Here is a 66,432-nt window from a genome sequence, read left to right on the forward strand (position 1 = left end):
TGAGAATAGTCGTCAGGCAGCGTCAAACCAGGAATAGCAGAACAGGGACAGAATCAGCAGGCAAGGACGTAATCAGAAAATGTAGCAGAGGTCAAATCCGGATCGGGCAGCGAGGTACAAAAACAGCAGGCAGAAGGGTAGTCAGAAAACATGCAGAAGTCAGCACACAGGAATCACAAAACAGAATAGGGCGGATCAGGAGCCAGGAAATCAGAACTATCTCTGGCAAAGGTAAGCACACAGGAGGGGAACTAAGAAGGGTGTGGTGTCTTCCCATTGGCTGTAGCTGAACGCTGACAACTTCAGCTGGAAGACACACGCCACCCACAGTCAGCCAGTGGTATTACAGGTCCCAAGATAACCCAGCCCAGTGCATGATCGGAGCCTGCGCCCACCTGTGCCGCTGGCATCGACTCCTCTCCCATCACCAGCACCATCCACGGCAGGAACACGGCGTCGCCTGGCGATCGGAGCAGAAGTCGCTGGAGCGGACTCCAGTGGTGATGTAACACTCACTCAGCACAAGTGAATTAGGTGAGGCCTCACAAGTTTAGTCAAAATGTGGCTGGAAGTATGCAAATTTTATATTTGTGGATAAATTGCTGCTAGGTCTCACCAAGAATCAGAGTGACTGCAGATTTTCATGATGAGCCAGGACAACCTCTTTAAAATCGATTCTGAAAATAAATTATAATTCTAAATATCCCCAGAAAGATGATGTTGGATTAAAGGAGGGTTGGGCAAGTAGAATTTCATTGTCCGATCCTTTTGTTTCCAGAGGAGAACAGCCTCTGGCAGAGCTGTGTGGATTCAGATAGCATTTTGACTCTTGTCGTGCGAGGTAACATTTGGCTGATGTGTATCAGAGTCTAGTCCAAGAAGCTTTGCAGCAACACATGGAGTACTACTACTGTCCGGTAAGCTACTTATGTGCTTGTGGATGGCGTTCATGCAGTGCCACAATACGGGGTTATAAAGTTGTGCTCAAAAGTTTACATACCCCAGCAGATTTGTTTGCTTTCTTGGCCTTTTTTCAGAGAATATGTATGATTATTTTTTATTTATTATTTATTATGATTTATTATTATAGTGCCATTTATTCCATGGCCGCTTTACATGTGAAAGGGGTATACATAGTAGGGACAAGTACAATAATCATAAACAATACAAGGCACAGACTGGTACAGGAGGATAGATGTCCCTGCCCGCGAGGGCTCACAGTCTACAAGGGATTGGTGAGGATACTGTAGGTGAGGGTAGAGATAGTCATGTGGCGCTATAGTGGACTAAAGGTTACGGCAAGGTTCCTTTTGAAGCATGTCAAGGTAGGCAAGAGTCTGATATGTTGTGGCAGAGCATTCCAGAGTATGGGGGTGGCTCGGGAGAAATCTTGGATGCGATGGTGGGAAGAGGAGATGAGAGGGGAGTAGAGAAGGAGATCTTGTGAGGATTGGAGGTGACGTGTGCGTAAGTACCGGGAGACTAGGTCACAGATGTAGGGAGGAGACAGGTTGTAGATGGCTTTGTAGGTCATGTTTAGGGTTTTCAACTGGAGTCTTTGGGCAATGGGAAGCCAGTGAAGGGATTGGCAGAAAAGAGGCGTCGGTGAGTTGGGGGGGGGACAAAATCTTTTTTTCTACTCATGGTTAGTGGTTGGGTGAAGCCATTTATTGTCAAACTACTCTGTTATCATTCATGTTCTCAGAAAAAAGGCCAAGAAAGCAAAAAAATCTGCCGAGGTATGTAAACTTTTGAGCACAACTGTAGTTCTACTGTATGTACGGCATCCATATGAACACCAAAGAAAAAATCTATGTATGGTATGAAGGTCATGGAATATGGAGGCACAGTAGGACCTCAAAGAAGTCTGAGCGTGCTGTATTAGGGTATGTGCGCACGTTGCTTTTTACCTGCTTTTTACCTGCTTTTTTGCTGCTTTTTCTTCTGCGCTGTTTAATGCCAAAATGGATGTGTTCTTCTATTCAAGCAAAGTCTATGGGAATTTGGGTTTCTTGTTCACACTATGTTGTTCAAAATGCTGCCTTTTTGTGGCAGAACTTTGGTCAAAAACTCAGCTTTGCAGTGCAAAACCCAAATGGCAAAAACAATTGACATGTTGCTTCTTTGAAAAGCTGAGTTTTTGACCAAAGTTCTGCCTCAAAAAGGCAGCATTTTGAACAACATAGTGTGAACAAGAAACCCAAATTCCCATAGACTTTGCTTGAATAGAAGAACACATCCATTTTGGCATTAAACAGCGCAGAAGAAAAAGCAGCAAAAAAGCAAGTAAAAAGCAGGTAAAAAGCAACGTGCGCACATACCCTTATAGCTCCGTACACTTCAAAACTTATACAGAGGCCTAATACAGTTGTTAGCATGATCCCGATCTCATTAAATTTGCTAAGTGATGTAGAAAATGGCCCAACACTGCTGAATCTAATAACCCTCATCTATGCATTCACAGTTGGCACATGCTTTGTACACTTATGCTTATGACTGTAATCACCAGTGTTTATCCCCTGTCATAATGTAGTCACTTCTCGCCCCTCACGTTTTCTTATGCAGATTTAACCCTGCCAAGTATTACAATGTAACTATTACGGGTGCAATATAGACTGATCAATGTAAATAGCCTTTTACACAGGCAATAATTGTCAGTACAATCATTCCCAATCATTGCCTAACGTAAACATGTTAACAATTAACAAAAATACACTTGTTTGTACAAATCCTGCTGTTGGCAGCTTGTCCCATTATAAACAGGGGAAGAGATGCTGACAATCATGTACACTACAGTCTGGAAAATAAATATTTGATACACTGCCGATTTTGCAAGTTTTCCCACCTACACAGAATAGAGAGGTCTTTAATTTTTATCGTAGGTACACGTCATCTGTGACAGAATCCCCAAAAAATCCAGAAATTCACATTGTATGATTCTTAAATAATGAATTAGAATTTTATTGCATGAAATAAGTATTTGATACAATAGAAAAACAGAACTTAATATATGGTACAGAAAGTTTTGTTTGCAAATACAGAGGTCAGATGTTCTTGACCAGGTTTGCACACACTGCAGCAGGGATTTTGGCCCACTCCTCCATACAGATTTTCTCCAGATCTTTCAGATTTTGGGGCTGTCCCAGGGCAACATTGAGTTTCAGCTTCTTCTAAAGATTTTCTATTGAGTTCAGGTCTAAAGACTGGGTAGGCCACTCCAGGATCTTTAAATGCTTCTTACGGAGCCATTCCTTAGTTCCCCTGGCTGTGTTTTTTTAGTCATTGTCATACTGGAAGACCCAACCACAACCCATCTTCAATGCTCTTACTGATGGAACGAGGTTGTTTGCCAAAATCTCGACATATGTTACCCCATCCATCCTCCCTTCAATACACTACAATCATCCTGTCCCCTTTGAAGAAAATCACCCCCAAAGTATGATGTTTCCATCCCCATGCTTAATGGTTGGGACAGTGTTCTTGGAGATGTACTCATCCTTCCTCCTCTAAACACAGTGAGTGGAGTTGATACAAAAACATTCTATTGTGGTCTCATCTGACCACACGACCTTCTACAATGCCTCCTTTGGATCATCCAGATGGTCATTGTTGAACTTCAAACAAGCCTGGACATGTGCTGGCATGAGAAGGGGGACCTTGCGTGCCTTGTAGGATGTTAATGACGGTGTAATCCATGATGGTAATCTTTGAGACTGTGGTCCCAGCTTTCTTCAGGTTATTGACCTGGTTCTCCTGTATAGTTCTGGGCTGACTCCTGACCTTACTCAGAATCATCTTTACCCCACGAGGCGAGATCTTGCATGGAGTCCTAGGCCAAGTAAGATTGACAGTCATCTTGTGTTTCCTCCATTTTCTAATTGCACTAACAGTTGTTGCTTTCTCACCAAACTGCTTGCCTATTGTCATGTAGCGCAACCCAGCTTGTGCAGGTCTACAATTTTTTTCCCTGGTGTCCTTAGACAGCTCTTTGGTCATGGCCATAGTAGAGAGGTTGGAGTGGGATTTAGTGTATAGACAGGTGTCTTTTTTACAGGTAACGGGTTCAAACAGATGCAATTAATATAGATAATGAGCGCAGAGTAGGAGCTTATTAATGAAAAAATAACAGGTCTGTGAGAGGCAGAATTCTTGCTGGTTGGTAGCTGATCAAATACTTATTTAATTCAATAAAATGCAAATTATTTAAAAATCATGTTGTCTTCAGTCGGGACTTTGGGTGGGAAAGAACCTATAGTCCAGACCGCAATCAGTTAATTAACTCAGTCCAGTGGCTTCTGGACCTCGTTTCAGGGCCTGAGTACCCCCCTTTGTGCTCCGGTTTCTGAGTTGGTTCACCGGGTCGGTACCGGCGGGCTACTACATTGTCCCGCTCCACCACGGTTCCACCGAGCCATCCTCCCGGCTCCTGCAGGCTGAGGCCACCGTATGCCTCCTAGCCAAAGGTGCCCGGTCACCAACCCTGGCACCTGTCAGACTGCTGCAGACCTGGGCACAGGCCTGCTTCCACTCTCCTCCACCTCCTGACAACTAACTCACTCACTACCAACTGACAACTCACTGTTTTCCCGCCTCAGGCTCTCTTGACTCCTCGGTGGGCGGGGCCAACCGCCTGGCTCCACCCCCTGGTGTGTCCATCAAGCTCTGAGAGGGGTGACTAGGTTTTAATGGTTGGCTGATGACACTTTTTTAGGGGACAGGTGTTGTGCGGGGCTGTGACTAACTGCGACTACCTGGCTAGTCCAGGGCGTCACATGTGCACCATGGATGATAGGAAATGAGAGACTTGTTGGTCTCTTAGGCATAGAAAGAGCAGGGATCAATCTGTTCTGCTCCTCCTGCTATATACTATGCAATTTTCAACATGTTAGCTTCATTTTCGTAACAGTGACTTATTATATAGTCATAACTCGCTGCCCACAGATAGGTCTGAATGTGTCATGAGACAGATTCCCTTTCATCATTTATAATAGATCAATTCGCACACCCCAGATCAGATCGAAGACCCTGTCTTTAAAAAAAAATCTGTCACCAGGGTTTTGCTCACCATCTAAGAGCAGCATGATGGTGAGAAAAAGACCCTGATTCCAGAGATGTATCACTTACTGGGCTGCTTTTTGCAGTTTTAATAAAAAATGTTATCTGCTGTAGATCTAGCAGTGCTCAGAATGTTGAGCTCTGCATACCGCACTCACACCACTGGTGGGCAGTTTTCTGTGTGCACTCTGCATAGGCAAAAAGCTGCCAATCAGTGTTGGGGGCAATGTTGGAATACATGAAACTGGAGGCGGGGGAGTGGTGCGCTTCTGAACAACCCTTTTAAATAGCTTCCGCTTTAAAATAAGTCCGGTTTTATATAAAATGAGCAAAAGGGAATCTGTCACCAGGTTTTTGCTTCCCCATCTGAGAGCAGCATAATGTAGAGAAAGAGACCCTGATTCCAGCGATGTGTCACTTGCTGAGCTGTCTGCTGTCATTTTGATAAAATTAATGTTTTCTCTGCTGTAGCTCTAGCAGTTATACAGAGCTCATGAATATGCTGGACTACCTGCAGCACACTAAGTAGTCCTGTAATAATAATCTACTGCTGATTAACCAGTGATTTTATCAAAATGACACTAGACAACATAGTTAGTGACACATAGCTGGAATCAGGATCTCCCTACATTATGCTGCTCTCAGATTAGGTGGCAAAAAACTGGTGAAAGATTCCCTTTAAAGTGTGATTTACAAAACAACTATAATGTCCCGGTGCCATCTACAATGTGCCACAAACCATTCAGAGCCTCACAAAACACAAGCATTGCCTTCTGCATTTTCCCTGGTGCTGTCATTCTCCTGCATTAGTTTTGCTGCAGTAGTTTTTCTTTATACCAGAGATCATCCCTGGAGCGACCTTCTGCCAGGAGGTGAGAGGTACCTTTATAGTGCCGTCCACTTATATATAATTGGTGCTCTCTGAAATCAAATATACAATTATCAAAAATATTTTTTACTAGCTGTAGTGCCCAGCGCTGCCCGGGATAGTAACTTCTCTCTCCCACTCTCGCTCTCCCAGCCTCTGTCTGTCTCTCTCTTTATCTCTTTGTCTGTCTCTTTCCCTGTCTGTCTGTTTCTCTCTCTATATCTATATATACACACACACAAGATATATATGTAATCTACTGTATATTACATAGTGTATTACATATTTACAATTTATTAGTTTTTTGTGATCTAAAGATGTATCCAATAAATATATTTTATGTTCTATCCAAATATCTTGATTATTGTATGATAAAAATTATTAAATGTCTGATGATCACATACACATGTTCATGTATTACAATAAATTTTTCACCTAACTATAAGCAATATATGGAGGAGTCGGAGTCGGTGCAAGAGAAATTGAGGAGTCGGAGTGGAAGGTTTGGTTTACCGACTCCACAGCCCTGGTAACAAGCTGCATTATAAGCCGCTGATCCGTCCCAGCAGACATTACAAGCCTTCGTTTGTCCTATGTCTACATCAATAAGGTAAGAGTGAGGATTATTTTCTCTCCCACTGTTTGCGAATAAACAATCGGGCCACATGCAAGTGTTTTACTCTGAGCCCAATGCATTCTTCCCCCTTATACCAGCTGAGACTGGAGAATATAACACATCTGTGAATTGTGTTAGTCCAACATCTGCAACATATATAGGAGTGTGGGTGTGTGGGCTCCGTTTCTAGCGGGCGACTGCACAGCAAACTGCGCTCAGGAACCTGCTACAATACATATTTTATAGTGAAAAAAAAAAAGTTACAAATTTCCTTTTTCGTCTGGCAAGAAGTGCGGCCGTTTGTAAGACATGTAGAAAAAATATCCAGCCTTACTAGTTACATGGTTGAATGGTTTAACTAAATATACTTAGTACGGGAATGTCAGGAAAATCCACTCCAGAGAATATGTCCTGTTTGTTACAGCTCATTAGTATTGGGCCGGGCTGAAACGAGCGTATGAAAAATCCTTGTGCCATCCATATGTCCGTATTTTATACACTTCATCCGTATTTCTACATCATTAATTAATTTACAAGAGCTAGTACAGGTTTCCATGTTAATAATGTCAATGTATCCATAAAAATCGAATATTGTGGCACTATATGGTGGCTCAGTGGTTGACACTGTCTGGTACCTCAGTGGTCAACACAGTATAGTGACTCAGTGGTCAGCACTGTATGGTGGCCCTGTGGTCATCACTATATAGTGCTCAGTGGCTAGCAGTGTATGGTGGCTCAGTGGTCAACACTGAGGCTCAATGGTTAGCACTGTGTGGTGGCTCAGTGATTAACACACTCTATGGTGACTCAGTGGTCAGCACTGTATGGTGGCTCAGTGGCTAGCAGTGTATGGCGGTTCAGTGGTCAGCACTGTGAGGCTCAGTGGTTAGCACTGTATGGTAGCTCAGTGGTTAGCACAATGTTGACTCAGTGGTCAGAACTGTATGTTGGCTCAGTGCTCAGCAGTGTATGGTGGCTTAGTGGTCAGCACTGTTGCTTTGCAGTGCTGGGGTGCTGGGTTCAAATCCCACGGAGGATAACATCTGCAAAGAGCTTGTATGTTCTCATGTTTCTATGGGTTTCCTCCAGGTGCCCTACTTTCCATCCACACTCCAGATATACTGATAGGGAATGTAGATTGTGACCCCAACAGGAAGAGTGATAATAATGACTGTAAAGAGATGGTGCTACATAAGTGAGTATAATAAATAACATGGTAACAGTAAAACATTGCGCTTTTGATGCAGCAAAAATATGCAGAGTTTAAAAACTATCATGTGAGCACAGCTTAAGGGGTACTTTGCACGCTGTGACATCGCTATCCGATTGTAGCGATGCCGAGCACGATAGTCCCCGCCCCCGTCGCACATGCAATATCTTGTGATAGCTGCTGTAGCGAGTATTATCGCTACGGCAGCTTCACACGCACTTACCTGCCCTGCGACGTCGCTCTGGCCGGCGACCCGCCTCCTTCCTAAGGGGGCGGGTCGTGCAGCGTCACAGCGACGTTACACGGCAGGCGGCCAATAGAAGCGGAGGGGTGGAGATGAGCGGGACGTAAACATCCCGCCCACCTCCTTCCTTCCGCATTGGCGGTGAAGGCAGGTAAGGAGATGTTCGTCGCTCCTGCGGTTTCATACACAGCGATGTGTGCTGCCGCAGGTACGAGGAACAACATCGTATCTCCTATCGGTGCAACATTATGGAAATGACCGACACTACACAGATCACCGATTTACGATACTTTTGCGATCGTTTATCGGCGCATCTAGGCTTTACATGTTGCGACGTCGTTACCGGCACCGGATGTGCGTCACTTTCGATTTGACCCCGACGATATCGCAGTAGCAATGTCGCAACGTGCAAAGTACCCCTTAATGTTGTGATTCTGGTGGGGCATCAATTTGGACACAAATCGCCCCACCAAAGATTTAGGAAGAGCAACCACAGCTTTGGTTGCAGATTATGTGCTTAATTGTGCCATGTTCAGCCATGGTGAAATATTTCAGTACGCAGTACGGGAAGGTTCCCATGACTATTTTCTCTATCCAGGAAAAATAGTCGTAATACGCTGATTAGACTGATCAGACTGCGATCGATTTTTATCGGTGATGGAGAGTTAAAGAAACAAAGTCTCTCCACCTTCTCTTACCTGTAATTCCGAGAGAATTGAACATCACTTGGATCTCCACCGAGTGCGGTCTGATTTTTTTCACAGAAGTATAGACTTGAATTGCTGAAAGCCATCTGATTGTCAGAGGCAAATTGTGCATGCTGCTAAAAATCAGACATGCAATAAAGCGATCACAGGTTTAAGTGTCCTATAGGCAGAGGTGTAATGACCGCAATCGCAGAGATCGCAAACAGGCCTGGCAGGATTAGGGGCCTGACGCCGGCCCTGCAGAGAAGCAGCCGGCCCCTTTCAGTGAGAGAGGAACTGCGCTATAACAGCAGACCACGTGGCCACTATGGGGCCCATGTGTCAGGGAGGCCTGTGCCCTCCTCGCCCATCATCTCACACAGCAATGCTGAAGGATGGAGTGGAGCACTTCCCTCTGTGCCTGCGCTCGACGTCTCAGTACAGCAAAGTGTGGTGACGTCACTACTGCGCGCCTGCTGTGATGAGACATGCAGAGCGCAGGACGGGAGGACGCCCTGCCCATAACTTTCACATCCCATGCTTGTATCTTTGTCCTCCCTCCTATATAGCTCTCTGAATACTATAATGGCGCCCACATAGCCTTCCATATAGTATAATGGGTCTCACATAACCTTTCATATATTAGAATGCACCTCATAGTCCTCCATGTATTATAATGCATTTCCCATAGTCCTCCATGTATAAGGTAGCTTTCATAGCCATCCAATTATTATAATGCACCTCCCATAGTCCTCTGTGTATTAAAATTCACCCCATAGTCCTCCATTATAATGCAACCAACATAGTCCTGCATGTATTATAATGCACCCCCATAGTCCTCCATGTGTTATAATGCGTCCCCATGGTGCATGTATAAGATAGCCCCCATAGTTCTCCATATATTATAATGCAGTCCCCATAGTCCTGCATGTATTATAATGCACCCCATAGCTCCCCATGTATTATAATGCAACCCCCATAATCCTTTATATATTATAATGCAGTCCCATACATAGTACTCCATGTATTATAATTCACCCATAGTCCTCCATATATTACTGTATAATGCACTTCCCATAGTCCTTCATGTATTATAATGCAGCCCCTATAGTCCTCCATATATTATACTGCACCCCATAGTTCTCCATGTATTATTCACCCCATAGTCCTCCATATATAATTCACCTCATAGTCTGCCATATATTATATTGCACCCCATAGTCCTCCATATATTATACTACAACACATAGTCCTCCATGTATAACTCACCCCATAGTCTTCAATATATTATACTGCACCCCATAGTCCTCCATGTATTAAAGTGCACCCCATAGTCCTCCATATATTATACTGCCCCCATAGTCCTCCATATATTATACTGCCCCCCATAGTCCTCCATATATTATACTGTCCCCATAGTCCTCCATGTATTATACTGCTTCCATAGTCCTCCATGTATTAAACTGCACCCCATAGTCCTCCATATATTATACTTAACCCAATCATCTTTCATATATTATACTGCCCCCATAGTCCTCCATGTATTAAACTGCACCCCATAGTCCTCCATATATTATACTGCCCCCATAGTCCTCCATATATTATACTGTCCCCATAGTCCTCCATATATTATACTGCTTCCATAGTCCTCCATGTATTAAACTGCACCCCATAGTCCTCCATATATTATACTTAACCCAATCATCTTTCATATATTATACTGCCCCCATAGTCCTCCATGTATTAAACTGCACCCCATAGTCCTCCATGTATTAAACTGCACCCCATAGTCCTCCATATATTATACTGCCTCCATAGTCCTCCATATATTATACTGCACCCCATAGTCCTCCATATATTATACTGCCTCCATAGTCCTCCATGTATTAAACTGCACCCCATAGTCCTCCATATATTATACTGCCCCCATAGTCCTCCATATATTATACTGCACCCCATAGTCCTCCATATATTATACTGCCTCCATAGTCCTCCATGTATTAAACTGCACCCCATAGTCCTCCATATATTATACTGCCTCCATAGTCCTCCATATATTATACTGCACCCCATAGTCCTCCATATATTATACTGCCTCCATAGTCCTCCATGTATTAAACTGCACCCCATAGTCCTCCATATATTATACTGCCTCCATAGTCCTCCATGTATTAAACTGCACCCCATAGTCCTCCATATATTATACTGCTTCCATAGTCCTCCATGTATTAAACTGCACCCCATAGTCCTCCATGTATTAAACTGCACCCCATAGTCCTCCATATATTATACTGCCCCCATAGTCCTCCATATATTGTACTGCTCCCATAGTCCTCCATATATTATACTTCAGCCCATAGTCCTCCATATATTATACTGCACCCTTTAGTCCACCCTGCACTCACTGATTGACTAAAAAAAAAAAAAAACAAACAAGTAATCACCACTCATCCACCACAAGTAAAAAAAAAACATGGGACGTGATCAGTGGTGACTGGAATGATCAGCAAAGCGCTACTCACTGTATAGTGGCCGTTCTCTGGTACTGCAGCTCAGCTCCTATTGAAGTGAATAGAAGCTGTAATACTTGAGAACAGTCACTACACAGCTACTCTTTATGCCTGCCACTTCAGGAGATGATGAAAACTAATCAGTAGAAGAGCTTGTCAGACATCGATCTGATATTTATTTATTTTACCGCAATGCTTTACAGACATTATCATCACTGTCCCCATTGGGGCACACAATCTAAGTTCCCTATCAGTCTTTGGAGTGTGGGAGGAAACTGAAGAACGTGGAGGGAAACCCACAAAAATACAGGGAGAACATACAAACTCCTTGCAGATGTTGTGCTTGGTGGGATATGAACCCCAGATTGATGCTTTCCTACAGTGTTAACCTCTGAACTAGCGGGTTGCCCTATCCTAAGCATAAGCCACTAGTACTAGAAGCCTGATAAAGCCCTTTAAGCACAGATAAAAATGCCTCCTTGTCTCTCTGATTGATCTGTTCTCTCCATATGAGTAATGTATGGAATCGCAGGATTGCATCACTGCGGCATGACACCCAGCATACAGTCTAGTAGAGCGGGAACCGAGTGTCATGCGCTGCAATCACATTAAATGCTTGTGTGGCCCCAGCCCACGTGATGTAATCACAGATTGTTCTGCCTCCTTGTCTCTCTCTATGTAAATAGTGTGATCACAGAATCAGCCTTTCCCCGAAAGTGAGGCAGACATGATGTACAAGACCTATACAGTGTGTCCACCCATATCCTGTCCACCGGCATTAACTTAAGAACGGCGGCAGCTATAGGCATAGAAGTGGTGTTTAGGTATAGTAAAGTAGCCATGCGCTACGCAGTGAAACCACCTATAGCGCCACCTGGTGGAAAACAACGGAGTTATCTTTTTTATCTCGAAAACAGAACGAGATAGAGAAAAAAGTGAATTAAAAAATTGTAGGGCATCATCAATTCAATACGAATCAACACCTTATATACAGAAATGCTATGATATGAAACCCATGACCCCCCCAAAACATTGAATGCTGGTCACGCATATGTGACGCCCTGGGCAAACCAGGGGTCACAGGTCACAACAACACACACACCCCACATTCCCTGCAGGTACACCAGCTAACCTACAAATCCTTGTTGCCTTCCTCCAGGGGCTGGTGTTCACACCAGGGGGTGGAGCCAGGCGGTTGGTGTCCGCCCACCAAGGAGTTCACAGCTCTGGAGGCAGGAAGTACCAGTGAGTCGAGTGAGGGAAGTGAAAGTGAGAGGAGGCAGTTGAAGTCTAGCTGAGGGCTAGAGTGGAGTTTAGCTCTGGAGGGAGCTAGAGTGAAGTGAAACATCAGTGGAAGTGACAGAAAGCCTGAAGTTGGTCTGTGGCTGTGTGCCCAGACGGAGTCAGCAAGGTCAGCAGACGGCGGTGAAGGTCTGCAGTGGGACTGTCTGGAGGTTGCTGGAAGGACCACGGAGGCTGTGTGCCCGGGGGTCTGGAGCAGTATACATAGGGCAGTCAGCACCAGGGCAGGGGCCTTTCGGATCCCGGCAAGGCTTGGAGTCGCCGTAAATTGCCAAATCCGTTAGTGAAGGGGACGTCTGTCTCCCAACAAGCAAGTCCTGATTGACGGCAAAGGTCCAACCACTACGGGGAAACACCGCCACCGCCAAGGCACCAGTTTCCCAGGGCCGGCGCCTGCGGGCAAAGTGTGGAGCTCCTCCGGCCCAGATTGTAGTCGGGGAGCGGGTAACCGGTGGGAATCCATCGCTACCAAACAGACATTTCAAAGGTGCAGGGAAGAGACCGTCACCGCTAACTGCAGGGAACCGCAGCACCGTGAACCGTCCGAGGGACCCGTCCAACCAGCCGTTTGTTTACCGAGAACTGTGTCGTGTTTACTGGCTGAGTGAGTACCTCAGTGCCGCAAGGCACAGCGCTGCCCCTGCGCCCCTGCACCTCACTGGGCCCCGGGATCACCAACCCCTACCCACGGAGGGACAACACAACAACTGGCTGCTCCGCCTCACCATCCCCGGGATTCCCATATAGAGCAGCGGTGGTGCACACTCAATCATCACAACCGTGGGTGGCGTCACGGACAATAGACTTTATTTCCCCACAACACCAACCCCTTTTCACTCACGGGCGAGGAGTGCCGCTCGAGAACCCCCGGGATCCGGCCTACAGCTCGAGCCACCACTGAGCAGCGGCCGCCGGACCCGAGCAGTGGGGGTGAGCATAGTGTGCTGACACCCTCCTCCCCGCCCGCGACAACTTGGCGTCACGAACAGGATCCTACCGCTCTGCCGTTGGGTAGAGGTGCGCCTTGTGACCGTCGGAGGTATCCGGCTGAAAATTTCCAGAAGTCGCCATCTTTTGCGCGAAAAGTTCCCGCTCGAGCGTCTTCTCGAGCAGCAGAGGCGCGAAGGCCAGAACTCCGCCCCGAGAGGGGAGTGGCCGGAAAGAAGCTAAGGGGGACGCGATGGCGGCTAGCTGCATGTAGCCGCGGCTATAAAAGCAGGGACGCCAGGACCCTGCAGTCACTCCGTTCCTGGAAGAAAAAGTCACCATGTGGATGCCGTCCCGAAACACCGTGGCCCCCGCGCCGGGAACCGCAGCGTGGGTGGAAATCCGGACCGCACAGCTCCATTTAAGGCTGCAGGTCAAAATGCAGCTCTTCTTGGAGAAGTGGGAGACCGACATGGCGGATGTTATAGCCACCGTGCGGAGACGCGAGGAGGAAGCGGAGGAAGGGAGGGTGAGTGACCCACGCCCCTATGTCCCCGAGGGACCGGTCGCTGCGGCTGAGGGACCCGGTCCAAGCCCTCTCCCCCCGTTGCCTCCCTCGCCACCCGTCTCGGAAGTCGTGACCCCGCCACTAGGCCCGCTACCACCGCAACCGGTAGCAAAACCCAGCCCGTCCGCCCCAGCGGACCGACCTGTAGCCGGAGCCCGTAGCAAACCGGAGGTGTTGCCATGGAAGGCTCCGAAGGTTGTACCAGAGTCAGTCCCCAAGAAGTTTCCCGAGTCGGAGCCGATGACCCGCTCCGAGCCGAAGGCCAAGCCGCGGAAAGCCCCTATGCCCATCCCCCACACCTCGGCTGAGGTAGCGCCGGGTTGTTGCTGTCAGGCAGCGCCCAAGGCCAAGACACTGCGGGACACGCCGCCCAGATTCCTGACAGTGGGCAACGTCCAGGATGTCCCGCGGGGCCCGACCCGTGCGCCGGAGCTCGCAGCAGCCCCGTATTGGGATAGGGAGCCGGTACCGCTGGGCCTGGAGATTGCTGAGAGGGAACGGAAGAAGGCTGAGCTGGTGGCCAGAGCGATAAGGGAGAAAGAAAATCTCCGCCAGGCCACGTTCCGTGTCCGGGGCCCGTTGTACGAGGGGCAGGTGAGGCGGTTTGATGTCCGCCGGGGCTACGGGTTTATCTATGAACCGGGCCTGGAGGCCGAAGTGTTTGTAGCCCGGCGGGATGTGCATGCCCACCTGCCCGAGGAGCACCCCGGCCGCAACCTTATGCCGGGAGACATTGTACGGTACACCCGACACTGCGGAGAGAGGGGGTGGTTTGCCCTGGATGTGAAACTACGGGGCAGCCAGGAGAGCAGAGTGAGCCCTGCACCCCCTCCCTCAGATGAAGCAGAAGGACCGGAGTAGGGCAGCGGAGCACCGTTGTCCAGTCCCCGTTGGGACCACCACAGTTTGTTTGTTTAAAAGTTTGAAATGATGAAAAATGATGATACCGTGAAAGTCACCAGATTGTCTTTGTGATTGAACCGGCCGGAGCCGGCACCGTTGTCCCCGTGGGGACCGTTTGAAAAGTTCTTGCATGGGAACTATCCATGGACAAGCCCGTGAACTTGCAGGGCACCCACAAACGTTAAGTGGCTTGTAAATATGTTGTTTGCCGTTACCGTTTCCGCAATGCCGCCTCCGGAGAGGCAGGTTGGAGGGAGGGCCCTCAGCAGAGCAGGCTGGGGCCCAGCCACCAAAGGAACCGGTGGCTACCCTCTGGAGGGGAAGGACAGATCCCGCTCGGGTGACTTGTGCTGGACTGTGGGTCAAGGGGTGCTGCCTGGGCTTTAGGGGCAGCACCAGGGCCAGGTTAATTGGGTGGGAGAGATCGGAAACCGTAACCGTAAACCGTTATGCAACGTTAAAGAAATGTGCCTCCCGTTTTGGGAAGAGTTATTATTAAAAATGTACATAATTTACCGTTTACCATGTTATACCCTTTTATGCTTACAGAAAACAAAAAGGAAAATAAAACCGGTGTTGGACGGGCAGCGCGAGGACGGTCTGCGTTTTGCTAAGGGGGAATGTGATGCCCTGGGCAAACCAGGGGTCACAGGTCACAACAACACACACACCCCACATTCCCTGCAGGTACACCAGCTAACCTACAAATCCTTGTTGCCTTCCTCCAGGGGCTGGTGTTCACACCAGGGGGTGGAGTCAGGCGGTTGGTGTCCGCCCACCAAGGAGTTCACAGCTCTGGAGGCAGGAAGTACCAGTGAGTCGAGTGAGGGAAGTGAAAGTGAGAGGAGGCAGTTGAAGTCTAGCTGAGGGCTAGAGTGGAGTTTAGCTCAGGAGGGAGCTAGAGTGAAGTGAAACATCAGTGGAAGTGACAGAAAGCCTGAAGTTGGTCTGTGGCTGTGTGCCCAGACGGAGTCAGCAAGGTCAGCAGACGGCGGTGAAGGTCTGCAGTGGGACTGTCTGGAGGTTGCTGGAAGGACCACGGAGGCTGTGTGCCCGGGGGTCTGGAGCAGTATACAAAGGGCAGTCAGCACCAGGGCAGGGGCCTTTCGGATCCCGGCAAGGCTTGGAGTCGCTGTAAATTGCCAAATCCGTTAGTGAAGGGGACGTCTGTCTCCCAACAAGCAAGTCCTGATTGACGGCAAAGGTCCAACCACTATGGGGAAACACCGCCACCGCCAAGGCACCAGTTTCCCAGGGCCGGCGCCTGCGGGCAAAGTGTGGAGCTCCTCCGGCCCAGATTGTAGTCGGGGAGCGGGTAACCGGTGGGAATCCATCGCTACCAAACAGACATTTCAAAGGTGCAGGGAAGAGACCGTCACCGCTAACTGCAGGGAACCGCAGCACCGTGAACCGTCCGAGGGACCCGTCCAACCAGCCGTTTGTTTACCGAGAACTGTGTCGTGTTTACTGGCTGAGTGAGTACCTCAGTGCCACAAGGCACAGCGCTGCCCCTGCGCCCCTGCACCTCACTGGGCCCCGGGATCACCAACCCCTACCCACGGAGGGACAACACAACAACTGGCTGCTCCGCCTTACCATCCCCGGGATTCCCATATAGAGCAGCGGTGGTGCACACTCAATCACCACAACCGTGGGTGGCGTCACGGACAATAGACTTTATTTCCCCACAACACCAACCCCTTTTCACTCACGGGCGAGGAGTGCCGCTCGAGAACCCCCAGGATCCGGCCTACAGCTCAAGCCACCACTGAGCAGCGGCCGCCGGACCCGAGCAGTGGGGGGTGGGGGTGAGCATAGTGTGCTGACACCCTCCTCCCCGCCCGCGACACATATGGCGCTCATTTAACTTTGATGACCAAAGTGGCCATCGTCAGCTGCAATGCACATCTGGACTCTGGACAGCATACTGTATCTTGCTGCACGTTGTGCAATATGGTAGGTGACACTTTTGCACATGCATCTGTGATACGTCGCCGTAGGTCCTGCAATGTTGGTGGAGGGGTCGCATACACCTGCTATTTGATGTGACCTCACAGAAAGAAGTCCAATGGGGTCAGGTCAGGTGAGTGTGGAGGCCACTCCACACAGCCACCATACCCAATGACGTCTAGGAAGGTCTCCATGAGGTATCGCTTCACATCCGCAGCCTTGTGAGTTTTACACGTTCTAATCACAGCATTTCTGTATGCAAGGTGTCGATTTGTATTGAATTGATGATGCCCTACAACTTTTTTTTTCTCTATCTCGTTCCGTTTTCGAGATAAAAATACTAACTTTTCCCACCAGGTGGCGCTATGTATGTTTTCATTGCATAGCGCATGGCTACTTTACTATACCTAGACACCACTTCTATGCCTATAGCTGCCGCCGTTCTCAAGTTAATGGCGGTGGTCAGGATATGGGTGGACACACTGTATAACACTACAGTATATCACTGTCACTCATGTTGCAGGCACAGACCGTGCTCTATCCCTTTGTTCCCTGGTAAATGATAAAGGAATAAAACGTGCTACATACCATCCTAGGAGCACAGATAGTATTCACCCCTGGTCGTCCTGTCCCTATGATGCAGGCACAGATAGTACTACTTCCCATTCTTTCCTGCGGTGATGTGCTCCGCTTCAATCTCTCTCATTAACTCACAAAGCACAAATCAATGAATGAAGAATCTCCAATCTGTTGTGAAAAAAATATGTCCTCTAGGCTTTATTGAAATTACTATTTCATAAAGATTTTCCATGAGTATGTTGACAGACAGAATTATGGAGGAAGTGTAGTTTTAAGAATACAGTATTGGATATTCAGTAAGTTAATGCTTGATATAATAATGAAGGTAAAAGACCATTTTATTGTCATATTTACATTCAATTATCCATACATTTAAATAAAAAAAACAAAAGCACAACTAAAGAAATTACTGCAAAGTATGTTTTTAGGGCTTGTGTAATACTCTAGAACAGCATTCACAATTTTACAGCTTCCACAGCTGGAATCTTCCAATATATTTTGCTGGTTTAATGCACAAAGTTTGCACTGGTGAAAGATACTCCTCTAAGTGAATTCATTACAGCAGGACCCAATATACTTTAATATGTTACTTAAAAAGGATGAGTTGAAAGGGTTGTCCGGGCCTGAACAATTGATGGGGACACTCGGCACCCCTGCCGGTCAGCTGTAATCTGCTCTAGGAGCAGCGGGATATAAGTGATGTATGGGGCAGACTACAGCAGACTTATGCATTGATTAGTGGCCACTGCTGAGGTGTCGCACCCCCACCGATCTCATATTGTCTATCCTAGGGATAAGTAATCAATTGTTTAGTCCCGTACAACCCCTTTTAAGACTCTATCTGACAACACTTTGTCAAATGATTACATTGACAACCAACAAAACTGTAAATGCAGCTCTGGACTAATGTACAAGCTGAACCTGAGGATCAGGTTACATCCAAATGGAGCCCTACTTCTACTCTCGTAAATCTTTTTTTGCTATCAGTAAGTTATAAAAATTACTATTAAACCATCAGAAATCAGTTTCACTTACACCTTTTTCCCCGGTCACTATCTCTTACAGTTGGAAAGACTATAATCTATTACACCCAAATTCAAAAACTTTTTGAAAACTCACTTATATTAGTAAACTAGCTGTAGTACCCGGCATTGCCCGGGATAGTAACTGTCTCTATGTTTCTCTCCCTCTTTATCTCTTTGTCTGTCTGTCTCTCTCTCTATCTCTCTGTCTGTCTATCTGACTGTCTCTATCTCCCTGTCTGTGTCTGTCTCACTCTCTCTGTCTGTCTCTTTCCCTGTATGTCTCTGTGTGTCTGTCTCTTTGTCTGCCTGTCTCATTGTCTGGTTGTCTGTCTCTTTCCTTATGTCTTTTTCTCTGTTTGTCTCTCTGTTTGTGTCCTTCTCTTTCCCTATATGTCTGTCTCTTTCTGTCTGTATGTGTCTTTCTCGGTCTGTCTCTTTCCCTGTCTGCCTCTTTCCTTGTTTGTCTGTCTCTGTCTCTCTGTCAGTCTGTGTCTGTCTGTCTCTGTGTCTGTCTGTCTCTCTCTGTCTCTTTCCCTGTTTGTCTCTGCCTGTCTCTTTCTCTGTCTCTTTCTCTGTCTGTCTCTTTCTCTGTCTGTCTCTGTCTGTCTCTTTCCCTGTCTATCTCTTTCCCTGTTTGTCTGTCTTTGTCTCTTTCTGTTTGTCTGCCTCTTTCCCTATTTATCTGTCTGTGTCTGTCTCTGTCTGTCTTTTTTCCTGTATGTCTGTATCTTTCCCTGTCTCTCTTTCCCTGTCTGTCTATTTACCTGTCTGTCTCTTTCCCTGTCTTCCTCTGTCTTTGTCTTTCTCTTTCCCTGTCTGCCTCTGTCTGTCTGTCTCTGTTCATCTCTGTCTGTATGTCTCTTTCCCTGTCTGCCTCTTTCTGTCTCTCTCTCTCTCCCTGTCTGCCTCTTTCCCTGTCTGTCTCTCTTTCCCTGTCTGTCTGCCTCTGTCTTTTTCCCTGTCTGTCTGCCTCTGTCTCTTTCCCTGTCTGCATCTTTTCCTGTCTGTCTGTCTCTTTCCCTGTCTGTCTCTTACTCTCTATCATCTCTCCATCAACATAATATTACCTCACACATAAGCTTCTTATACTAAAATTGTAAAAATTGTCCTTCATTGCCTATAGCAACTAATCAGAGCTCCTATTAATGACCTGTAGCTCCCAGCTCCATTGACTTTAATGTAAGCAGGTTTGTTGGAGAATAACTGTAAAGCTCAGGGTTATATTTTCCCCTCAAAACATAGTCTATGACGTTCCCTGGGTCACATGAGGTGTCTGTGCTAAAGTTTGTGATTGTAAATGCGACGGTGCGGATTCCTTTAGCGTACACACACACATACACTCAGCTTTATATATTACGGTAGATTCCAACATGTGAAGCTGAGAGCTGGTGATCACCGAGGGTCTTCTTTCTTTTTGGGCCTCTATAAATTTATAGATCTAATATATCACCTTTACAGTAACTGACATTGCTCTAAGGGGCCGATTCATCAAAGTTTTCTCCAGAATTTTGTTGTAAAATAACTTGAAACTTTGCAAAACTATTTGAAAAGTGGATGGAGCTTGGTTGTTAAGTTTTGTGGCCGAGAATGGCCGAAGAATTCATCATTAACAAAACAATGTACAACAGAAATGGATTCCAGTCCCTGATTGGAGTACATTTTTGTGGCATAGAGCAGCCTCAATAAAAGAAAATTAATTGGTAAGTAAGATGGCTCAGGGGTTAGCACTGTTGCTTTGCATTAAAATCCCACCAAGGACAACATCTCAAAGGAGTTTGTATGTTCTCCCCGTGTTTGCGTGGGTTTCCTCCAGGCTCTTTGGTTTCCTCCCACACACCAAAGACATACTGATAAAGAAATTAGATTGTGAGCCCCAATGGGGACAGTAATGATGATGTCTTGAAATCACTGCAGAATATGATGATGCTATATAAGCAATGCATAATAAATAAATAATAATCATTCCTTAAAAGACATACGCCTCTTCTAGGGTTTGTCCTGCAAACAAAGTACATTTAAATGAATAAATCTCAGAATAAAATAAAATTCTACAATTGAATGTGTTAAAAAAAAATGTTCCTGTGCTGAAACAATGTTATAAATGTGCCCCTGCTATGTGCATGCGGGTGGCAACATCATGCTTTGGGGCTGTTTCTCTGCAAAGGGACCAGGACGACTGATCCGTGTAGAATGAGTGGGGCCATGTATTGTGCGATTTTGAGTGCAAACCTCCTTCCTTCAGCAAGGGCATTGAAGATGGAACGTGGTTGGGTCTTTTAGCATGATAATGATCCCAAGCACACCGCCAGGGCAAGGAAGGAGTGGCTTCGTAAGAAGCATATGAAGGTCCTGCAGTGGCCTAGCCAGTCTCCAGATCTCAACCCCATAGAAAACCTTTGGAGGGAGTTGAAAGGCCCAGTGACAGGCCCAAAACATCACTGCTCTAGAGGAGATCTGCATGGAGAAATGGGCCAACATACCACCAACAGTGTATGGCAACCTTTGAAGACTTACAGAAAACGTCTAAGGATATATAACAAAATATTGAGATGACCTTTTATTATTGACCAAATACTAATTTTCCCCCATAATTTGCAAATAAAATCTTGCCAAATCAGTTAAAGTGATTTTCTGGATTTTTTTTTCACATTTTGTCTCTCATAGTTGTGGCCTAACTATGATGTCAATTACAGGCAAATCTCATCTTTTTAAGCGGTAGAACTTCCAAAATTGGTGGTTGACTAAATATTTTGTTTGCCCACTGTCTATACCCTCTATGTACACATTGAGTATTTGGTGAGGTTATTTTACCTCAGTATTTGTAGCCAAAACCAGGAGTGAGTGATAAATACAGAAGTGGTGCCCGTGTTTTTATTACACTTTTCTTCTGATTGTTCCGCTTCTGGTTTTGTCTTAAAAATATTGATGTAAAATACTCACCAAATACTGAATGTGCGCACATGGCCTTATGAGTCCTCCCGCACCCATTAGATGTGGTATGATCAGACACGGCCATTACACAGTACATAGCAGGGACACATATATAAGATTAACGCAGCACAGGAACATTTTTTTTAGCATATTAATTTGTAGCACTTCTTATTCTAAGATCTATTAATTAAAATTAACTTTGTGGGAAAAATCCTTTAATAAATTTGGGCTGGAGTCACACTTGCGAGAGACTCGCACGAGTCTCGCATCACATCACCTGGCACGGCCACACACTCTCCTGACAGGAGCAGGTCAGCTGTATGTATTTTTATGCAGCTGAGACGCTCGTGTCCGTATAGTGTGCGGCCGTGCCGGGTGATGTGATGCGAGACTCGCATGAGTCTCTCACAAGTGTGACTCCAGCCTTAAGGCTACTTTACACACTGCAATATCGGTCCCGATATCGCTAGTGTGGGTACCCGCCCCCATCTGTTGCGCGACACGGGCAAATCGCTGCCCGTGTCGCACAACAGCCATCACACATACTTACCTGTCCGGCGACGTCGCTGTGACGGGCGAACCGCCTCCTTTCTAAGGGGGCGGTCCGTGCGGCGTCACAGCAACGTCACTGAAGCGTCACTGAACCGCCGCCCAATAGCAGCGGAGGGGCGGAGATGAGCGGGACGTAACATCCTGCCCACCTCCTTCCTTCCGCATAGCGGCCGGGAGGCAGGTAAGGGGAGCTTCCTCGTTCCTGCGGCGTCACACGCAGCGATGTGTGCTGCCGCAGGAACGAGGAACAACTTCGTTACTGCTGCAGTAACGATTTTTAAGAATGGACCCCCATGTCGCCGATTAGCGATTTTGCACGTTTTTGCAACGATGCAAAATCGCTTATCGGTGTCACACGCAACGGCATCGCTAATGCAGCCGGATGTGCGTCACAAAATCCGTGACCCCAACGACTCCGCATTAGCGATGTCGCAGCGTGTAAAGCCCGCTTTAGGGTACAGTTCCACTTGAGTATAGCTTCCGATGCAAGAGCATCAGAAGCGATATGAAAATGACCCTTTGCTGCGAGCATCAGCCGAGAGTCATGCGACTGTGATGGCATCTTGCAATTGGATCACAGCTGCGGAAAAGAGGGAGGGAGCACTTTCTCCCCATCTCCTCCCCGGCCTGTCTCTGTTTATATCGCACTGCACTCGGATTACATGCGAGTCCAGTGCGATGTTTCACACTTTCCCATAGACTTGTATGGGGGTGTGTGAGCCGAGACTCGCCGCCAAGCGCAGCATGCTGCGATTCATTCCGCATGCTGTTATGGCATGAGAAATCAATCACAGATGGTCACTGCCCCCATGGTTTTGCACTAGAGTGAGAGCAATCCGATGTTTTATCAGATTGCACTCATCCTTGCAAAACTCAAGTGGATCCAAGGCCTTCGGCCTGCTTCTCACTTGCAATTAACTCGCACGAGTGCAATGCGAGAAAATCTCGCATTGCACTGACACATGTTAATCAATGATGCAGCTCCCATCTGCTATTTTTTTCTCAGTCCAAATCGAACTGAGAAAAAATCGCAGCATGCTGCGTTTTGGTGAGTTTCTCGCACGAGTTTTATCAATGCAAGTCTATGGGTGCATGAAAAAAAACGGATGTCACATGGACGGCACATACACAATCCTAGTGACATGCGTTTTTCTCAATACATTTCACGCATGTAGCAGAGAACACTGTAAATGCTTCTGTACATAACATTACACGAATAACAGCTGCTGAGGGTAAAAACTGATTGCACACTGACAGCACACTGACAGCACACTGACAGCACACTGACAGCACACTGATGATAAGTGAACTAAAATAGTCCGACTTTCTAGCATGAGAATCGGACCGATTTTACACGCACAAATGTGTTTCCAGCCTTAGAAGAACTTACTCCAGGATAATCGAGGCCAAGATTTTGGTCTTCTGCTCCTTTTAGTAGATGAAAAAGAGAGACACTATCAGAAATTGTTTCCTTTGTTAGGCTATGTGCACACGCTAAGTTTTTGTCTAACCCGAAGATGCAGCATTTCTAGCCCCAAAAAAATGCACAAAAACACAAAAAAAAGCATGCGTTTTTTTATGCGTTTTTTTTTTTGCTGCGTTTTTGTCCAATGCATTCAATGGGTGAAAACTGCAAAAAGAATTGACATGCTGCATCTTTGTGGTCACCAAAAAGACACAGCCAAAAAAAACCTGCACTGTGCAGACAGCAAAAATAAAATCTCATAGACTTTGCTGGGGAAGGAAATTCATGCAGTTCTGAGACCAAGACTGCACCCAAAAAACGTGCAAAAACGTGGTAAAAAACGCAGCATGCGCACACAGCCTTAAGGTGGCTTTACACACTGCAACATCGCAAACGACATCGCTGTAACGTCACCGGTTTTGTGACGTAATAGCGACCTCCCCAGCGACATTGCAGTGTGTGAAACACATCAGCACCTGGCCCCTGCTGTGAAGTTGCTGATCGCTACAAATCGTTCAGGACCATTCCTTGGTCCTTTGTTTCCCGCTGTGCAGCAAAGTCTCAGTGTGTAAAGGGGACTTTACAGCGACTTCGTTAGCAACTTCCCTTTCAAAAAGCTGCTTTAGGCCTGCAACACACATCCGTTTAAAACGTGCGTGTTTGGTCCGTTTCCGTACATACCGGAGATACGACCAAACGTGCACATATGTTTTTTATGTTTAAAGGCACACGTGCGTGTTATTTGATCTTCCGAGAAGTGTCCGTGTGTGATGCAAAATGTCGTTACTACATGTCGGAAGACAGAGTAGCGGGATGAGAATGAACTCGGGTGAACTTCACCCGACTTCATTGTCATGCCGCGGCTCTGTTTGTGTGCCGTGTACTGATTAGCGGTCACCTGTGAAGGATTCACCGGTGACAGCTAATCCCCCGAGTGACTGAAGTGTCCCCCCCCTCTCTCATACTCACCGATCCCCGATCACCGGCGCTGCACGGCGTTCACACTGCTCCGGTGGCTTTTTCTAATTTGAAAAAGCCGGCCGCTCATTAAACAATCTCGTATTCCCTGCTTTCCCCGCCCACCGGCGCCTATGATTGGTTGCAGTGAGACACGCCCCCACGCTGAGTGACAGGTGTCTCACTGAACCCAATCACAGCAGCCGGTGGGCGTGTCACTATGGAGTATAGAAATAAATAAATACATAATTAAAAAAACCGGTGTGCGGTTCCCCCCAAATTTAATACCAGCCAGATAAAACCATACGGCTGAAGGCTGGTATTCTCAGGATGGGGAGCTCCATGTTATGGGGAGCCCCCCAGCCTAACAATATCAGTCAGCAGCCGCCCAGAATGGCCGCATACATTAGATGCGACTGTTCTGGGACTGTACCCGGCTCTTCCCGATTTGCCCTGGTGCGTTGGCAAATCGGGGTAATAAGGAGTTATTGGCAGCCCATAGCTGCCAATAAGTCCTAGATTAATCATGGCAGGCGTCTCCCCGAGATACCTTCCATGATTAATCTGTAAATTATAGTAAATAAACACACACAACTGAAAAATCTTTTATTAGAAATAAAAAACACAAACACATTCCCTGGTTCACCACTTTAATCAGCCCCAAAAAGCCCTCCATGTCCGGCGGAATCCAGGATGGTCCAGCGTCGCTTCCAGCTGTGCTGCATGGAGGTGACCGGAGCAGCAGAAGAAACCGCCGCTCCTGTCACCTCCACGCAGCAAATGAAGAGAGCCGCGTGATCGGCTGAGCTGTCACTGAGGTTACCTGGATCTAGCGGTGGATGCAGCGGTGGCCGCGAGTAACCTCAGTGACAGCTCAGCTGATCACGATACTAACCTCAGTTGCTGCGTGGAGCTGACCGGAGCGGCGGTGAGTAGCGCGATCAGCTGAGCTGTCACTGAGGTTACCCGCGGCCACCGCTGCATCCACCGCTGGATCCAGGTAACCTCAGTGACAGCTCAGCCGATCACGCGGCTCTCTTCATTTGCTGCGTGGAGGTGACAGGAGCGGCGGTTTCTTCTGCTGCTCCGGTCACCTTCATGCAGAAGAGCTGGAAGTGACGCTGGACCATCCTGGATTCCGCCGGACATGGAGGGCTTTTTGGGGCTGATTAAAGTGGTGAACCAGGGAATGTGTTTGTGTTTTTTATTTCTAATAAAAGATTTTTCAGTTGTGTGTGTTTATTTACTGTAATTTACAGATTAATCATGGAAGGTATCTCGGGGAGAAACCTGACATGATTAATCTAGGACTTATTGGCAGCTATGGGCTGCCAATAACTCCTTATTACCCCGATTTGCCAACGCACCAGGGCAAATCGGGAAGAGCCGGGTACTGTCCCAGAACAGTCGCATCTAATGTATGCGGCCATTCTGGGCGGCTGCTGACTGATATTGTTAGGCTGGGGGGCTCCCCATAACGTGGAGCTCCCCATCCTGAGAATACCAGCCTTCAGCCGTATGGCTTTATCTGGCTGGTATTAAATTTGGGGGGAACCGCACGCCGCTTTTTTAAATTATTTATTTATTTATTTCTATACTCCATAGTGACACGCCCACCGGCTGCTGTGATTGGGTGCAGTGAGACACCTGTCACTCAGCGTGGGGTTGTGTCTCACTGCAACCAATCATAAGCGCCGGTGGGCGGGGAAAGCAGGGAATACGAGATTGTTTAATAAGCGGCCGGCTTTTTCAAATTAGAAAAAGCCGCCGGAGCAGTGTGAACGCCGTGCAGCGCCGGTGATCGGGGATCGGTGAGTATGAGAGAGGGGGGGACACTTCAGTCACTCGGGGGATTAGCGGTCACCGGTGAATCCTTCACAGGTGACCGCTAATCAGTACACGGCACACAGACAGAGCCGCGGCATGACAATGAAGTCGGGTGAAGTTCACCCGAGTTCATTCTCATCGCGCTACTCTGTCTGCTGTCTGCCGACAGTTTTCACGGTGGTTTTCACGGTTTTCACGGATGTGTGTTTTAGGTCTGACAACGTCCCCAATGACTAGCTAGGTCGTTCTGCAGGTCCGGATCGCTGTTGCGTCGTTGGCCAGGTCTGCCTATTTGACAGCTCACCAGAGACTTTGTAGTGATCCCGGGCAGGTTGGGATCGCTGGTGGGATCGCTAGAAAGTCTCAGTGTGTAAAGGGGCCTTTACAGTGGCTCAGCAAAGGAAGTGTTTAGCCAGCAAAGAATTCCAAACTAAAAAAAAACACACTAAAAAAACAATTTTCCTATGTGGCAAAAAACCTTGTGAACAACTGATTACCTGGGGTCAATAGAGAAATAATACACACAGTGTACAATGTAGGTTTGAAGTTGTCACTATGAAGTTTTTTTTTTGGTGTGGCACTTTGCTGTCTTCTTTTTTGTAATATATTTTGTTGTGTTTTTAGCAAAAAAATAAATAAATCCTGCAGTTACAAACAAAATCATGGAGTCACTTAATCTAAGTTCACATAAACGTATGTGAAATCACCCAAATTTCCTCCAGAAAACTCAGGACAATTTCTTTCTCACTTGTCATCCGTGTGCAATCTGTTTTTTTTAACCAATATTCATGTTCTAAAAACTTTACCAAACACAGTTAAAGAATTGCCATGTAGCCATGTAAAAATGTGAAGTTGTACTGTGTCTCCTTATGAGATCAAAATTTAGTCAGCAGTGGGGTGCCGCAGGGATCTGTGCTAGGACCGATTCTTTTTAATCTCTTTATTAATAACGTTGTGGATAGTAAAGTGTCAGTCTTTGCTGATGACACCAAACTATGTAGAATTTTAAAAACTGACCTTGATAGTACAATATTACAAAAAGATCTGGATAAGATGTCAGAATGGGCAGATACTTGGCAAATGAGATTTAATGTTGGTAAATGTAAAGTAATGCCCCTAGGACGGAGTAATCCTATAGCTGCGTATACATTAAATGGAAGTAAACTCGGGACTACAGAACAGAAGGACTTGGGGATTCTCATTACAAATAAGCTGAGCAGCAGCACTCAATGTCAGGCAGCAGCTGCTAAAGCAAACAAGATTTTAGGGTGTATAAAAAGAGAGATTAGATGCTGAGATCCCAACGTATTGTTACCCCTCTATAAATCACTTGTAAGGCCACATCTGGAATATGGGATCCAGTTTTGGACCCCACATTTTAAAAAGGACATTAAAAAGTTAGAATCAATTTAAAGGTGGTTAACTAGACTACTACAAGGAATGGAGGCCTCCCGTATGATGACAGGTTGAAAAAGTTGGATTTGTTTAGCTTAGAAAAAAGACGTCTCAGAGGAGATCTCATTCATATGTATAAATACATGTGTGGTCAATATAAAGGACTGGCACATGACTTATTTCTTCCAAAGACAATACTAAGGACCAGGGGGCAAACAACGTGAGTGGAAGAAAAGCGATTCTGGCAGCTAAATAGGAAAGGGTTCTTTACAGTTAAGGCTGCTTTACACAGATCGCACATGTGACCGGCGCTTCAAAAAAGACCTATGTGCGATATCGGCAAATCTTATCTGCGATCTGGCGTGTCACATTACTAACGAGATCGCTAGCGATGTTGCAGCGTGTAAAGCACCCTTTAGAGCGGTCAGACTGTGGAATGCCTACCACAAGAGGTAGTACTGGCAGATACTATAACAGCTTTTAAAAAGGGCTGGATGATTTCCTCAGTACACACAACATTGTTGGTTATAAAGGACTTAATAGAAAAATGTAGAAATGGTGGAGGAAGGTTGAACTAGATGGACCAGGGGCTTTTTTCAACTTATGTAACTATATGTAACTATCTCTTTAGACTTAAATGTGTGACTCTCATCCGTCACACAGAAACTAGTGTGCGCTGCCATTTTTTTCCATGTTCACAGGGCATTACTGTCATTACTGATGTATGGCGTGGAGAGGGCCCGCTGACCACAATGCCTACATCTAAGGGCGCACATCCAGGCGACATGCATTGTGACACAAAGACAGACCCGTCGGGTCCCTGAGCTGCAATACAAGCTACTGATCAAACAGTGGCAGGCACCTGACGTCGGCGGCACAGTGACTGGGGGCAGCGCATGACGTCACGGCACGCACTCCCATATTAGCTGCTATCCACTGCGCACTGACTACAGAGGAAGACGCCGCGTGACATGGGAGTCAAGGGAAGGTGAGTAGAATTTTTGTCAGGGTTTTTTTATGCTTTTCATAGAAGGCTGAAAATTTTGCCAGTATGGGGCCCAAAAATTCCTGGTGGCAGTCCGGCACGCTCATATTCAGTCCTAGAAAAAAAAAAATGGCTCATCTGCACTGCCCCATTGAATAACATTGATCTGAGTGACGTCTGTTTTATTCACGGACATTATTTGTACTTGGCCTATGTAAAATCTATAGGAATGCAAAAATTCTGGCAAATAAGTAAAATTTGGACTCCTGGAGCTCCGAGATGCCAGATTAGATGACACTATATGACATAGTGAATTGTGTATGATTTTTTTTTCTAGAAGGATCCACCATGATAATTTCTTGTCTGCATGTTTTCGGTGTATACAGAAGAGTATAGGGGCATGGATGTGCCGGGTGTCAGCCTCTACCTGCCCTCCGATTAATCAGCTCCATCTTGCATCGTCTGCTTCCCTTTCAGGAATGATGTCTCTGGTTTCTAAATCAGTCGGATCAAAAGTTCCCTCCTGTGACCGCCTGGAATGAAGTCTGCTCTGGAATCCGCCGTCTAGCTTTGGGTTATGAATAATTGTTACCCACTTAACCTAATTGTCTCTTACGATTCCCACGTATTTATCGTCAGACATAACAAGGACGACAGATATAGACTTTCTATTTTAACGCTGCCTGTCTTGCCAAAGCGAGCAGTTGTGTCTGCGCGTCGGATGCAGAGCTGCCAAATATGTATTATTGACTGGCGAGGCTGCTCTGCCTCAATGGTATCAGCTCAATTAACTGTGATGCTGTTGTAGAGTTTTTCTTGTTGTTTTGTTTAATTTTTGAAACCCACATTGTAAATTGTGCCAAACACAAGTTCAGCTCTGCTACATCCATGGCTGTTTTTTTTGTGTTTGCTCACATAGCTGTAGGAAACAATGGCTATTTCACAGATAATGAAGAGTAATTGAGTGCAAACAAGCCCATTACAAAAATGAGATGTGTTTTACACCCCACTCCACCCTCAAACACAAAAAGGCAATTGGAAGTGGAGTTTTATGATGATTGCTTGACACCACTAGAATAGGCAAACAAGAGACCAGTAGTCTGTACACAAAAAAGCTAATGGCTTTACCAATGGATTGTTGTAGGCCATCAGTGGGTGTAAAGAGGAGCAGATTACACACCAGTTGTACACGGTCTGGTAGGAGAGAGCTGCTGAAAACCACTAATCTGAGCACTTTATTCAGTTTTTTCCCTGTTGGTCTCCCTCGACCTCCATATCTGGTGATAGTTACTGCTCGGCTTGGGTCATGGCTCCCCCTCCTGCTCATCTCATCCATAAGGAAATAAATTGGGCTCAGACCCATTATCTGCACAGTGAGCGTCTGACCGTTCCAGGTTCCTCTTACGGATCCCGTCAAGTTGGGGCACATTCGGACCTAATGTTTAGCAATTAAGCTGTTTTCCCCAAAACTGGCTTCATCTGCCAAATATTAGGTCCGAATTTGTCCTTTGTTGCTGCATTATCGCATTTCATACGTCCAGTAGATAAATAGAATCTGTCACCGAGGCACAATGTTATTAGTGAAGTAACCCACCTTTTCCATAGGCACTGCTTTGTATAAGGAGACAGCAATTTTGTATACTTTATTAAATTTGAAGGGGTTTACAATAACAGGGGAGGGGGTAATTGAAGTATTTAAAATGCATTCTTAAAAATATTGTTGAAATAACAAAGAAAGGGAAGAGGAAGGGAAGAAAGGGTAGGCTAAAAGTGGATGGGAAGGGGTATTGGAGGGGAAGTGGGAATGGAAGGAGTTAGGGAATATAAAGGGGGAGGAGAGGAGACAGCAATTTTGGATCTTGTGATATTGCATCTTCCTGCAAAAGTGACAGCCACCGGCTTTTGTATAAGACCTTTACCTTGAAGGGGTTTTCCAGGCATATAATAAAGATGACCTATACTTTGGAAGTGATTTTGGGGTCTAACACATGACACCCCCTCCAATCAGTCGTTATTAGCTGCAGCGCCTGCTGGATGTAAACCACTGACGAACACAGACAGAAAAGGGCCCCTGTGCTAGAACAATATATGGACCCTTTGCAGCCCAAGAGCTCATCAAAATCCACAATCCCAACTGCTTTGGAGGTACATGTAGCCCCTTATCTCTCTGACCTGTTGCACCAATGGTCAGGACCCGTAACAACGCGACCGTCCGCGTGAAACGGCAACCGTCGTCCACTTGCTTCCTGCATAATTACCTTCGCCACTGTTCCGATCCCATCAAATGAAATAAAGGACTTCTTACAATACAATATGGAGCTGCACTGCGCAGTCTGTTACAGTGTGGAGTTGCGCTGCACAATCTCGTAGAATATGGAGCTGCACTACGCAGCCTCGTACAATATGGAGCTGCACTGCGCAGCTTCACACAATATAGAGCTGCAATGTGCAGTCTGTTACAATATGGAGCTGCGCTGTGTAGTCTCATAGAATATGGAGCTGGACTGCACAGCCTCGTACAATATGGATCTGCGCTGCACAGTCTCCTAGAATATGGAGCTGCACTGTGCAGCTTCGTACAATATGGAGTTGCAGGTGTTATCCTTTTAGCTCTTATCTTCTAAAGAAGGTTGTGTAATATCAATATCATATCACCAGAAAACCAAAGCTTCATGTATTTTATGTTCGACATTTCTTTGTGTGCCACCAATGGTGCACCTGAAATACACCACATTTTCTACTTGAAGCAATGATCTCTGAGATTAATGACTATGCTAGGTGAGTTCACATGTGCTGTTATCATCCGTTAGAAGAGATCCGTCACAGATCTGTTGGCAAAAAAGTTGCATAAACACAACTTTTTTTGTCCGTTGTTAAATAACTGATTTCTGCTGGATCCATTTTTTTAACATACGAGTCTATGGAGGATGGATGCGTTAACAGATTGCTATTTAGCCATCCGTTGTACTTACATTTGTAATCCATTGTTTGCTTACCGGATCCTTTGCAAATGGAGGATAAAAAGCAATCCGTTAACCAATCCGCTCTCCATAGACTCTCATGTTAAAAAATGGACCAATTAAGGATCTCTACAGCATCTGTTCTAACGGATGATTACAGGACGTGTGAACTCAGTCTAACATTCCATTGAAAGGAGAAGCAAAAAAATGCATTTTGTGTCACGGATTATGTACAATCAAAAACAAAAAATGGGAAGGAGTTTGGCAGAACTGTATGGGCCCATGTGTGCTGTAATACAAATCCTTACATCGTGGATCCATAACATCCCCATATTCATAGGGTATGGACATTTAAAGTATCCCCAAGTTTTGGAAAACTTCAATCCCTTCCAATCAAAAAGCTGGAAGGGCATAAACAAGGTAACATATAAGGCCTAAGCCACACGGCATGAAAATCGGTGCGAGTGGAGTGCGATAAAAAAACGCATTCCACTCGGACCAATATTAGCCTATGTGTCAGCAGTAGAGATGATCGAATACCTCAAATATTCGGCTTTGCGAATGTTTACCGAATAGGTCGCTGCTATTCGACTATTCGCGAATATTCTATGCGCAATGTAAGTCTATGGGAAACCCGAATAACAACTATTCGGTACTATTCAGGCTCTCCATAGACTTATAATGTGCATCGAATATTCGCATAGCGGCTACCTAATCGTCGGATATTCGCGAAGCCAAATATTTGAGGTATTCGATCATCCCTAGTCAGCACCCATGAGTGTTTATTTTCTCAGCCCTAATCGGACCAAGAAAACAATCGCAGCATGCTGCGACTGTAATGCAATCCTGTTTTCTCTCGCACCCATTCAAGTCTATGGGGCGAGAGAAAAATCGCACTGCACTCGCATTACACCGGTGTACCGTGAGAGAGGGAGATAAATCCCTCCCTCCCCTCCTCAGCGCCAGCCTGTTCCTCCGCAGCGCCGGCCCGCCGCTCCTCAGTGCCGGCCCACCCCCTGCAGCTGAGATCCGCGCGCACAATCGGACCTCAGTCGCAGTGACACTCACATGACACTTGGGTCTGCTGTACTGCCAGCGTGAGCCGAGTGTCATGCGAGGGGATCGCAGTAATCCGCGTGTGGCCCTAGCCTAAGACATTTGGTTAGCCTTCATTTTAGTGGTTGGCGGCAGAGGTGGACATATCAATGGCGCAAGCTGTGCCCTAAGAGATAAGGGGGCCCATTTCTATTTCCAAACCTGGTGAAATTTTGCATTTTATGAGTTCTTGAAATGCAAAGGTCCCATATATTGTTCTTGCACAGGGTCCCTTTTCTGTCCGTGTCCGCCATTGCTTGGTGGTGCCATAACTCACGGTCCCCTACTGATGAGTTCTCTATGAAATAAAAGTTTTTAAAAATTTAAGAATAGGCCAAAATAAAAGTCCAAATCTCCAAATCTGGGTCGGTTCCTACAGGAGAAAAAGATGCCGTAGAGTCATAGGGGATAAATGATTATGAAATGCAGTCGTGACCTTGTGACAAATGCTCTTTCTACAAATAACAAGTGTTTTTCTCTCTCCCACTTTTTTTTTTTGGCTCCGTCATTTAATTGGGTTTCACTTTTAATTTTGGATGGGCAATTAGGAAGGTCTAGCTGTTTGTATTTCTCACTTTTAAGGGCGGTTGAGATGACTTGATAAGATTGGAAGTTACAGAGTGCCAGACAGCTGGCGGAGGGATGGGGAGAGACAAGACAAACAAAATTGATCTGTAGACTTATAGGCATAAGCAAACAGAGCAGAGTTTCACTGTAGAAGACACTGTACTGATTAAGCTGGCACTCCATGCTAAAGCTGGTGTCACACTAAACGACAGCGACAACGACGTCGCTGTTACGTCACCATTTTCGGTGACGTAACAGCGACCTTGTAAGTCGCTGTTATGATCGCTGCTTAGCTGTCAAACACAGCAGAAGCAGCGATCATAAGGTCGCTGTGCTACATGTGCAGAGAGCAGGGAGCCGCGCTTAGCGCTGGCTCCTTGCTCTCCTGCAGCACACATCGGGTTAATTAACCCGATGTGTGCTGCATCTACATGTCACAGTTCAGAGAGCAGGGAGCCGCGCTTAGCGCTGGCTCCTTGCTCTCCTTGCTACAGTATGCATCGGGTTAATTACCCGATGCATACTGCAGCCACATGTCACAGTGCAGGAGCCGGCGCTGGCAGCAAGAGCGGAGGCTGGTAACCAGCGTAAACATCGGGTAACCAGGGAAAGGTCTTCCCTTGGTTACCCGATGTTTACGCTGGTTACAGCTTACCGCAGCTGCCAGTGCCGGCTCCTGATCGCTTCATTTCGTCGCTCTCTCGCTGTCACACACAGCGATGTGTGTGTCACAGCGGGAGAGTGACGACCAAAAAATGAAGCTGGACATTCAGCAACGACCGGCGACCTCACAGCAGGGGCCAGGTCGTTGCTGGATGTCACACACAGCGACAGCGACGGGACGTCGCTGCAACGTCACAGAAAATGGTGACGTAGCAGCGACGTCGTTGTCGTCGTCGTTATGTGTGACACCAGCTTTACAGAACGTCCTGTTGACCCCCAATCAGGGATATCTACGCTCTTGTACTATTGATTGACCCATAGATTTAACGAATTACCTCCAATCCGCCTATTATATCTACACTAGAAAACCAAATCCACACAGATTACAGAGCTACATAGGAAATTTCCATTTTATTGTTCAACCATAATTTATTTACAAATACACTTTATAACTTTTATATACATTGCACATTTACATGGTAAAAAAGTACAAAACTATATATTTAAATGAATTTATATTTAACTTGCCATGTTTTGAAAATATAAAATTGAAATCAGAAACCAAAGAAGTGTAATTGTGGAAAAAAAGCAAGAAACTTGGACTGATAAAGCTCTGATATGGTTACAACCGAACAAGGCTAATATTTTGCCATGAGTTCACAAATCGGATTCACGGATTAACGGGATATGTTCCCATAAAGTCTTTGCGTTTGATGTATTTTATTCCCAGCCACATAATAATGGCCGTTAAAAAACAAGTTTCCGTGAATCTCAGGGTTGATATATAGATCGCAGCTTCTTTTGGTCAGTCAAGATTCCTTGTAAACAAAATCCAAAAAGGATGTATGTACAGGACTAAAGATAAAATCCAATAAATAAACATACTGGAACTGACATGCAAATGTGAGGAAATGAAAGGGAAAAAAAAAGCTCTAAAACAGGTAAAGGCTCGGTTCTGAACAACAGGGCTTTGTGAACGGCCATGATGGTCTACCGGAAGTTCACCAAACCATGAACTACAGAACTCTGCCGACAATCAGGGCTGGATTGTGGTTCGGGGAGGACATTGGGTCTTTGTAGGGGAAGGTACCTGGATTTGACCTTAACCCCTATCGTATCTATATATAGGGGTGACGGCTATGCATGGGTTGAAGTTTAGAGACTCAATGGAATCAATGAGTCCAATCTTGACCACCTCTTGACAGCTCGGTATAATCTTGAGATATCCATAAGTTGAGCAGTAAATATGTGAATAAAAAAGGGTTAACTAAAAAGTTCTGGGACAAATAGCACTATTTTTAATTGGTTATTTTAATAAACCAAGGTAGGAAGGAAGGATGGCAGAGATTCCCAACTTGGGTGACTGGCCCCACACATGCCCTCCCTATAATCCAGCCCTGCCGACAATTACTCTAGGACATCAGTGTATGGAGTTGGACAGTAACGGTCAGTGATACGGAATGGACTTACACGAGAAAAAAAAAAGCCGAACTTTACAAGCAAAGGTTTCTCACAATAAATAACACTGCTCTCCCTTTGACGAATATATTTCTTCAAAACAAGGTGTACAGTCAAAAAAAACAAAAAAAAACATTTTATGTATAAATTATAAAACATGACACAGTATAAATAAATGTCTACCAGACTCAACTATATGTATACTTTTTTTGTTTTTTCTTCCTCAAAATAAATAAGCATACACCTATATACAGTATGGACATCACTCCTTTGCCAAAGGCTGTTCCAACAGTTTTACCAGTGGACTGAAGATAATGGGAAGCTGTAGTCGGCGTCTTCCTCCTCCTCTTCGTCCTCAGGATCTTCATTAATGGCTATATAGGGGAATATAGGGGAGCTGTTGTTTAAATAAGGACAACAACAGCGCAGAAGCTCAGTGCATGATTGTTTGTTTTTGTGTTGTTTGTTTTGCTCTTTGAACAGCCATAAAACAGCGTTGCATTGTATGTGACTTGCAGCGATGCGTTTCGGCATCAACTTTATTTTTTTTAATTAATACTTTATTTTTTTATTTCCTTTCCTTTTTTTTTAATTTTTTTATTTTTTTTTAAATTAATCTATGAAGTCTTAACTGCAGAAAGTTTCTGAAGAACCCGATGGATCAGGCTTTTATTGCAGGTTCCTGTAATCAGACAAAAAGCGCTCGTGTTCTAGGTGTACTGCTTGTGTCCTCAGAGTTAGTAGCGGCCGCTGCGCAAAGACAGAGACCGGATCAACCGGTAAGTCTCACGGAGAGTTAGATCACTCAAAGCATTAATGAAGCATTCAGCGAAGCACATAGAAGCGGAATTAGGAAAAAAAATAGAGGGGGAAAAAGATATTCTCAGGCAACCCCTAGTAAATAGAAAGGATAGCTTTTCCTGCCCAAGAGGCAATAATAGTCTGCTAGTAATGGAGCACGATAAATAGCTAGCCATTGTGCTGGTATCCAATTCTCTCTAGTCTTCATTACGGAGGGGTTGCCTTTCGATATCTTAGATTGGATTTTGTTTGTTTTGCGGTAAGTCACTTACAGTTGCAAGATCCGGTGTGTTTGACTTCCAAAAGTACACCCAACGAGCAGGCTGCCTGCTTCATGGCACACTCGCTGGGGTAGGTGGTGTTATCACTGGCGCAAACTGCTTCATCAGATTTGCTGTCCGGGCAGTAATCTTCACACACTGCACAGCGCCCTCTGCCCACTCTGCTGTCCCACAGGCACTTCTTACCAACGCTACACTTGATGTCTTCACACGACTTTGCCTCTGCAAATAGGAAATCATAGGTCAGTAATCTTTCCAGTGGCAAACAATACATGCATCCCTATGGCCGACAAAGGGGCTAACATACCACCCTTCTCCCGTACACCGTTATGATGACTTCGCACTACCCCAATACTTACAGTAATACACTGTTTCTTCCTTCTGGGGGCCATTGATCTGAACCCTAACTAATAGTGAAGGGCAAGCATTCTCACCACTGCTCGTTACTCGATCGAGCATCGGGCTTCTTCGACACAAGGAAATTCAAGTACTGAGTATAATGGAAGTCAGTGGGAAACTCGAGTACAGAGTATAATGGAAGCCACTGGGAAACTCAAGTACCGAGTATAATGGAAGCTACTGGGAAACTCTAGTACCGAGTATAATGGAAGCTACTGGGAAACTTGAGTATTGAGTATAATGGAAGTCACTGGGAAACTCAAGTACGGAGTATAATAGAAGCGACTGGGAAACTCTAGTACCGAGTATAATGGAAGCCACTGGGAAACTTGAGTACTGAGTATAATGGAAGTCACTGGGAAACTCGAGTATCGAGTATAATGGAAGTCACTGGAAACTTGACTACAGAGTATAATGGAAGTCAATGGAGTCAAAGTATTATGGAATTCACTGGGAAACTCAAGTAAAGAGGATAATGGACGTCAGTGGAGTACCGAGTATAATGGAAGTCACTGGGAAACTCGAGTACAGAGTATAATGGAAGTCACTGGGAAACTCGAGTACAGAGTATAATGGAAGTCACTGGGACACTCGAGTACACAGTATAATGGAAGTCACTGGGAAACTCGAGTACTGAGTCTAATGGAAGTCACTGGGAAACTCGAGTACTGAGTATAATGGAAGTCACTGGGAAACTCGAGTACAGAGTATAATGGAAGTCACTGGGAAACTCGAGTACAGAGTATAATGGAAGTCACTGGGAAACTCGAGTACAGAGTATAATGGAAGTCACTGGGACACTTGAGTACACAGTATAATGGAAGTCACTGGGAAACTCGAGTACAGAGTATAATGGAAGTCCCCATAGATTGTAAGCTTTCGAGCAGGGCCCTCATTCCTACTGTAGCTGTTGAATAATGTACTATTTTGTTTTGTATTGGTCTATACAACCCCCCACCGGATTGTAAAGTGCTGCGGAATATGTTGGCGCTATATAAATAAACTTTATTATTATTATTATTATTAAGTCAATGGGAACCTCGAGTACACAGTATAATGGAAGTCCCTGGGAAACTCGAGAAGAGAGTATAATGGAAGTCACTAGGAAACTCGAGGCTCGATCGAGTAACGAGCTGCATGCTCGCCCATCACTACTAACTCATAACATTTTATTAGCAGTATTTTTAATTATTTAATCATTATTAGTATCGGTTTTACTTTTGCACAATAAGACATCTTCATATTAGATTGCTCTCAGCAGTGACTGTGACAATATATCATCGGGGGAGACATCTCGTCTTCTAAGGTCTATAGTTGTGAACTTCCTGTGCCACAGTCGGTGGAAAGCTATAGGCAGGTGTATAATACCAAAAGTCTATTATTGACAGGTAAAATACTTACTTATACATTTTCCTTCGTACGCCAAACCAATAGACCTGCCGAGCAGGCAGGTTGCTTTCCGCAGATGACACGCACTGGCATACGTAATCCCATCGTTTCCGCATAGGTATTGCTCCGGGTAGGTCGGCTCCGGGCAGTGGCGGTGACACGTCACACAATAGGCATTATTGGTTTGGTCCACCACGCACGTAGAGGTGCCCGGACATAGGACATCTCTGCATGTCTCTGCAAAAGACACAGGACAAAGGTATGAATATGTGTCCCGCTGAAAGCCACCGATGTGCCAAAAAACTGATTGAGGACAGAACCCATAAAAGGGATGGCAATATACCAAGGGGTTTATAGCCCCCCCCGTCATTTTTACATCTAGTGCATCTGTACAATAGTCAGTATTAGCTCGGACATACTTTTGCATTTGCCTTGGTACTGCACATCCAGCTCTGGGATCCCTTTGCATTTGGCCTTGAGCAGGGCACACTCGTCCTTGTAGGTTTTGCCATCCAGCCCACACACCGGGCCTTTCCAGGTGATATTGGAGCAGTCCGGAGCACAAACGCACCTTGGCTTATTTTTCTTATTCATTTTACATTTCTTCCCAAGTCCACAGTCCACGTTTTCACATGTTTCTGTTTTTCAAATAAACACGACTATGAGCTCACGTCAACGTGTATCAAACAGCACATTAGTGAAACAATGTATCTCAGAAGTATCAAAAACAATGCTAAGCTCCTTTAAAAAAAAAACACAACAAAACTATAAGAAGCCCAGAAATGAAGCCCAGAGAAAGGTCCTCTCCAAAAACTCCATCAAGGAGGGAGCACATGTCTTCCAGAAATCTGGTTCAAAATTGAGTGCAGATGTCCCCTTCACTGCTTTAATAAATCCCCCCGTGAAAACTAACACTTAATAATCAAGTCTAGGTGGTCACATTCTGCAACCCCAGACTAAAGGACCCCAGGTACATATAGCTGGGGTATGCGCCTCAAATACAGAACAGCTTGTAGAACTTATCCCTAATGGCTGTAGTGTGATCTATGGGAAGCGGACCCCCGCCTTCCCACTCAATATCGTCCTGCTATATATTAACCTGTTGTTAACATGCTGTAACAATGATGATGGTGCAGAGTGCCCTACCTTTGCAGGGTATGCAGTGTGGTGCTCCTCCGTTGAATATCATCCATTTGAAGAGCGTGCTGTTGGGTACGTCTTCCTCCGTCCAGGAGGTGCCCAGTCTGCCAGTTTTGCAGCATTCCTCTTTGCTCAGTTCAGACCTGTAGAGACCTGTACATCGCCCATTCTTGGATTGCTGTAGCCAACAGTTTCCAGCTGCAAGACATAGCGCCCAGCCATATCAGTGTCACCGAGCAGTGACTCAGACAAAACAAGTGTGCTCTACACCGCTTCCACTAGACTGTTTACTTTGATTTTGTCCTGTTTCATAACCCGCAGTAGTAACACCAGCCTATCCCCAGACACACCGCACAGTGCACGGGTTAACCCCTTGAGAGGCAAAGAAAAGCAGCGCACGGCAGATCCCACCCCGTTCCCCCTCGCTGACATCGGCTTTAATAACATATAAACACAATCCTTCCTGCCTTTATTACGGCATCAAGTGCGCTCATCCCAAGTGATTCAATTCCATTTTGTGTGTGTGTGTGTGCGCGCCGCTATGTTGCAATCTGAGTGGGCTTCAGAACATTTGCACATTCTTTCGAAATATACGATTTAGCTGGATCCCTTACAAAAATAACAAAAAAAAAATAGAAAAAGTTCAATCTCTCAATCTCAACACCACAGCGACCAATAAAAAAATGAGAAAAATTCAACCTCACAACACCAAAGCGACCAATAAAAAAATGAGAAAAATTCAACCTCACAACACCAAAGCGACCAATAAAAAAATGAGAAAAATTCAACCTCACAACACCAAAGCGACCAATAAAAAAATGAGAAAAATTCAACCTCACAACAACACAGTGACCAATAAAAAAATGAGAAAAATTCAACCTCACAACAACACAGTGACCAATAAAAAAATGAGAAAAATTCAACCTCACAACACCACAGCGACCAACATCAAAGTGACACCAAAGCTGAAGCTGTCATGGTCTAAAAAGTGAGCAGCTTCCATCAGTCACATACGACAGGAGTTCTGTTTTCCAGGATACCAAAGAAAGTAAAAACCATCAGTCATCCCATTGAAATGGCTGATAACAGGGGACAATAGACTACAAATAACCAGACAACAAAAAGTGACAAAATCTAATAATAATAATTTGATTTCTATAGCGCTGACATTCTGCAGCACAATAATAATAATAATAATAATAATTATATTATCATAAAATAATGATACTAATAATAATTTGATTTCTATAGCGCCAATATTCTGCAGCATAATAATAATAATAATAATTATTATTTGATTTCTATAGCGCTGGCATTCTGCTGCACATTAATAATAATTAATAATATAATAATAAAATAATATATTTTTTCAATTTCTGTACCACCAATATGCCACAGCACACTATTAATAATAATAATAATAATAATAATAATAATAATAATAATAATAATAAAATATAATATTTTTTTTATTTCTGTAGCATTAACATTCTGCAGCACAACAATAATAATAATAATAATAATAATAATAATAATAATATATTTTTTTATTTCTATAGCCCGACATTCCGCAGCACAATAATAATAATAATAATATATTTTTATTTCTGTAGCATCAACATTCTGCAGCACAATAATAATAATAATAATAATAATAATATATTTTTTTATTTCTATAGCCCGACATTCCGCAGCATAATAATAATAATAATAATACTACTACTACTACTAATAATAATAATAGTAAAATAATATATTTTTTTATTTCTATAGCGCCAACATTCTGCAGCATAATAATAATTAAAAAATAATAATAATTATATAATATTATTTTTTTATTTCTATAGCGCCAACATTCCGCCGCATAATAATAATAATAATTTTCTTTCATTCCGCAGCACTTTACAATAATCTATCCAACAACAGGCAAAAAACAAAGGGGACATTCATCCATCCAACGCCATGGAGCAATGCGCTCGTTACCTACACCCCTCAGGTATCGTTCTAATTCTTCACATCGTTAGTATCCTCCGATATGAATCCAAACAATATCCGGGACACAGATAAAACTTTTCGCTCTACCTCATCAGTAAACTGTAACTAGTTTCTCCAAACTCCTGGAAACAAACTTTTTTTTTTCTCCCAGCAGAATCTTAGTCCAACCAAAAAAAAAAAAAAATTGAGATTCACTTTTTTAAAACTTTTTGAAGAAGAAAAGTATTAGATTGGATGATCTTTTTTTTTCTCTGTCAGTTCTCCCCATGCTGGAGAAAAAGCTGATCATGAAATGATGAAAAATTAAAAAAAAAAAAAAAAAATATAAAAAATAATAATAGTAAAATAAATAAAACTAATTAGTAAATGGTTGCCTCGGTGTGAGCGGTGTGTCTTACCCTGGGCAGTGTGCTCCCCCATGAAGTGGCTCAGACACACAGTCACTAGCAGTCCCAGCACGCCCGGGCGATGGCTCATCCTCAGTCCGGGCGGTGAGTGCGGCTGTCGGGGCGGCGGATCTCTATTGAATGAACGTCAGGCGGTGCAGTCTCTCTTTAAATCTATAAGGGGGTCTTAGCTGTCTGCTGTGGGCGGTCTCCAGTGTGTGTATGAGTGTGTGTGTGTCTGTTTTGGGGGTGGGGATTTTTTTTTTTTACACAAATTCACAGTGAATCAGGTGACATTTTTTTTTCTTTTTAATTTTTGCAAACAGCTGTATGTAGCAGAGCGGAGTGCGCGGTGCGGGCAGTGTCTGGAGCGGCACGTAGGCGGCGGGCGCACTGAATGCACTTCTATAGGGCTAGGCTGGCACGCTGCCCTCCAAGTTGGCGGACTCTCATTTATAACATTTTTGGCAGCGCTGAATGACACTGAGTGGGCGACATGTCCCTGTGTGCTGCAGAGGACGGGAGACAGACAAGTATGCGCCGCATTCCTGGGCACCACGGAGGGCAGCGAGGGCACGGCGGAGGGACCGGCGGAGGGCACCAGGGAGGGCAGCACGGAGGGCACCTGTGAGAACACCTGGGAGGGCACCTGGGAGGGCAGCAGTGGAGGACACCTGGGAGGGCACCTGGGAGGGCAGCAGTGGAGGACACCTGGGAGGGCACCTGGGAGGGCACCTGGGAGCGCACTTGGGAGGGCAGCAGTGGAGGGCACCTGGGAGGGCAGCAGTGGAGGGCACCTGGGAGGGCAGCAGTGGAGGGCACCTGGGAGGGCAGCACTGGAGGGCACCTGGGAGGGCAGCACTGGAGGGCACCTGGGAGGGCAGCACTGGAGGGCACCTGGGAGGGCAGCAGTGGAGGGCACCTGGGAGGGCAGCACTGGAGGGCAGCAGTGGAGGGCACCTGGGAGGGCAGCAGTGGAGGGCAGCAGTGGAGGGCACCTGGGAGGGCAGCAGTGGAGGGCACCTGGGAGGGCAGCAGTGGAGGATACCTGGGAGGGCAGCAGTGGAGGACACCTGGGAGGGCAGCAGTGGAGGACACTTGGGAGGGCAGCAGTGGAGGGAACTTAGGAGGGCAGCAGTGGAGGGCACCTGGGAGGGCAGCAGTGGAGGGCAGCAGTGGAGGGCACCTGGGAGGGCAGCAGTGGAGGACACTTGGGAGGGCAGCAGTGGAGGGAACTTAGGAGGGCAGCAGTGGAGGGCACCTGGGAGGGCAGCAGTGGAGGGCAGCAGTGGAGGGCACCTGGGAGGGCAGCAGTGGAGGGCACCTGGGAGGGCAGCAGTGGAGGGCACTTGGGAGGGCAGCAGTGGAGGGCACTTGGGAGGGCAGCAGTGGAGGGAACTTAGGAGGGCAGCAGTGGAGGACACTTGGGAGGGCAGCAGTGGAGGGAACTTAGGAGGGCAGCAGTGGAGGGCACCTGGGAGGGCAGCAGTGGAGGGCACCTGGGAGGGCAGCAGTGGAGGGCACCTGGGAGGGCAGCAGTGGAGGGCACTTGGGAGGGCAGCAGTGGAGGGCACTTGGGAGAGCACCTGGGAGGGCAGCAGTGGAGGGCACCTGGGAGGGCAGCAGTGGAGGCACCTGGGAGGGCAGCAGTGGAGGGCACTTGGGAGGGCACCTGGGAGGGCAGCAGTGGAGGCACCTGGGAGGGCAGCAGTGGAGGGCACCTGGGAGGGCAGCAGTGGAGGGCACTTGGGAGGGCAGCAGTGAAGGGCACTTGGGAGAGCACCTGGGAGGGCAGCAGTGGAGGGCACCTGGGAGGGCAGCAGTGGAGGCACCTGGGAGGGCAGCAGTGGAGGGCACTTGGGAGGGCACCTGGGAGGGCAGCAGTGGAGGCACCTGGGAGGGCAGCAGTGGAGGGCACCTGGGAGGGCAGCAGTGGAGGGCACTTGGGAGGGCAGCAGTGGAGGGCACTTGGGAGAGCACCTGGGAGGGCAGCAGTGGAGGGCACCTGGGAGGGCAGCAGTGGAGGCACCTGGGAGGGCAGCAGTGGAGGGCACTTGGGAGGGCACCTGGGAGGGCAGCAGTGGAGGCACCTGGGAGGGTACTTCATCTCTGCTGACAACTCCCTGATCAGAGTTTGTTTTCCACCAACTGCAGGAGACAGCTCTAATCTGATCATAAAGGATCTATTACAATGGCGGAGTCTGAGGGGGCAGGTCGGGGGTGCGGGCGACTGACAGGACAGACACCTGCAGGCGGGGCTGCGCCGATCACTGCGGCCCGGACACCGGCAGGAGGAGCAATACAAGGTGTGCAGCGCCCCCTGATGGCGAAACACGGCTCCACTAGAGGCTTGCACCCCGAGCAGCGTCCACAGCTCCACACTGCAGGCAGCCGCTCCTCACCTCTCCTGTGTGCGGCCCCTCTCCCCTGTACAGCGCTGTGCTCCCCTGTATACTGTGTATCCATTACTGTAAGAGAATGCACCATCCGTTCCTCTGTCTAACATATAGAAATATATTGCTTTCCCTATTTTTTCCTTCTCTGACACTATTCTATTTTTATATTATCTATCTGTCTATCTATCTATCACTATCTATCCATTATCTATCTATCAATCAATCAATCAATCAATCATTATCTATCTATCTATCTATCCCTCTATCTATCTATCTATCTATCTATCTATTTATCTATCTATCTATCTATCTATCTATCTATCTATCTATCTATCACTATCTATCTATCCATCTATCTATCACTATCTATCTATCTGTCTATCTATCTATCACTATCTATCCATTATCTATCTATCAATCAATCAATCAATCAATCAATCATTATCTATCTATCTATCCCTCTATCTATCTATCTATCTATCTATCACTATCTATCTATCCATCTATCTATCACTATCTATCTATCTATCTATCTATCTATCTATCTATCTATCTATCTATCTATCTATCTATCTATCCATCTATCTATCACTATCTATCCATTATCTATCTATCCCTCTATCTATCTATCTATCTATCTATCCCTCTATCTATCTATCCCTCTATCTATCTATCTATCTATCTATCTATCTATCTATCTATCCCTCTATCTATCCATCTATCTATCACTATCCCTCTATCTATCCATTATCTATCTATCTATCTAGTATCTATCTATCTATCTATCTATGTTTCTATCAATCAATCATTATCTATCTATCAATCTATATTTCTATCCATCTATCTATCTATCTATCTATCTCTATCAATCAATCATTATCTATCAATCTATCTATCTATCTATCCCTCTATCTATTATCTATCTATCACTATCTATCTATCTATCAATCAATCAATCATTATCTATCTATCTATCCATTATCTATCTATCTATCTAATATCTATCATGTGTAATTTTTGCCTAGCTTTCCTTTTCTTAAAGCACCACTCCAGTATTTTTTTTTTGCACTGCTATAGTGGTGCTTTAAATCTAAGCCCCCCCCCGCCACCGGTATTATACTCACCTGCTGCCACCTTCATCCTTTTTCAGCCCCGCTCCAGTCCTGCGGCGCCATCTTGTGCCCATAACTTCTGACCGGACGGAAGTCGGAAGTTACATCCCTTATGTCCAATACAACTCTATGAGAGCCAGATTGAGGCTCTCATAGACTTTTATTGATTTGTGACCTCTGGCTCCATGAAACACTAGAGCTGTCAGCAGGTCACAAATCACAGGAGCTGGATGGAGCGGTGGCGATAGATGAAGTCAGTGGCTGTGAGTATATTTTTTTGGAGGATATTTATTCCTCTTTTTGTTGCTATTTTTATATTTAGTGTAGGGACCTATGAACATGAGGTTCCCGTGACGAGGGTTGTAGGCTTCCATATTCTGGCCATAATACAACTAAAACCTCATATTTTTTGTACAGGCTACAGCCAGGCCTCTTTCTGTTAGGCCTTGAATATTAGAGTTCCTGTCCCTGTATGATGCACAGATGGAGTACGGCTTGGCAGCCCGCCTGATCTAATAGTATGGGCATCACCTTATAGGCTGCGGGCTTGTGACTGTGCATCTGCATGTGTGAACAGCGCTCTATGCAAGCCATCAGTGTGCACTTTTACCATCCAGTAATCGCCTCATCCATTTTTTGGAAGTGTGTGTGTGATTTGCTCCTCCTGCACCTGTGATGCCTCCCCTTAGTGGGGGTTTAGCTGTATCCTGCTAGAGTACTAGTTTTTGGCCTGGGCAATATACAACTGCAGCCCCATCTTTGCTGGCTGTAAGTAATGCTTAATATTTGGAGGATATTTATTCCTCTTTTTGTTGCTATGAGTATAATACAGGGGGCAGGGGACACAGATTTAAAGTGCCACTCCAGTGGTGCAATAAAAGAAAAAAAAAACGCTGGGGTGCTGCTTTAGGTTAATAGGGTTGTGCAGGGAAATCAAGTTACTATCTATCCACAGGACTGGAAATATCTTTCTGGTTGTTGGGGTCCGACCACTGGGATCTACACCGATCATCAGAACAGGGAACTTTTATCACCATTACATAATGGAGCAGGAGGGTGGCCATATCCCACCACCACTTCATCCATTCTCTATGGGGCTCCTGGAAGCACCGCGCTCCACAGCACTCCGCAGCACTCCGCAGCACTCCACAGGGAGTCATTGAGCGGTGGTTTAGCACACTCCATTCTAGTCAGTGCCTGTTCTGCGGATAGGAGCAAGTCCCAGCAGCTGGACCATTTTGTACTGGGGATATATTCTCCCATCGCTGACTGGTGCAGGTCCCAGCGTTCAGACCCCACAGATCAACAACTTTTCATCTACACCGTGGACTGATGATCACTGTTTTTCCCGGACAATCCCTCTAGGATATCTCTCCTCTTTATTTTTTTTTTTGTTCCTCTTTTATTTGTGAAAGTAAAAGAAAAATTTCTAAGGAAACATGGACATAAGTGTTCCCAAACTACGAGCCGTACAATATGATGTCGCATATTTCCCTCAGTGTGGAGCCGGGCTGGATGTGACAGGCAGTCTGTCTGGGGATGTGGCGCCCCTCACTGCTGAGCATTAGGACATTGCAGAGGGTGTGGGCCTCGCGGCCCCTTCTCCCTGACTTTCCCCCTTTCTCTTTCTGTTTATCCAATGTTTCAGTCTTATTTTCCCCTCCTCAGTCTCCCTCTGCTGCTTTATATTTTTCCTATCATCTTTCCACTTCTCCTTTTATCTCTTCTCTCTTCCTTAATCTCTCGTTCTCTGCTCTCCTCATTTCTGTCTCTCTATTTTCCCATCTCTGTATCCTGTTACCCTTTTTCTTTTCCTCTACCTCAGGGTCTCTTTCTGGCGCTCCTCCCTTCATCTCTCTTTTCTTTTATCCCCTCACTATTTCTATCTCAGTCTCTGTTTATTTACCTCTCATCAGTTTCTCTCATTCTCCATCTCTTGCTCTTTCTTTCTAATATACTTCCCTCTGTCTTCCTATCCCCTTCCCTCTCTCTCTCTTACTTTCTCTCTCCTATCTCTCCATTTTTTCCTAATATCTTTTTTTCTCTCCACGTTTACCTCTCACGCTTCATTTAGTTAACTTTACTGTATTTCCTCTCCTTTTTCTCTCCATCTTTCTTTCTTTCATATTCCTTCCTTCATTCCTTCCTCCCTCCTTCCTTCCTTCAATCCTTCCTTCCTCTCATTTTATTCTCCTTCCTTTCTTTCTGCATTATTCTTGACCTTTCTCTCTCTTTCTCACCAGTGTTCCTTTTCTCTTGCAATCTTTCTTTCACCTTGTCTTTCTGTCTGTTCTTGTCTTTATTTCACCTTTCTTCTATCGCTCCCTCAGCATTCCTCCATCTTCCTTTATATCTTTTCCTTCCCTCCTTCTTGCTTTCTGAAAGTATTTCTCTCATCTTCTTCCTCCTTCCTTCCCTCTATCCTTCCTTCTTTCCCTCTTCCCTCCTTTCTCCATCCCTCTTTCCTTTTTTCCCCTCTAGCCTTACTTCCCTCCTTCCTTCCTTCTTTACCTCTATACTTCCCTCTTTTCTACCTTCCCTCCTTCTTTCCCTCATTTTTTCTCACTCCTTTCTTCCCTTTTTCTTTATGTCTGTTTCTCTCTCAGCATACCTCCATCTTCCTTTATATCTCTTCCTTCCCTTTTTCTTTCTTTCTGACAGTATTTCTCTCATTTTTTTTCTCCTTCTTTCCCTTTTTCCTTACATCTGTCCCTCGTTCCCTTACTTTTTTCACTCTTCTTTCTTCTGTCTGTTTCTTCCTTTTTCTTTCTGTCTGTCTCTCAGCATACCTCCACTTCCTGTATATCTCTTCCTTCCGTACCTTGTTCCCCTCCTTTTTCCTTTCTCCTTTCTTCTGTCCATTTCTTCCCTTTTTCTTTCTGTCTGTCACTCAGCATACCTCCAGCTTCCTTTATATGTCTTCCTTCCCTTCTTTTTTCTTTCTGACAGTATTTCTCTCATCTTCTTCCTACTTCCTTCCCTTTTTCCTTGTTCCCTTCTTTTTTTCACTTTCCTTTCTTCTGTCTGTTACCCCCCTTTTTCTTTCTGGCAGTATTTCTCTCATCTTCTTCCTCCTTCCTTCCCTTCTTTCTTCCTTCCGTCCCTCGTTCCCCTCTTTTATTTCGCTCTCCTTTCTTCTGTCTGTTTCTTCCCTTTTTGTTTCTATCTCTCAGCATACCTCCACCTTCCTTTATATCTCTTCTTTCCCTTCTTCTTTCTTTCTGAAAGTATTTCTCTCATCCTCTTCCTCCTTCCTTCCCTTCTTCCTTCCTTCTGTCTCTCGTTCCCCTCCTTTGTTCGCTCTCCTTTCTTCTCTCTGTTTCTTCCCTTTTTCTTTCTGTCTGTCTCTCAGCATACCTCCACCTTCCTTTATATCTCTTCTTTCCCTTCTTCTTTCTTTCTGAAAGTATTTCTCTCATCCTCTTCCTCCTTCCTTCCCTTCCTTCTGTCCCTCGTTCCCCTCCTTTGTTCGCTCTCCTTCTCTCTGTTTCTTCAATTTTTCTTTCTGTCTGTCTCTCAGCATACCTCACCCTTTCTTTATATCTCCTTTTCTCCTTCTTTCGTTCTCTCTTGTGACTCTTTCTTGCCGCTTTCTGACTTTAGCCCCGTCGCACAGTGTTTTGCAGCTACGATCTGACTGGTCCCACTACACCCCTGAGTAGTTCGGAAGTGAGTGAGCAGCCCTGTAATGTGAAGGGTCAGAGGTCTGGAACGTCTCACACACTCTGTTCCTGTACTCATTTCATTCATAAAAAACACTCTGGGTGTAATCTGGGTGACTTATTGCAATAAAGCCCTGCCCTTTCACCCAAAGTTCCTTCAGCCTGTCCCATATGAAATGAAATTTGTGGCATTAGCGCGGTCTCAGCAGACAGTAGCCCTCCGTCACATCATAAAACTCGCACACACGTAATTAAGGGGTTTGCACCATTGGTGAGGGAGTCCAGTCTGCATTGCCCCTCGCCCCCATGAGAGGGTGGCCCCTGCAGGTCAGGTGGAGGTCATTGGCAGGGCATTGTGGATAAGAAGAATTGTTTTTCCCCTGCACCAGAACATCCTTCCCCAATAAATCCCGGCCCCTTTAATGAATTCTTTACCTTGTTTTTATGTCAATCATTGTGGGGTTTTTTGCATTCATAAAATTAAATTGCTGGAAGTGAAGAATTATGTGGAGTCTACCCACCGCCGATATCACTACAAGGTCAAGGCCCATTACAGAGGAAGGAGCCTCCATACACGTCCGCACGCTCAGGATCAGAAAATTCTGTATACTCCACCAATATGTGTAGGGCAGACTGAAAGGGAAAGTTACTTTCCCAATCAGCCACAGCACATGAAATCTCCCCTGTCCATCATCTGCTTATTACCCCCCCCCCCACCTCGTTCTCCTACAAACTGCTATATATCTATAGTTGGGTCCAGACAGCAGTGACAGAACTTTAAGAGAGATCGAGGAATCATGGTCCAGACGTCCTCCTTTTAGTAACTTTATTGGAGCAGAAAATCACAACAATTTGGCCACACAGGGTTTTCATCAAGCCATAGAAAAAGATAGCTATAAATGGTTTGATAGTGGCTCTGTGATGCCAACACCTTGTGATTTTTCTGCTCTAATAATGTTACTAAAAGGAGGATGTTTCGTGCCCCAGTTCCTCGATTTCTCTGTAGTGGTACTGTGGCACCCCTGAGGCTCTGGTCACCACAGGGTACTGCACTCCAACCGGGTGTAGTACTGATCATGGATCCAGGGGAGGTCGGTGCCGGTTTCACCATACACAACCACATAGCTACATGGGTTGCCCCTTCCGCACTGGGGACTGGGCTAGGGTCAGGTAAAAAAGGAGTTGTCTAGAGTGTGGCATTTACAGGATGCCATCACAAAAGGGGCCCCAATCCACTAGCTTAGGACTTGGGTAGAGGGAGGGGCAGCCACCAGGGGGAGTGAGGAGCCACACACAGCAATAGTTAGGGAATTCTCCAGCATGAGTGACAATGAGCAGATGTTTTTTCCCGGTAGCTCCTGTGGGACATAGTAGTTTAATGGTTGCTGTGAAGATACTGTGTCAGTTCTCCCAGGGCCAGCACAGTTCATGGTGCAGCATCCTAGGGTGGTGCAATTCCATGTTGCATCATCAGACTCTGCCAGACGGAGGGTTCCATGCTCCTCCGACCACACAAGTTTCCAGAGCCAAGTGGCACCTAGGATTCCAGGGCCTCGATCACGTTCAGACCCATGGGGATCCACGCTACTGGCAAAAGGGAACAGCACTCTACCTATTACAGAAGGGACTCTTAGTGCTTCAAGCCACAGGGACCCGCATGACAAAGCGCAGGAAGGAAGGCCCCACAGACTACTGCCCTGCCTCTGACCTCCCTCGGATCCGGGATCAGCCGGAGGCCATAACGGCAGTGACCGGTACGACTGGGCTGGCAGCTGAAGTTGTGAGTAAAGACTCCTTGAACCTGAAGAGACTGTTGGCTTGCCCTTTCCGGCGCCGCCGCCCAGCGCTTAGGTGCCAACGACCATTATAACCCTCATCATCCATCCGGAGCCCGCTCCGCCTGTGCGGAGCAACACCATCGCGGCTGCCATAACACCTGCCCTTTAACGCCTGCCTGGATCCACAGACTCAGAAGGGCTGTAATGGACAGGCTAGAGGGAAGCCACTCACCAAGCAGGACCCCCAGAACCCTGAAACCCTTTAACCCCTATACAGGGATTTGGAATTACACAAGTCCCTGGAGATCACTACCTGTGGAAGGCTGCAGTCTGAGAGAGTAGTCATCAGGCAAGGTCAAACCAGGAATTGCGGAACAGGGACAGAATCGGCAGGCAAAGACGTAATCAGAAACAAGCAGAGGTCAAAACCGGAAAGGGCAGTGAGGTACAAAAATAGCAGGCAGGAGGGTTGTCAGGAAACAAGCGGTAATCAGCACACGAAATCACAGGACGAAACAGGAGCCAGAATTCTCAGAACTATCTCTGGCAGAGGTCAGCAGACAGGAGGGAAATTAAAAATGGTGCGGTGTCTTCCCATAGGCTGTAGCTGAATGATGGTAACTCAGCTGGGAGACACCCGTCACCTACAGTCAGCCAGTGGCACTGCAGATCCCCAGGAAACCCAGACCAGTGGATGAACGGAGCATGCGCCCACCGGCGCCACTGGCATCGACTCCTCTCCCATCACCAGCACCATCCACGGCAGGAACACGGCGTCACCTGGCGATCGGAGCAGAAGTCGATGGAGCAGACTCCGGTGGTGACGTAACACTTCCCCAGCAGGGAATTCTGCAGCGGCGGTTACTCCCTGGCCACATACCACAGGTGGCATCACGACAAACTTTCCCCAAGCACCCCGCTTCCCCTTCATTTACTGCATGTCTCGGGGCAACGGAACCAGGTAAGGCCACCCGTGACATTGCCTGACCTGTTCCGAAATGGCTCGGCAACTAGTAGGTTAACCACCTGCCCTGTGGAGCACTGCACTACCACCTTCTGGAGGGTTGCACCACATGTGCATGGATAACAGAGCGGAGCACGGAACTCATCTAATGCAAATATAAGTGACAGAATTTTCCATATTTTGCCCCTGAACCTAAGTACAAAGCAATCAACAAATCACTGAAGTGTTGGCTTTTAACTCTAATTCGAGAGGTTTACAACAGTATTACTTTACCCTTTAAAGGGATTGACCAACTGTTAAAATAATAATAATGATGATGCTGATGATGGCAAAAGAACCATTACTTATTTGACTAAACTGCCCAGTGATCCCCACTGTTCTGAAGCAACGTCGTCATGTTCGACTGCCAATGGATTCAGCAGTGACACTTGCATGTCTGCATGTAGGCGCCCCTCACTGAATTTTGAGAGGGCTATCAGAGGAAGTGGGTTGGCCAGAAGGAGAAGACCGGCAACTGTTCCCCAATGCACCCGCATGCAGCAAGTTCCAAGGCCAAGGGTTAGGTGTTCACCAGTCTGGCACATTTTCAAAGTGGGGAAGATAAAAGAACGGTTATTGGTAACCTGTGCCATACCAAGACCAGTAGGAACCTCTCAACTATCAGCGTGAGCACCACCAGCATCCTCAGGCACATGTCATCAAAGCACCTGACTAGCTGAGCCAAATGCCTGGGTCCACAATCAGTGGACACCACTGCTTTTTCCTTTGTGCTACGTGCTTGCTATTCCTCTATCCAGTATGCAGGCACGGATGCCTCCCGCCCTGCACCTGTAGTTGCACTTCCAGCACCATCACCAACATTGTCTGATTCTTTGTCTCAGGACAGCATTTAGCTGACCCTACCCCTGGCATTGAAACGCAAATACCCAGCCATCCAAAGGACCAAACACTAAACTGGTACATTTCTAAACTGCTTGACATGGAACTGTTGCTATTTAGGCTTGTGGACACTGAGATTTTCTGCAACCTCATGTCGGTGGCCATCCCTCGGTACTCGTTCCTCAGCTGTCACAATTTTTCCATCCCTGCCTTACACCAGCACATGTCCCATAACTTCACCCATGCCCTCACCAATGCAGTTACTGGGAATGTCCACTTAACAACCAACACTTGGACAAGTATTTATGGCCAGGGTCACTACATTTGCCTGACGTCACACTGGGTGAACCTTTTGGAGACCAGGACAGAGTCGGACCTTGGGACGGCACACATGTTAAAAACGCCAAGGATTGCGGGCCCAAGTTTCATCACGGTTTCCACCACCTTCTACACCAGTTGCTGCACCCCCTCCTCCTCCTCCATCTCTGAATTGTCATCTCCGAACATGTCGTCCACATCAGTTGCAAATTGTAAGAAATGCAACACTTCTTCATTGAAGCGGCAACAGGCTCTGCTGAAATTAATTTCTTTAGCTGACGAACAACCCCCCGCCGCAGAGTTGTTGAAATTTGTAACAGACCAGACAGAACTGTGACTCTTGATGCTTAATCTACAACCAGGTATAGTCATGTGTGATAATGGCCATAACCAGGTGGTGGCTCTGAAGCTTGGTAAGCTCGCATACGTACCATGCGTGGCCAACATGCTCATCTTAGTGGTTCAGCGGTTTCTGAAAACCAACCCAGATTTGCTTGATCTACTTGTGAATGTACACCACGGGTGTGCCCATTTCCACAAGTCATCTACAGCTGTAGACTGTCTGGCAGTGCTGCAAAAGTGCTTGCACGTTCCAGCTCACTGACTGCTGTGCGACGTGACCACACACTGGAACTCCACATTACACTTGCTAGCAAGACTTTGTGAGCAGCAGAAAGTAGTAGTTGAATTCCAGTTACAACATGTCCATCAGTATTCCGGTCAGCCTCCGCACATAACAACCAACGAGTGGGCATAGATATCTGATATCTGTGAGGTTCTACAAATCTTTGAGAAATCAACTAAGATGGGGAGTGGCAATGATGCCATAATCAGTGTTACCATCCAGCTTGTGTATCTACTCAAACATCTCGCTGCTCACAATTAAAGAGGAAGCTTTTTCATGTAGACCAATTGGAAATGGAGAAAGAAAGTGCACAGGGTGATACTACACAACCCAGCCTCATCTCATCTTCTCAGCTCAGATTGGGTGATAACGAGGAGGAGGGTGAGGAGGAGGAGATGGTGAGTTGTGCTCCTGGTGGGGACAAGGAAATCCTGCCTGTTGGGAGTCTGGCACACATGGCTGACTTTATATCCCACAGCCTTTCCCCATGACTCTCACGTTATACACATTTTGGCCAACACTGATTACTGGTTGTTCGCCATTCTCGAGCCAACCTACAAGGAGAACTTTCCATCCCTCCATCCTAAAGTGGAGAGAGCTAGTAAAATGGTGTAATGCCAGAAAGTCCTAATCGAATACATTTAGTACAAAAATTCCCATCTGAACACGCTGGTAGCAGAGGTCATAGATTCCTTGGGCAACCAGGAAGGACAGATAAGGGAGACACACACCAGGTACAACAGAAGCAGGCGAACACTATCAAAGGTCTGAGACAGTTTCATTAGACTCTCCAAGCACCCAGGCCCTGAGGCACGGGGTAGTCTGACAAGGAAGAAAACGTTTATGAAGATGGTGAAGAAGTACCTAGCGGGACTGACGGGTCCCTGTTATCTGTTTTTTAAAAGCCGGTTCCGGGCCGGATTCTGGTCCCCATATAAGTCTATGGGGACCAGAATCCAGCAATTAAAAATGGTGATAGAACGGATAGGGGGATAGGAGCAAGCGCTCTGTACTTACTGAGGCTTCAGCATGGCTGTACACTGCTCCCAGGCCTTGCATTTACTTCTGAGGCTGTGCATTAGGCTCATTGCATATGCACTGCTTTCCCCGCCCACTGGTGCCTGTGATTGGTTATAGTCAGATGCGCCCCGACACAGTGTGACAGCGTGTCAGCTGACTGATTCCAATCACAGGCACTGTCTGTGTCTATCTTGGTATAAAAATAAATAAAAAATTTGCTGTAGGGTCCACCATATTATGATACCAAGCACAGATAAAGCCGACGGCTACAGGCTGCAGCCCCCAGCTGTGCAGTGTGCACGTATTGTGGCTGTGTATCAAACTAACAGGAACCACATGAGGCTTTTTTTTTTAACTTTTCAAATAAATAATTTAAAAAAAAACGGTGTGCGGTCTCCTCCTATTTTGATACTCAGCCATGATAAAGCCCAACAGCTGGTGGCTGGTATTCTCAGACTGGGGAGGCCACCCAGTCTAAAAATAGCAGCTTGCAGCCACCTGGGATTGTTGCATACATTAGATGCGACAAGCCCATTGCTTTACCCAGCTGTTCCCGATTGCCCTGGTGTGGTGGCATTCGGTGTAATAAGCTCTAAGATTAGTAATGGCAGGTGTCTATGAGACTATTAGACCCCCCCCATTACTAATCTATAAGTGAAAGTAAATAACCACAAACACAAAAAAATCCTTTATTTGGAGTAGAATACAAAAAAACGGCTTTTTCACCAAATTATTAACCCCCAAACTCCCCTGCAGGTCTGACGTAATCCACAAGCGGTCTCACGACGATGCAGCTCTGCTACATCTTAACTGACAGCGTGCGATCATGGAACTTGACTATCCGCTGTGAGTTCAAGGCAGAGAATGAATGAGCCACAGCGATCAGCATTGTCGTCACTCAGGTTATTTGCGGTCACAGCTGTGACCACAGGTAACCTGACCTCAGAGGCCAAGAGATGCAAATTTGGTGATGACATTTTTACACCATATCATGCACTCAATCTACACCACCTGGCAAAAGAATGCATCAAAACCGCATGAAATATGATCCTTTAGTGATGCAATTTTTTTGCCAGGAGATGTAGAATGGGTGCAGCAATATGAAATTTCAGCACCAAATCTGTATTTCTTGGCAAAAAAAAATGGTTTTCTGCCAGGAGATACAGGTCTGTGAACCTGAGTTTACTGAGGTCACCTGAAGTCAGGTTACCTGCGGTCATAGGTGGAGGACTGTGGGAATCTCCCGCTGTGGCTGCAAATAACCTGAGTGATGTCACCGCTGATCACGCGATTCATTCATTCATTCATTCATTCATTCTCTGCCTGAACTTCACAGCATTCGGTCATGTACCATGGTTGTGCGCTGTGAGTTCAGATATGTAGCAGAGTTGGAATCATTGTGGGACTTCCTGCGTATTATTTTGGACCTGAAGGGATGTTTTGGGGGTTAATAAATTGGTGAAAGAGGGTTTTTTGTATTTTATTTCAAATAAGGGATTTTTTCGGTGTTTGTGTATATTTACTTTCACTTACAGATTAGTAATGGGGGGTCTCATTGATAACCTGCCATTACTAATCTAGGGCATAGTGGCAGCTGTGGCCTGTTATTAAAACCTTATTACCCCAATTGCCACTGCACCAGGGCAATCTGGAAGAGCCAGGTAAAGCGCCAGGATTGTTGCATCTAATGGATGCGACAATCCTGGGCGGCTGCAGGCTGCTATTTTGAGGCTGGGAGTGACTCAATAAGCATGGGCCTCCCAAGCCTGAGAATACCAGTCTCCAGTTGTCAGGCTTTATCATGGCTGGGTATCAAGATTAGGGGGAACCGCACTCTGTTTTATAAAATTATTTATTTAAATAATTGAAAAAAAAAAACAAACAAAAACCGCATGCGGTTTCTCATATTTTGATACACAGCCAAGATAAGCACACTCCTAGGGGCTGCAGCCTGTAACCGTATGCTTTATCTCTTCTGAGTATCATAACAGAAGGGGACCATAAGCCAAATATTTAATTAATTTATTTATTTTACACAATACTGACCCACAGATAGGGTCTGTGATTGGTTGCAGTCAAACACTGTCACACAGGCTGGGAGGGCACATTTGACTGCAACTAATCACAGATGCCGTTGGGCGAGGAAAGCAGTGCATATAGATGATCAGTAATTAGCAGCCCTGTAGTGAAGGAGAGGCCATGGGAGCAGTGTACAGCCACGTCGGATAATCGGTAATTGTGAAACGCACGCTTCATTATTATTTTCTTTATTTTTCCTTTATTATTTCCCCAGTGCCGGATCAACACCCAGAATCCCAGCCCCAGAACCACCACCCAGGTAGCTTTGAAACCGTGCGGATCCAGGTCCACCTATCACTAATGATGACACAAACTATACTTTTACAAAGGCCAGAATTTTTTATCCTCTTCATCCCCGGGCGATTTTCCATTTTCGTTTTTTTACTCCCCATCTTCTTCTCTTATTTTTCCGTGAATACAGCTTTTTTATTTGCGGGACGAGTTGCACTTTTGAATGAAACCATTAGTTTTACCATGTTCTAGAAAATGAGAAAAAAAATTCAAGTGCAGGGAAATTGCAAAAAAAAGAGAATTTTGTTTACTTACCGTAAATTCTTTTTCTTATAGTTCCGTCTTGGGAGACCCAGACCTTGGTGTTTAGCTTCTGCCTCCGGAGGACACACAAAGTACTACACCTAAAAGTGTAGCTCCTCCCTCTGAGCTTATACACCCCCTGGTGAGCCAGTCCCAGCCAGTTTAGCGCAAAAGCTGAAGGAGAATAGCCACCCACAAGTAGAACAGAGCAAGAGCCGGAACAACGGGAGACTCTGTCCACGACAACAGCCGGTGAAAACACGCAGAACAAGGAAATTGCCAACAGGCAACAGGGAGGGTGCTGGGTCTCCCAAGACGGAACTATAAGAAAAAGAATTTACGGTAAGTAAACAAAATTCTCTTTTCCTTTATCGTTCCTTTGGGAGACCCAGACCTTGGGACGTTCCAAAGCAGTCCCTGGGTGGGAAATAAACAGAAAAACTAAGAAGTAGGCAGAACCTAACTTCACAAATGGGCGACCGCCGCCTGAAGGATGCGTCTGCCCAAGCTCGCATCTGCCGAAGCATGAGCATGCACTTGGTAGTGCTTCGAGAAGGTATGCAGGCTAGCCCAAGTGGCAGCCTGACAGACTTGTTGAGCCGTAGCCTGGTGCTTAAAAGCCCAAGAGGCACCAACAGCTCTGGTCGAGTGTGCTTTGATCCCCGGCGGGGGAGGCGCCTGCGTTCTCTGGTAGGCGTCCGAAATGGTCGACCTAATCCAACGGGCTAAGGTCGGCTTAGAAGCAGGGAGGCCCTTGCGCCGACCTGTGGTTAGCACAAAAAGAGAGGTGCACCGCCTAAGCGCAGCGGTGCGAGACACATAGATCCGGAGAGCACGCACCAGATCTAGAGTATGTAGAGCTTTTTCAAAGTGATGAACAGGGGCCGGACAGAAGGAAGGTAAGGTAATGTCCTGGTTAAGGTGGAAGGGAGAGACCACCTTAGGAAGAAAGTCCGGAGTCGGACGGAGAACCACCTTGTCTTGATGAAAGACTAAAAAAGGTGACTCTGAGGAGAGCGCAGCCAAATCAGAGACTCTCCTGAGAGAAGTTATGGCAACCAGAAAGGCCACTTTCTGTGAAAGACGATACAAAGAAACCTCCCTAAGAGGCTCAAAGGGGGGTTTCTGCAAGACCGTGAGAACCAAGTTAAGGTCCCAGGTGTCCAAGGGCCGCCGGTAAGGCGCAATGATGTGCGACGCGCCCTGCATGAAGGTGCGGACCTGAGCCAGCCGAGCGAGACGCCGCTGGAACAGAACTGACAGAGCCGAAACTTGTCCCTTGAGAGAGTTGAGGGACAGTACTAGCTGCAGACCGGACTTTAGAAAAGACAGAAGAGTCGGCAAGGAGAATGGCCAAGGAGGATGGCCGGTAGAGCGACCCCAGGACAGGAAAATTTTCCAAGTCCTGTGATAGATCTTAGCGGAGGAAGACTTGCGGGCCCGAGTCATAGTGGAGATGACTTCAGGAGGGATACCAGAAGCCGTCAAAATCCATGACTCAAGAGCCACGCCGTCAATTTGAGGGCCGCAGAATTCGGGCGGAAAAACGGACCTTGCGAGAGTAGGTCTGGACGGTCCGGGAGATGCCACGGCATCTCTACGGACAGTTGGAGCAGGTCCGGATACCAAGCTCGCCTGGGCCAGTCCGGTGCAATGAGGACGACTCGACGACCCTCCATTCTGATCTTGCGCAGGACTCTGGGCAAGAGAGCTAGAGGGGGAAACACGTAGGACAGACGAAACTGGGACCAGTCCTGAACCAGAGCGTCCACGGCGAAGGCCTGAGGATCGTGGGAGCGAGCCACGTAAACAGGAACTTTGTTGTTGTGACGGGATGCCATTAGGTACACGTCCGGAGTGGCCCATTTGCGGCAGATCGACCACTCGCCACCGTCCACGCTTTGACGGCTGAGGTAATCTGCCTCCCTGTTGTCCACGCCTGGGATGTGGACTGCGGATATGGTGGACCTGGAGTCTTCCGCCCATTGAAGAATGCGTTGTACCTCCATCATTGCCAGGCGGCTGCGTGTCCCGCCTTGATGATTGATGTAGGCAACCGCTGTCGCGTTGTCTGACTGGACTCGAATGTGCCTGCCCGCCAGCAGGTGGTGAAATGTTAGGAGAGCTAGAAGCACGGCTCTGGTTTCCAGCACATTGATTGAAAGGGCTGACTCGGACGGAGTCCAAGTGCCCTGTGCTCTGTGGTGGAGACATACCGCTCCCCAGCCGGATAGACTGGCATCCGTGATGAGAATCACCCAGGACGGGGCCAGGAAGGAGCGCCCTTGGGACAGGGAGAGGGGCCGAAGCCACCACTGAAGAGAGCTCCTGGTCCGTGGCGACAGAGCCACTAACTTGTGTAAGGAGGAAGGTCGCTTGTCCCAACAGCGGAGAATGTCCAGCTGCAGGGGGCGCAGATGGAACTGGGCAAAGGGAACAGCCTCCATGGACGCCACCATTTGACCCAGCACCTGCATCAGACGCCTGAGGGTATAACGGCGAGGCCTCAGGAGAGAGCGCACCGCCAACTGAAGTGATAGCTGTTTTTTTAAGGGCAACTTCATAAGTGCCGGAAAAGTCTCGAACTGCATCCCTAGGTACGTGAGACTCTGGGTCGGAGTCAGAGTGGATTTGGGAAGATTGACAAGCCACCCGAATTGGGCTAGAGTGGCGAGAGTGAGCGAGACACTCCGCTGACAGTCTGCGCTGGATGGAGCCTTGACTAGAAGGTCGTCCAGGTAAGGGAGCACTGCCAATCCCTGGAGGTGCAGAACCGCAATCACTGCTGCCATGACCTTGGTGAATACCCGAGGGGCCGTGGCTAACCCGAAGGGGAGAGCCACGAATTGGAAATGATCTTCTCCTATTGCAAAGCGTAGCCAACGCTGGTGTGAAACTGCAATTGGCACATGTAGATAGGCATCTCTGATGTCGATGGACGCCAGGAAATCCCCTTGGGTCATTGAGGCAATGACTGATCGCAGAGACTCCATGCGAAAGTGTCGCACCCGAACATGCTTGTTGAGAAGCTTGAGATCCAGGATGGGCCGGAAGGTACCGTCCTTTTTGGGAACTAGGAAGAGGTTTGAGTAAAAACCTCTGAACCATTCCCAGACGGGAACTGGTACAATTACTCCGTTGGCCTGCAAGGCTGCCACGGCCTGTGAGAAGGCGGCGGCCTTGGAGCAGGGGGGAGTTGAGAGAAAAAATCTGTTTGGCGGGCTGGAAGAGAATTCTATCCTGTAGACGCGCTTTTGGGCGCCAGTTGGATTTCTGGTCCTTAGCTGAGTTAGCGGACGAGGCGGAGGGCTTAGAGGACGACCAGTTGGAGGAACGAAAGGAGCGAAACCTCGACTGATTCCTACCCTGGGCAGGTTTCCTGGTCTTGGTTTGTGGCATGGAAGTTTAATAATTTCATACAGCTGTTCACCGAACAGCCGTGAACCAGCAAAAGGGAGCCCAGCAAGGTACTTCTTTGAAGAAGCATCTGCCTTCCACTCTCGAAGCCACAAGATCCTGCGGATAACGAGGGAATTAGCCGAAGCCACCGCAGTGCGGTGAGAAGCCTCTAGCATGGCAGACATGGCATAAGATGAAAAAGCTGAAGCTTGAGAAGTTAAGGCAACCATCTCGGGCATAGATTCCCTGGTGAGGGAATGCTTCTCCTCTAGAGAAGCAGAGATGCCTTTGAGAGCCCACACTGCTGCAAAAGTTGGGGAAACCGCGGCCCCCGCCGCTTCATACACAGATTTGGCCAGAAGGTCAATTTGACGGTCAGTGGCATCCCTAAGGGAAGTGCCATCAGCCACCGACACAACGGTCCGGGCTGAGAGCCTAGACACCGGAGGGTCTACCTTTGGGGAGTGAGCCCACTCCTTGACCACCACAGGTGGAAAGGGAAAACGGTCATCAGAACCACGCTTTGGGAAGCGTTTGTCAGGACAGGCCCTGGATTTGGTCACAGCGGACTGAAAACTGGAGTGGTTAAAGAACACACTCTTTACTCTCTTAGGCGAGGTAAACTGGTGCTTTTCTGCCAGAGAGGGGTGCTCCTCTGATACTGGCGGATTGAGATCCAGTACAGAATTAATGGAAGCAATCAAGTCACTAAGTTCTGAGTCACCCTCGGAAAGATCAATGGGGCACATGGAGTTAGCCTCCGAGCCCCCTGTAAAGGCATCCTCCTCATCTTGCGAGTCATCTCTTGAATCAGAACCGCGGGATGAGGAGGGAGGGGAAACCCAGCGGCGCCTCTTAGGAGGACGGGGTCTGTGCCCTGATGATGAATCCTCTGTGAGCTCCAGTGGACGGAGGTCAGATGATAGGGATCCTAAAGGACCCTTAGCAAGAGCATTAGAGGCACCCTGTGAAGGGGGCTGATGCATATTCATCAAAGTCCTGGACAGAAGTCCCATGGACTCAGCAAATGACTGGGAGATAGACCTAGAAAAGGACTCTACCCAGGCCGGGGGTTCAGCCACAGGTGCAGAAGCAGCCCGAGAGACCACTGGGGGTGAGACTCCAGGCTGTGGCACCTCCAAGTAAGAGCAGACATCACAATGTGGATAGGTGCTCGGCTCAGGCAGCAGGAGCTTACATGCAGCGCATACAGTATAAAGCTTTGGGGCCTTGCTCCTCGTGTGAGACATGCTGCTGGAGTGGGGACAGCCTCTACAAAGAGAATGAACCCCAGGGAGTATATACAGAGGTCCACAACCAGAGACCGGCTGTGGCTTACCGGACCGCTGGAAGCGGTGTTGTGTGCCCTCCAGATCCCGAAGCCGGTCCCCAATGCACAGCACCTCAGCAGGGATGCAGAGTGCAGGATGTATCAGCGCAGAGTGAACCCTGTCCAAGAAAATGGCCGCCGGAGCGAAGAGAGGGGGCGGGACAGGGGGCGTCCCTGTAGGAGATCGGGATCTGGAGCGCCATAGAGACCTGCAGGGGAGGAGTCACACACAAGCAGTGGGGAGTGTCCCCCCCCTGTGCAGGACGGCCGCCGGAGGAGCCGTGCCTGTCCCTCTGCATGAGTGACATGCGAGGGCAGGTAACAGAAACTAGGCCTCCGGCGAAGCCGGGGCCTAAATTTGAGCAGCGAGGCCGACGCGCAGGCACCATCGGCACGGTTCTCGGGCGAAAGCCAGAGAACCCGTCGGAAATGCCAAAAACAAATACAGCAAACACACTCTCCCCATACAATAAAGGACAGGGACCCCCAACATATTAACGTCTCAGGTACTTAGCTGCTGAGACGCAGGGCCAGGTCCCTGGGGATGAGTGCTCCGGTCCAGCAGAGTCCTCAAGGGGCTGTGGACGGAAACCGGTCTCCTGCCAGGCATGGAGACCGCGCTGGCTCCCACTTCAATCCAGAGCCCAGGAGGGATGGTGAAGGAGCACGGCATGTAAGGCTCCAGCCTTGGAAATCAACCTTACAACACCACCGACACAGTGGGGTGAGAAGGGACATGCCGGGAGTCCAGACGTGGACCCGCATTTCTTCAATCTCTTTCCAAAAAGCAAAAAATCATATGAGAATGCATGTGTGGATGTATGCCTCCTGAACACAAAGCGATAAACTGGCTGGGACTGGCTCACCAGGGGGTGTATAAGCTCAGAGGGAGGAGCTACACTTTTAGGTGTAGTACTTTGTGTGTCCTCCGGAGGCAGAAGCTAAACACCAAGGTCTGGGTGTCCCAAAGGAACGATAAAGAAAAGTGCAATTGCACGATTGTTTTTGGGGTCTTTCATTTAAGCGGGCTTTACACGCTACGATTTCGCTACAGCGATCTCGTTGGGGTCACGGATTTTGTGACGCACATCCGGCCGCTGTAGCGATGTCGTAGTGTGTGACTCCTAGGAGCGATTTTGGATCGTTGCAAAAACGTCCAAAATCGCTCCTCGTTGACATGGGGGTCCGCTGCCAGTTATCGCTGCTGTCGCTGGGGCGAAGTTGATCCTCGTCCCTGCGGCAGCACACATCGCTACATGTGATGCCGCAGGAAGGAGGATCATCTCCTTACCTGCCTCCGGTCACAATGCGGAAGGAAGGGGGTGGGTGGGATGTTACGTCCTGCTCATCTCCGCCCCTCCGCTTTCATTGGGCGGCCACTTAGTGTCGTCGCTGTGACACCGAACGGACCGCCCCCTTAGAAAGGAGGCGGTTCCCTGGTCACAGCGACGTCGAAGGGCAGGTAAGTACGTGTGACGGGGGTGCGCGATTTTGTGCGCGACGGGCAGCGATATGCCCGTCGCGCACAAACGATGGGGGCGGGTCTCATGCTAGCGATATCGGGCCGGATATCGCAGCATGTAAAGCCACCCTTACTGTGTTCATTATATGATAAAAATGACGTTAGTATGAGGACTCACATTGGTATGTATTAGGAGAAATCAAACTTTGAGACATTTATCTAAGGGTTGAAAAAAATTTCAGAAGTTTGTCCAAAAAAAGAATAGCGCTTTTGTCGCCATTTTCCGAGACCCATAGCGTTTTCATTTTTCAGGATCTAGGCTCAGTGATGGCTTATTTTTTGTGTCTTGAGCTTGCGTTTTTAATTATTCAATTCTTGTGTAGATGCAATGTTTTGATCACCTGTTATTGAGTTTTAAATAAATGTTGTGGCAACCAAAAACTGTAATTTTGCCGTTTTAAATTTTTTCTCGCAACGCCGTGTACAGATCATATTAATTGATTTTATATTTTGATATATCGGGCATTTCTGAACTCGGCGATACCAAATATGTGTATTTTTTAACATCTTTAGAATTGTTTTGTTTCCAATGGGGCGAATGGTGGGTGATTTGAACTTTTAGGTTTTTTATTTTTTTATATTTTTTAAAACTTTTTTACATTTTTTATTTATTTTACTAGTCCACCATGGGGTTCTATATCACTGCACAGTCTTTTTGTTTCTTCTAATCACAGCAGCATCGCTCTGATCAGCAGAAATCTCCTATGAGTGGCGGAGCTCTGCTGGCTCTCACAGCAAGTGAGTCATGTCAGCATCAGGGGTCATCAGCTGAACCCACACTACCATGACAACATATTGGCGCCCCGTGATTACGTCATGGGGCCACCGATTGTGACGGGGAACAGCACGATCCACGCCTCAGCCCTTTAAATCACACTGTCTGTGTTAGATAGCACAATCTAAGGGGTTAACCCCTTCATGACTGCCTGATTTTGCGCTCTCTGTTTTTTTTCGCCTTCCTTCTTCCGGGAGCCATAACTTTTTTATTTTTCAGTCAATCTGGTCATGTGAAGGTTCTTTTTTTTTGCACAACCACTGTAATTTTAAATGAAACCATACGTTTTACCATATATTGTACTGGAAAATAACAAAAATGTTCCAAATGCGGAATATGTTCACAATATGGTAAAACTGACATGTGGATGTGATGCCTAAGGTTGGTGCGAGTTTGTAGACACCAAACATGTCTAGGTTTACTTTTATCTAAGGGGTTGAAAAAAAATCAGAAGTTTGTCCAAAAAAGTGGCGTACGTTTTGCGCCATTGTCCGCGACCCGTAGCATTCTCATTTTTCAGGCTCTATGGCTCAGTGACGGCTTATCTTTTGCGTCTCCGACTGACGTTTTTAACGGCACCATTTTTGAGCTGAACCTATGTATTCATCGCCACTATTGCATTTTGTGCAAAATTTATGGCGACCAAAAAACTTAATTTTTGGCATTTTGAATTTTTTTGCCACTGCACCATTTACCGATCAGATTAATTGATTTTATATTTTGATAGATCGGGCATTTCTGAACACGGTGATACCAAATATGTGTGTATTTTTTATTTTTTTTAACCATTTAATTTTCAATGGGGCAAGTGGGGGGTGATTTGAACTTTTAGGTTTTGTTTTTTTTTACTAGTCCCCCTAGGGCGCTATAAGGATCAGTTGTCTGATTGGTCATTCATTTCTACTGATCAGAGCAGCACCGCTCAGCTCAAGAGAATTGCTCATCTGTTGAAACCTGCAGTACTCGGCTGCTGGTTAAAGGACCTGAGTTATGTGAGCTACAGGAGTCATCACATGGCCCTGTGCTGCCAAGACAACCATCGTATCCACGTGATCACATCACGTGACTTCTGGTGGCGGCCTGTGAGTATGAGATTACCACGATCGCCATTAAAAAGGCGCTGTCACATCTTGACAGCACCATTTAAGGGGTTAACAGGTACAGGTGGATAGCGATTCCACTCGTACCTGCGAGGCACACATGTCAGCTGTACAAATCAGCTGACATGTGCACAGATCCCTGCCTGCAGCCCTCAGCAGCAGGTGGGGATTAAAACTATGACCGCAGGGATGTAATATTACTGCCCGCGGTCGTTAAGGGGTTAACAAAAGCGGGTGGATTCACCTGTGCCTGTTAGCCACACATGTCTGTTGAGTAGATCAGCAGACATGTGTGGGGAATACCGTGAGCTCGCCGCTGGTGCCCACAGTAACCGGACCAAGGATGTACCAGTACTTTTTGGGGGAAAATGTAATCCCGCTTTTTGTGCTTCCATAACACCTCAGCAGTGCCACAGGCTGATCGCCTCCATGCCACGCTGCATTGATGCAGTAATTCATACAAAAGGAGCCCCGATCAAGTGTTGAGGCATTTACTGTACAGACTTTTCAGTAGGTGCCAACATTTCTGAGTGTAAAATATTTTTTTTAGTTGGTATTATATAATATTCTAATTTTCTGAGATAATGACTTTTGGGTTTTCATTGGCTGTAAGCCATAATCATCAACATTAACAGAAATACACACTTGAAATAGATCCCTCTGTGTGTAATGACTCTATATAATATATAAAAATAGATCCCTCTGTGTGTAATGACTCTATATAATATATAGGAATAGATCACTCTGTGTGTAATGATTCTCTATGATATATAGGAATAGATTACTCTGTTTGTAATGACACTATATAATATATGAATAGATCCCTCTGTGTGTAATGACTCTATATAATATATAAGAATAGATCACTCTGTGTGTAATGACTCTATATAATATATAGGAATAGATCACTGTGTGTAATGACTCTATATGATATATAGGAATAGATCCCTCTGTGTGTACTGACTCTACATAATATAGAAATAGATCACTGTGTGTAATGACTCTATATGATATATAGGAATAGATCTGTGGCGCCCCTGACCTGGTCAGGCACCACTGAGTGCTGCACCCATGCTGGGAACAGTACAATACAGGTAATCCAGAAGGCTGACAGGGGTGTGGAACACAGGCGCATAGTGATCAGGTCTCACACATGTACCCATGAGAGGACCCCTGGGGATCCCAGGAGGGGGCAAGCCTTCACCTTCACTGGAATAGTGGAGGGGGGTAGAGCCTCCATCTCCTCTCAA

General features: G+C 46.6%; 1 protein-coding gene across 2 annotated transcripts; it reads right to left on the minus strand.

Moving 5' to 3' along the window:
* Nucleotides 1-34,234: 34,234 nt before the first annotated feature.
* On the minus strand, nt 34,235-41,845 carry FST (follistatin). 2 transcript variants are annotated; one of them, XM_075342847.1, is made up of 6 exons: nt 41,702-41,845; nt 39,315-39,506; nt 38,588-38,806; nt 38,181-38,405; nt 36,372-36,602; nt 34,235-35,672 (listed from the first exon to the last, which is right to left on the minus strand). In XM_075342847.1, the coding sequence occupies exons 1-6, from the start codon at nt 41,778-41,780 to the stop codon at nt 35,593-35,595; spliced, it is 1,026 nt and encodes a 341-aa protein (XP_075198962.1). In that variant the 5' UTR covers nt 41,781-41,845; the 3' UTR covers nt 34,235-35,592. The 2 variants fall into 2 exon arrangements, with proteins under 2 accessions (XP_075198962.1, XP_075198970.1); XM_075342855.1 differs by having other exon boundaries at nt 34,235-35,980.
* Nucleotides 41,846-66,432: the final 24,587 nt, after the last annotated feature.

This window comes from Anomaloglossus baeobatrachus, chromosome 1, assembly GCF_048569485.1.
Source record: "Anomaloglossus baeobatrachus isolate aAnoBae1 chromosome 1, aAnoBae1.hap1, whole genome shotgun sequence".
Taxonomy (NCBI): domain Eukaryota; kingdom Metazoa; phylum Chordata; class Amphibia; order Anura; family Aromobatidae; genus Anomaloglossus; species Anomaloglossus baeobatrachus.

What these genes read in the sequence shown, in the direction of transcription:
- FST (XM_075342847.1), bottom strand. Translation starts at nt 41,780, where the DNA reads ATGAGCCATCGCCCGGGCGTGCTGGGACTGCTAGTGACTGTGTGTCTG. An exon ending in GGGGGAGCACACTGCCCAGG is followed by an intron (nt 39,507 to 41,701) that starts GTAAGACACACC and finishes TATGTCTTGCAG; the next exon opens with CTGGAAACTGTTGGCTACAG. An exon ending in ACACTGCATACCCTGCAAAG is followed by an intron (nt 38,807 to 39,314) that starts GTAGGGCACTCT and finishes TTTGAAAAACAG; the next exon opens with AAACATGTGAAAACGTGGAC.